General features: G+C 35.9%; 2 protein-coding genes across 14 annotated transcripts in view; one reads left to right on the top strand and one right to left on the bottom strand.

Moving 5' to 3' along the window:
• Positions 1–17,870: 17,870 nt before the first annotated feature.
• Positions 17,871–37,416, bottom strand: LOC145685864 (radial spoke head protein 9 homolog). The gene is made up of 5 exons (XM_081758522.1): positions 37,084–37,416; positions 33,751–33,895; positions 27,865–28,006; positions 22,842–22,991; positions 17,871–18,154 (listed from the first exon to the last, which is right to left on the bottom strand). Exons 1-5 carry the CDS (start codon positions 37,308–37,310, stop codon positions 17,994–17,996), a joined length of 825 nt encoding a protein of 274 aa, XP_081614648.1. The 5' UTR covers positions 37,311–37,416; the 3' UTR covers positions 17,871–17,993.
• Positions 37,417–63,292: 25,876 nt separating this feature from the next.
• The window catches only part of Ufd4 (ubiquitin fusion-degradation 4-like), a 222,950-nt gene continuing 221,177 nt past the window's right edge, over positions 63,293–65,065 (top strand). For 7 of the 13 annotated variants that reach the window (XM_081758520.1, XM_081758518.1, XM_081758517.1 and 4 more), the window contains exon 1: positions 63,294–63,534. The gene's annotated coding sequence lies outside the window, so the exon portion shown is untranslated. Of the gene's footprint in view, positions 63,535–65,065 lie in introns of all 13 variants that reach the window. The other 6 variants (XM_081758514.1, XM_081758516.1, XM_081758521.1 and 3 more) reach the window with 1 other exon arrangement.

Raw genomic sequence — 65,065 nt, 5'->3', positions numbered from 1 at the left:
GCAAGTTGTTATATCTCGAATTATTTTCTTGGAAGATATTTCTGGTAAATACGATAATTTATTGTAATACACTGTAATTCTAGTCTAAGATACACGATATCGAAAATATGGCATTATAGACTAACATAATAATATTCAAATGTTACACTGGAAAATAAAATCTTTGGAAAATCGCAAAGAGGAACCTGACATTCATGTTCACAGTCATTCCTCATTATTTGATTTTAATTATTACTTCATTATCAACGAACTTAAAAAGTTCGATACTGAATTCTTTATGTCTGTGTGTCTGTCTGTCCGTCTGTCTGTTATTTGCGATTTTTCAATTTTGAACCGTGCATTTGATAGAGCTTCAAAAACTATCAGAAAAAATGATTAAATTTTTCGCGTCACTCTTACCGTTCCCAAGATATTGGCCAAAAAATAGCCGACTTCCAGATATTTAAGGATCCATATCTAGGGAACCATGTCACAGAGAGATCACACTGATGTTGATCATTACCTAAGAGGATGGTGAACATTTTGGTACCAAATAGTAACCGATTAACACTGGCCAATTGGCCACTAGTTTGGCCAATGGCCAGTTGTATAGTGGTCACCAATTAATGGGTACTAAAATGCATACCATCCTCTTAGGTATTGACTAACACCAATATCATCTCTCTATGACTTACCGTTCCCGTGATGTTGGCCAAAAATGGCCAATTTCTAGATATTTAAGGAGCAATAGCTTGGGAGCCGTAAGTTGTAGAGAGATGACATTGATGTTGATCAATACCTAAGAAGATGGTAAACTTTTTGGTACCAAATAGTAACCGGTGGCCACTGTTCAACTGGCCACTGGTTTGGCCAATGGCCAGTGGCCACTAATTAATATCGGTACCAAATTGTGTACCTTTCTCTTAGGTATTGATTAACACCAATATCATCTGTCTATGACTTACCGTTCCCGTGATGTTGGCCAAAAATGGCCAATTTCTAGATATTTAAGGAGCAATAGCTTGGGAGCCGTAAGTTGTAGAGAGATCATATTGGTGTTGATCAATACCTAAGAGGGTGGTGAACATTTTAATACCAAATAATAACCAGTGTCCACTGATTAACTGTCTACTGGCCAACTGGCCACCGTTCTCCAAATACTGGCCAAAAAGTTCAAATTTCTAGATATTTAAGCAACCATATCTCGAGAACTGTGAGTCATAGAGAGATAATATTTTACTAATTACTAATTTTTGCGAGGTAGGAACAATGACAGTTTTCCTTCCCGCTCCATATCTCCATTCTTTTTAAGTTCGTTCTGGCAATGCTCATGGAACATTCTCAACTGGTTTTATTCTGTGAAACTGTTAGAATTAATTATAAGCTGTGTAGAAACGCTTTCAAAATGCATTAAAATTATAAATGACAAGTAAAAGGTGCCTTGCTGAGCGTACCTTGTAGAGGCTCCCTCAAGTATGCTCCCCCGCACCCCAGGGTATGCGCGCTCTTTATCGCTGTCACTGGCTAATATGAATACGTATGAAACAGATGTCAGGCAAGGACAACTAGCGGTGTTTCCCATACGATCAGACGATGACTTATTTATGGCACGAGCCATAGTAGAAGGCGGCATAGTTGAAGAAATTACACCCTCTCAGTAACCTAAATTGCACGAAAATTTCCAAAGCAGGTTCATTGACCTGACTACCGCATGTTGCCCACTTTGTCCAAGAGCGGGATGGTTTGTTTCTAACTTTTCTACCGAAAAGCATTTGTCTGGAATGGTTTTTCGGAGACAATAAAATAAAGAAAATATACTAGGCATAGGCAGAGAGAGAGCAGGGAGGAGGGAGTGTACCAATTATTATTTCCTCTAAACCAGCGTCTCCCAACCTTTTTCAACTTGCAGCACACTACGGGTGTAACATGGATTCTCGCGGCACACTTTCGCACAGAGAAGAAAGCTCGATCACTGGGTTTTCCTCGTGGTAAATCACTATGCTTATTTTTCATTCTAATTTAAAAGGAGAAAATAACTGCAATGAAATGTTGGACTCAGGTTATTAAAAATACGCTTACTCTTTCGAAAACTGTATCCAACCTTTTACTAAGAATGAAGATCATTAAATAACGAACGAACAAATAAATCTATTTTACTTTTAAAACACAAATGTGAATAATTTATCGAAAGGATTGAATGATATTTTAAATTTTCAAGTTACGAAATAGTCTGTAACGATAAAGAAGCAATAATGGTCATAACCAGTGGCGTATTTACGATTTTGTTTCGGGGGGGGGGCTTTGCTAACTTTCGGGGGAGGGCTTTGCCTGAAAATGTGAAAATTCTGCAAGATATTTCATATACTTTACTATAGTAAGTAAGATTTCGGGGGGGCTTAAGCCCGGAAGCCCCCCCCTAAATACGCCACTGGTCATAACAATAACAAATACTTTTTTCAACATTAGAAATGTACAGAAAAGTAACACGGCATGAAACTTAAAATTGTAGATTCATAGTAGAGGTTCATAGTAATGTGCAATACAAATATACATTTTCCCCTACGTTTTGCAATTTGATTGCTATAGAATTAATAATTTTGTTTTGATATCCTCGCGGTACACCAGTGGCCCATTCACGACACACCAGTGTCGCGGTATTTTCACTGCTAGCTTCTCATTTTAGATAGGTATATTTACAACAAAGGGGGGTAGCATGCACCTTTGCACCCCCCTAAATCCGGCCCTGTCCAGAAGTTATGTAGCCCTATGGCGTTCATGGAAATAAAAACACAATAGTTATAACTATGCTAAATTACTATAGACTGCCAATTGCTCATTCAGAGAATTTATGATGTTCACTTTATTGCAATGTTCTTATACAAACTAGATATAGGCTACGGATAATAGTTTTATACAAACTAGATAATCAATTATTATTATTATTATTATTATTTTTATTAAAATATTATTATTATTATTATTATTATTATTATTATTATTATTATTATTATTATTATTATTATTATTATATTTGAAGTAAAATCAAATATCACGACATTAATTATTAGTTTTAATTAACTGAATTGAGCTGAAAATTAAATCTTGATTTCGAAAGATTAACCATTAAATTTATGCGTTCTGTACCTTTCTAAAGTAATAAATGCTGGAATTGGTTTCAAGGCTGTTCCTGAATGAATACTTTCTTCAAAATAATATTAAAAATTATAGAAAAATTTTCGAGACATTCGAGTCGAGTCGAGATTTTTATGAGCTGTCTCGACTCGACTCGTGTCTCGACTCGAATTTTCGAGTCGAGAAACACGTTTGTCTCGACTCGTCTCGAATTTTACAAAGTGTGTCTCGACTCGAATCTCGACTCGAATTCGAGTCGAGTCGAGTCGAGATTCGAGACATGTCTCGACTCGTGCGCATCCCTACTTGGTACCAAATTTTGGAAAATGTAAGAAAGAAAAAATGGCAACATACTTCAATTGTGTTGCTATAGGAATCTCTGCTGCAGTTCCGAATCATTAGCAGGCTCGTTTTGTTCCACCTTGACCCCGATGATAATACAGCAACATACATGGGTTTAATATCGTAATGGGATTGAAACACTGACAGATTATGTTAATGCTACACAGGGGTGTAGCCAGCAGGTTTATGTAGGGGGGGCCCGTCGTTTTTGAGGGGGGCCAGCTACAAAGCCAAAAGAAATTATGTTGCAGCTAGTGTTTTTGAGGCCTGAAAAAACCGGCAAATTTTTGTTTCCTTCCGGGAAACTATAAAAAACACTGGTTTCTAGATTATTATTATTATTATTATTATTATTATTATTATTATTATTATTATTATTATTATTATTATTATTATTATTATTATTAATTGCTTTTTGTCCATAAATTATATTCCAGGTAGTTTTTATTATGTTTAACCAATAATTACTGTCCAGGAACAAACGTTATACCTTTCTGCATAACTATTTTAGTTTAAGCCCTTGTACACAGAACCTATCTACATAAGGCTAATTTCTTTGAAATTTCACTTATTTTCTTTAAGATTTCCTGACAAAAATAATTTATTATTATTTGTGACTAAAAAAACATAATTATTTTATTAATATCCATGTCTCATTCCCTGTTCTAGGGGCCGTCCACATATTACGTAACGCTATTTCTGACCAATTTTTACACCCTCCCTCCTGCCTGTCACAGTTCGTAACGCAAGGCCGAACCCCTCCCCTTTCATATATAACACTTTTTGATCTTTGTTTTTTCATTATTTTGATTATTTTAGGGGTTATTACAATAAAAAAACTATTTTTAATGGTAGAACTTTTTATTACAAAATGCTTATATTATTGTGAATATATTTGTAGCGTTTTTCGCCAACAAATCAAAGTATTAGAAAATGGTAGACTCGTAATAATCTTTTATCCCCATAAGGTTCAAAACTACTGTCGTTTCCCCAAGGAGATTGCACCCATCATTTTAGGTCACTGGTGATTGGCAAGGTGAAAGTACTTCGGAAGATGCAGTTAAAACAGAATTTAAAGAAATAACATCGACCTCTTCTTCTGAGATCCAGGATGCTTCGTGCATTTGAAGTTCGCCAGTGTTAACGATGCAGAGTTCGACCACAGATTCGAAGTGGCTGCACACGTGAAGAAACAGGGACATCTCGTTTGTAAACAAGCTTTCGAGCATCTTCTTTGGACTTCGGACTTCAGTTTACCACTTTACAAATTATTTTTTTCCTAAATCAGTGCGAGAATGGGAATAAACTCGATTTCTTCAGAAATATTCAAATCCAAAAATAATAATAATAAAGTAGTACGACATTAATATCCGACGAATTAGGTTTTCAATATTTTTAGGTCTGCAAATCGTGCATTGTTCCGTCGCGGAAAATATTTCACACACAAAAAAAGTTTCTTCTGTTTCACATGCGAAACTTCTTCGAAGAAAAAAGTGGGTAATGATTCGAATCAGAAGTTTTAAATAACATTCTCTGAAACAGCGATACAAGTGGGAACGCGAAGGAATTTTAAAACGGTTGTTACGATCACTAACAACTAACTCCAGAAAAGCGTGTGACGTAAATGCAATGCTGCGATAGCCGCAAAACGGGGTTTTATTGTATTGTAATATACACAGTGTTCTTCACCAGTCATGCTGGTGTCTAGTGCGTCTTCGAATCCCTTCTGTATGATTCAATTTATATAGGCTATAGTTAGCAACTTTCCGAAATAATGTAATTATTTATTCATCTATCTATATATCTATATATACAGGGTGAACGGTAACTATGTGGACGAACTTGGACGGGTGATAGTACATCTTAAAAAAAGCAAAAAAGTCCTAGTGAACATGGGGGAAATTCCGTCCTGTTTAGGAATGACACAGTGTTGAAAGCGTGGGAACATGAACTTCAGGGGCCAACAGCTTAAAAACAATACATCGTGGAGCAGGGACGTACGGAAGGGGGGACACGGGGGTCCGGACCCCCCCCGAAATTTCGACTTTTTAAAAATTTAGCCTAATTTTAGGGGCAATTTTAGCAATTTTAATATAAAATAGCTTCATATTTAGTTTGAACCCCCCCCGAAATAAATTCCTGGGTACGCTACTGTCGTGGAGAGTGCGGTTAAAAACGTCACATAGAAAGTCAAACCTACTCTATTGAAAAATGCATATTTGAAAACGCAGCTATATGTGTGCACGGGATTAACAACGTGTGACACTTCTTTCCTTTACAGAATGTCAGGGAATCCCTCCGTTCCTTTGGGGAATCCCGTGCGCACGCATAGCTGCGTTTCCAAACATGCATTTTTCAACAGAGTAGGTATGACTTTCTAAGTGACGTTTTTAACCGCAGTCTCTATGATGTATTGTTTTTACGCTGTTGGCCTTTGAAGTTCATGTTCTCACGCTTTCGACACTCTGTCACTCCTAAACGGGCCGGAATTTGTCCTAAGTTCACTACGACTTTTTTTTTTCTTTTTTTGCTTCTTGTTAGATGTACTATCACACCCGCCCAAATTTTATAGTGTTAATAATGATATTAATACTTGTTGACCAAATATAACGAGATTTATAACATTATATATATATATATATATATATATATATATATATATATATATATATATATATATAAAATGAAATGACTACATTTGTAACAACTCCTGAGCCACCCGACTGTTTTCGATTAAATTTTCAACGTAGATGAGGTTCGTGCCTAGAATGGTTTTTATAGCTTCACTTTGAAGGTGCACTTTGAAGAGAAAGGGAAGATATACAAAAATGATCGAAAATGACCAATATTAATGTCGAATCATAGTTTTCGGAGTGGCTGATATAAACAGTGCCACTTCCGATGCCGTTTAAATCCAAATTCAGTCCTCATTAGTACTCCTACGGGGGATGGTGACATGTAAAAATAATTAAAAATTACCGATTAATTGAAATCCATACTGAAAAACGTTGTTTTTCACCACATTTTTCATCTGATATAAATATGTTTTTTTTTTAAATACTAGTTACAGCATATAAAAAATGTGATGCAGGCCTACTTACAAATCAGTTTAGTTAGTACCATTGTTTTATGGTAGTATTTACAGTACCTTGTTGAAACGTTTGTCTTCAAAGTGTCAAATATAAATCACAATAAAGTGTGTAGTCTGTTGTAAAAAAAATTAAACCATACTGTTTTCCAATAGGTATAAGGAGCAGATACCATACTATTTTTCGATTAGTATGGTAAAATAGTATTCTTCCATACTATTTTACCGTAAATTATTAATTTTTTTTAGTAAATTTGTTTATTATTTGATTTTTAAGATACATTATTGTAATTTTTATTATTTCCATGTAAAATAAGGCTATGCGTTTTGGAAAACAAAGAACAAATTTGATTATGAAATAAACAGCAAATTCTGAACAGTTAGTTATAAAAGAAAAACTTCTTCTAATAATTTTCCAGGAGGTAATCTACCTAAAATGGAAGCCACATTTCCTCGCTGAACTGCTATGCTGATACGTTGTACCAGAAAAGTAGTAGCCCGCTTGTCACCAGTAAGGTGTGCTATACGTTGGCCTACTTCTTTGATGAAATTGAGCCCTTCGGGGCCCCAAATGCCGCTCGATTCAATGGCTACGGGCACGAACATGTATCTATTGAGCAGATCTTTATATTTTCTTCTTTTCTCGCATTCTCTGCGGGCTGCAATAGCTCCTTCTCGAGATGAAAAAGAGTGAGATTAGATGACGCGAAAGTGTCAGAGCAGGTGAAATCCCAGAGAAGAATCCTTCCCCTCTTCCATGGTACCAGCGTCATGCCATCTGGTCTTTTGCCATCAGATCTGTTACACCTAGTGATGTGAGGCGGAAAATTTTCCATTTCGGAAAATTTTCCGCTATATTTTTCCGGAAAATTTTCCGTTCTAAAAAAATATCAGTAATCAAGTAACAATTCCTCAGCAATCATGAAATTGATTGAATTCATGTATAGAAATGTTAAAAACTGAAAGATCGTTTAAAGAATCTGAAAATTTTCATGGCTCAGACAATTTTCAGTACTATGTAGGAACAAGTTAAACAATGGTTCATGAATCGAAATATTTCCTGCCTTATATGGAAAAATTGAAGAATTTTTTATGAGTCGGAAAGTTTTCATCATTTCGAAGCAAGAAGTAAAACAACTGTTTTCTGAATCGGAAAGTTTTATTGCTCTGTAGAAACAAGTGAGAGGAATTTTCATAGATCGGAAAATTTTCATCACGATGTAGAAACAAATGGAAAACATTTTTCATAGGCCTGACAAATTTGGATATTATGTATAGTGATGTTAGGTGCAAAATTTGTCACTATATTTAACTGCACATAGAGCTACAAAATTGAATTTCAATAGAGGAAAGTTAGTCAGCAACAAATTATAATTTTCAATTAGCTTTCGGGAACCGGAAAATTTTGTATTTCAAGTTGGGAAATAAACCTTTACCACAGTTTTTCTCTCTATATATAGAAGTTTTTCACCTCACATCAACGATGTAGGAATAAGTGGACTATTCTTTTACGAATCGGAAAATTTTCCGTTTCAAAATTTTCCGGAAAATTTTAATCACTGTACAGGACAGACAATTTTTCGATTCATTGAAAATTGTTCCACTTATTCCTACATAGTACTGAAAATTATCTAAACCATGAAAATTTTCAGATTCTTTAAACGATCTTTCACTTTCTAACATTTCTATATATGAATTCAATCAATTTTATGAATACTGACGAATTGTTACTTGATCATTGATATTTGTTAAGAACAGAAAAATTTCCGGAAAAATATAGAAGAAAATTCTCCACCTCACATCACGGCTAAACAACGATGTAGGAATAAGTGGAGTATATTTTTACGAATCGGAAAATTTTCCGTTTCAAAATTTCCCGGAAAATTTTCATCACTGTAGAGGACACAATTTTTCGATTCATGAAAAATTATTCCACTTGTTCCTACATAATACTGAAAATTGTCTAAGCCATGAAAGTTTTCAGATTCTTTAAACGATCTTTCACTTTTTAATATTTCTATATATGAATTCAATCAATTTTATGAATACTGACGAATTGTTACTTAATCACTGATATTTGTTAAGAATAGAAAAATTTCCGGAAAAATATAGAAGAAAATTTTTCAACTCACATCTCAACTAAACAACGATGTAGGAATAAGTGGAATATATTTTTATGAATCGGAAAATTTTCATTACTGTACAGGACAGACAACTTTTCGATTAATGAAAAATTGTTCCACTAGTTCCTAGATCGTACTGAAAATTTTCTATGCCATGAAAATTTTCAGATTCTTTAAACGATCTTTCACTTTCTAACATTTCTATATATGAATTCAATCAATTTTATGAATACTGACGAATTGTTACTTAATCACTATTTGTTAAGAACGGAAAATTTTCCGGAAAAATATAGAAGAAAATTTTCCACCTCACATCTCAACTAGACAACGATATAGGAATAAGTGGAGTATGTTTTTATGAATCGGAAAATTTTCCGGAAAATTTTCATTGTACAGGAGAGACAATTTTTCGATTCATGAAAAATTGTTCCACTAGTTCCTACATAATACTGAAAATTGTCTGAGCCATGAAAATTTTCAGATCCTTTAAACGATCTTTCACTTTTTAACGTTTCTATATATGAATTCAATCAATTTTATGAATACTGACGAATTGTTACTTGATCACTGATATTTTTTAAGAACGGAAAATTTTCCGGAAAAATATAGAAGAAAATTTTCCACCTCACATCTCGACTAAACAACTATGTAGCAATAAGTGGAGTATGTTTTTATGAATCGGAAAATTTTCCGGGAAAATTTTCATCACTGGTTACACCCCACAGGTTCACGAACAGATGGCACTTCCGCCGATGTGAGTGCTCTCCAGATAATGTCATTCACGTTCGAATGCCTCACATGTCTTCCGGAGCTACTTATACAAGACAGACCGTGTAGACCATTCTGCTTCACTGATGCACCACATTTAGAGCAGTTGTGTGATTCACAGATGTCTACTCCTAGGCGAAGTGCAACTGCAATACAAAAACTTTCGTTTGGAAGGTGCAGTCCTAGGGTTTACATTATTAACCCTTAAAGGATCCTGGCATTTTGGGCTATTTTTTAAACTTTCAGTCAAGCAGGTACTGTATCGTCACTATTTATCCTAGGATCATGGTTCATACCTCATTCTCTTCAGAATAGAACTGACTTTCAAATGGTACCACTTGCATGCTCATACCATATACCAGAAGCGCGAAAAAAATGTTAAAGTGAAAATTTCGAAGGGAAAATTTTTTTCTCGAACTTTGGCCCCCCCCCTGGACACCCCCTGTGTGATCGTAGCCATCTAAAAAAATCTGAGAAATAGTACTTGACATACTGACTGTGTGTGCCAAATTTCAAGTTTCTATCTTGAATAGTAAGGGCGGGAGAATTTTTATCAAAAATTCCCACAATGCCCCAAAGTACCATAAAACACTATGATCTCAGGGGAAAAAAATCCTGAGACATCCCTAATTACCCTAGGACTATAATTCGCCAATCATTCTCTTCAGAATAGAACTATCTTTTAGGCGGTACCATTCATATGTCTCCATCATGTATCTAAGGCGGGAAATTCCTGAAAAAAGGGATTTTTTGGGGCAAAATTTCCCTTTTTTCAACTTTCGCACCTCTGGACCCCCCTGTTTTTACGCAGAAATCGGAAAAAAAACTTCTGGTAAATACTACTCGGTGGACTGAATGTTTGTGCAAAATTTCAATCTTCTACGTGAAAAAATAGGCCCGCCAGAAAAAATTTCCCTACCATGCCCCACTTTTACCCTATACAGAAGTATATTTGGATAAAAATTCACTGAGACGGCCCTATTACCCTAGAATAATAATTCGACCGTCGTTCTCTTCAGAATGGAACGGCCTTTCAGACGGTATGACTCACGTGGTCCTATCATGTTTTTTGGCGGGAAAATGACGAAAAACGGGATTTTTGGGGTAAAAATATCCCTTTTTTAACCCTTTGCCCCTCTGGTTCTCCCCTGTTTTAACACTGACATCGGGACAGAAAATCTGGTAAATAGTACTCGGTGGACTGAATGTTTGTGCAAAATTTCAATCTTCTACGTTCAAAAATAAGCCCGCCAAAAAATATATATACCGACAATGCCCCATATTTCCCTATATAGAAGTATATTTTTTAAAAAATCCCTGAGACGTCCCTAATTACCCTAGAATAATAATTCGACCGTCATTCTCTTCAGAATGGAACGGCCTTTCAGACGGTATGACTCACGTGGTCCTATCATGTATGTGAAGCGGGAAAATGACGAAAAACGGGATTTTGGGGGTTAAAAATCCCTTTTTTTTAAACCCATTTTCCCCTCTGGTTCCCCCCCTGATTTAGCACTGACATCAGAACAAAAAATCTGGTAAATACTACTCGGTGGACTGAATGTTTGTGCAAAATTTCAATCTTCTACGTAGAAAAATAAGCCCGCCAAAAAATATTGAACATAGGCTTAGAAAATGAGAAAAAAAATTGACTTATGATGTCATCACCTCCTATGTCTGGATGCTGGACGGTCTGAAATTATACGTAATGTCTTCTACAAGGCCTCTGGACTTGGAAAACAAAAAAAACCGGACGAAAAAGCTCAAATAGAAGAGAAATAACGCAATGTACCATGAAAAGTGCATATGGTACAAATTGTGCCATAAGATCCCGAAAGGGTTAATTATATGTAAACGTTGTTATTTTTAAGTGACTAAAGCGAGGTAATCTTACAATAATGTTTTAAAAGCTGGTCATTTGGGGGGGGGGCAGGAAATCATTTGGGGGGGCCCGGCCCCGATGGGCCCCCCGTGGCTACACCCCTGATGCTACATCACCTCATATCACATCAATCCGCGAACACATACAGTCAATTTAATTTACGTTTTCTCCCTTACTAATCATCCTACAGCGATGACCTTTTGTTACCCTCATTTTTACATTTCATCTGATTCTGTTCATTTCTCCGTAAATTTTGTATTTCGAGGTCGCAATCTGCGGCAGTTCACCCTGTTATGTTTCGTTATTTTTAAGTCTATATTATCATTTCACTTGGGTTAAGTTCAGAGTTGCCCCTCCAGTTTCCAACCCAGAAAAATATCAAAAATTGTTAGTTTAGGTTAGTTTAAGTTAGGTTTGGTTAGTTTAGGTTCGGTTACGTTACCTGGTAGACTAGTTAGACTAGAAGAGAACACTTGCATTAATCATCCATATCCCTAGTTTTAATTCTTTCCACTGCTTTCCAATGATACAGGGATTTAAATACATAGAAGTTTAACCAATTGGAGTTAAGATATTAGCTTCATATTAATGCTATTATTAATAAGATCAAAACATAGTGCTAACAATTTAATATAAATTGTTCAAAATTTGTATACATATTGTATAGATACTATTTACATTTTGTATCAATATAAATTATTCTCGCTCCTTCAGTTGAATCCCCTTCTAGATTTACCCTTTTCTTTACTCTTTCACTTCTGTCCTTTACGATTCCTTCGTAGAATTGATCTTCGTTCCTGATTCCGGGTAAATTGTACTCCATGGTCTGTTTCCATTTCTGCTCGCTGTTGGAATATCAATGATGATGGGCTCACTCCTTTGGCGCATCCAGAGGACGTGCTGGAGGTTGGAGATCGACTGTTGGATGACTCTGAATTACGCTTCTTTTCATTGCGTTCCCTGATGAATTACTGCTTCTGCTATTTCTGCTGCTTCTGCTATTTCTTCTGCTTCGGCTTCTGCTGTTTCTGCTGCTTCTGCTATTAGACCGAGTCATTTTCGCTATTATGCTTCTGATGATTTCTCGCATTAGCTCTTCGAGAACTTCATATAATATTCTTCGCAGTCTTTGCCTGCATTGGCGACATAACTTTCTCCAGAAAACTTTATATTTGCAGAAGTCTTTACAAGCCCGATCAGAATATATCTAGTCCACTCTCTGTTGAACATAGCGAGGCAGTGTGAATTTATTATGGCTAGATTCAATAAACCCAACAGCTATTGAACCTCGCAACCAGTCTATAATTCCATTTTTAGACAATCCTTCGTCTTGGGCATCAATATTACTTTTAACGTATTTATGTATTTCATCCAAATTTAATCCATTTCTTTCAGATAGATAAAGACTCTCAGCGATGACTACTGGAATTCTGAATCTTTCCATGATTGTAGATGTTTATCGGTAGCGAGGAACTGTATTGGTACATGTTTATCGGTAGCATTCGGTATATGTTTATTCGTATAAAGACTGTCAGCAACTAATGGAATCGTATTCAAAAATTCACTTAAAGCAAACGAATGCCGACCTGATAGAAATTAAAATATAACTCACTTTATCTTGTAACAGCGTTCTCAAAAATTGACTATTTCCTTTCTACTTCTTTTTGTTTACTGCCTCTATTATGAATAGCTAATGTTGAATAAATCTCTTGGATCTATTTTAATCTGCAATATGTAACGACAGGCAAAATAGAAATGAGTGTAAATATAAGTAATTACTATCAGTGCACAGCATATTGAAATGAACGTTCAGTGACACTGAAAGTACAATATGTGTAAGTGTACTATTCCACTATCGTCGTTTATGCGTATACATCCCGGCGCTGACGCGCCTGCTTTCTACGGACGCACTCTCTCGCTGACGTTCGTGCCTCCTGCTTCGACTCAGGTAGCATTCGTGGCTTAACTGCTCTATCGCCGGACCAATTTTAGAAAATTTACCAGATAAAGTGGCGAATTTATTTTGGTTTGTGAGAAAGTGTGAAAGTAAGATGAGAGAAATAGTTAAGAAAATACTTATTGTTGTTAGCTGTTTTCGATATTGTAAGCGGAACTACACATGGAGGCGGAAGGAACAATTTGGCGGAGAGATGCACTTGGTATGACTAATGAGAAAGGAAGTGTGGAAATTATGCGTAAATGAGAAGATCGTGTCAATTCGCGTTTAGTTTTACCGAGTTATACCAAAAGAAGGGGTGTCAGTTGTTGAAAATGTGTGAAGGGCATAGTCTACTAAACAAACGAACACTTTATCGTAAGTAAGGAAACGAATTAGAACTATAGAAAAGAAGAGGAACACCTAACCACACGTAATCAAATCTAACAATCTAGTACATTTTGGTACTTGTTTGGATAGCATTTAGTTGCGTAGCATTTCCCCAAAAATGTGCAACATGTAAGCTATGCATTTAGGACATATAGAGTGTTTTTGCACTATTCTCGCTTATGCGTATACCCACCGCCGCTGACGCGCCTGCAGACTACGGACGCATCCCATTGGGTGTCCCTGCTGCGCTCCTGCCCTCACTCGGTTAGATAACATTCGTACTTTTCAGTGGCTACCTAACACAAGTTGGTTCGTACTTTATGCGCTAGTTATGTTGTACGTCGTATTTTGAAAAATAATCATCATTAAGTGAGCGAGGGTCACAACGCAGAATTTTTGGGGAGAAGCTACATAACATATTTTTTTCTCTTGATTTTCGCGTGGTCCGGGTTACACAGCAGTAGCAATATTCGTAGCTTTCAGTGGCCACCTAGTAGTAGAAGTTGTTATGTATATTATGCAGTAGTTTTTATGCCATACATCCACACTGTATTTCTATTGAGCCCTTCTGATACAGAGTTGTTTTACATTAATTTTCCGAAAAGAACTGACTTGCAACAAGTGCTAGAGAAATTGAACCCACAAAGTATCAAAAGTGAACTTCAACAACGAAACCATCTGTTTTACGCTGGAAAATATTTAGGTAAGAGTATACATGAGAACGCCGTGATCTGACTTTCTTCTGTGTTCTATTAACACTTCTACATGAAATACCATAAATTTTCTACGTAGTGCAATAGTAAAAAGTATTCAGGTGTCAATGGATAGGCCACGTGTTAACTGGAAATGGCTGAATCTGTTAAGAGGTCACATTGGAGAAGACTCTCCTGCATTGCTGGACATTGAAAGTTGTAGTTTGCACATTCTACATTGAGCTTTTCGTGTGACGTGTGAATTAACAGAGTGGAACCTGGGCTCAATGTTAACATCCCTGTAGCGACTCTTTAGAGACTCTCCGGGAAAAGTGAGAATTTTGTTTCTGTTATGGCTGCGAAAAGTTTCCATTGAAGTTTTGTGCTCACAGGTGGTTGGGAGACGCAGTGTACAGTCCGCAGCAAAAACCCTGCAACATGAGCATGTAAGTCTATTGTGAAACGACGAAAGTCTTTTGTTCCAAAGTAAATGTGCAGGGGAGGACGCCGAGGTTTTTCCTGGCGTGATTCGTGCCACTTAGACTTATGTTGATTCCCTGTGCTGTTAGGCGTAGTTTCACAATAAATTTACATGCTCATGTTGCAGGTTTTTTGCTGCGGACTGTACCTGAAAGAACACTGGAAATGTGGTGGAAACTTACATTAAAAGCATGTCTGGCAACAGTTCTGAACCAAAGTCAAGTGCTTCCAGTGTTTGAAAGTTGTTTGTGCTGATAGTTTAATGCAGTGTAAGTTCCATTTTTTGTGTTTGTAACTAATCTCTTAAGACCATTCCTCCAGCGGTACCAAAGTCATGAACTCTGGTTCCATTCCTACCTAAAGATTTGTATGAAGTTGGAAAGAAAATGGCACGCATAGTTATCCAGGAATCTGTTCTTGGGAAGTTATCTTCTGCTGCTGAACTATCACAATTCACCCCATCAAAGAGCAACATGGTGAGTGCATCAAATGTGAACTTGAGATTTGAAACTTCACTAAGTCTCGGTAGTGCATGCAAAGAGAGGAACGTTGCTGAAGAAAGAAAAAAAAAAGGAATGCGAGACATTCCTGTGCAAATTGCCGTTGTATGTCATACAGAAGAGTCCACTGAAATATAGGCTTGTGAGAGATCTTTCATGCCTAGATCCAGATATTGTGGCATCCATAAAGTTTCGTGGTGTCCTTCGGTCACTGTTGAAGAAATAGGCTACACCCAACGAATGTGATCAGCTGTGTTTTGTATGGAAAATTTACTGAGCAGTTTAAAGATGCACTTGCTGGATATAAGTTGGATCCTGAAAGGGCGGGTTGTTTTTACACAAAACTTTTGGATGGTTCGGAAGAATTTAAAGATTTGTTGTTAATCATAAAGAAGCTTCTGGTTTTGTCTCATAGACAGGCTGCTGTCGAACGAGGCTACAGCATAAATGAAGATCTGCTTCTTGAAAGTATGAAAGAGAAACCATTGGTCGGTTTGAGATTTGTGTATGATAATATTTCCCATAAAGATCTTACTTCAATCAACATCACGAAAAGAAATACTGCATCATGCCTTCCATGCATGGCAGAGTTGGAGAAAATAAGGACTTTTGAAAGAGAAAGTCAAGTGCAGGGCAGGAGGAAAGAGATAAGTGAAAATCCTACAGCAGTTGCAGAGGAAGAAAAGGAAATTGATGGAAACAAGTGAAGCTTTGGAGACTGAAGCAAACCAGCTTGCCAATGAAGCAGAGCAGAAATCTTGTTTTACTTTGATAAAATCAAATGCTATCCGAAGAGCAGCTTCGCTAAAGAAGAGATTGTCTATAGATGAAAAAATCACACAACTCCATACTCAGTTGAAAAACTTGTTATATATATATATATATATATATAAATTTTTTTCCTAATTACGCGTATATCTGTCAACACTGTCATGTAATGAATATGGCATGTACGAAAAATAGATTTTTGTTGTTTGTAAATTTGTTCGCTGCACAATTAAAATGTCATGTAGATAGGCTGGATGTGAGTGGATCGGATGACTATAAGGGGAGTTGGGAGGTCAAAAAAAAAAAAAAAAAGCAGCACATTACGCTCCGCTTTGTGTATTTAATTATTGTGTATTAATATTGTACTTGCATTAATATTCACTGTATATGGTACTGTACTTTTCATTTCATAGTTGAGTTTTGAACCTACAATTGCGATCTTGTTATACCTTCCTGTGTCGAAATCATGAAAAATTGGTAATTTATCCTGGAATTTTTTGGGGGAAAGAGAGTGGGAACCCTGTCTCTTTCTCCACTCCATCTTCTCTGCAAGAAACAATGGGCAATAATGGTGTTGTAAGTTCAACCAACATTACGGTTTCACAACAATGCTAGATTATTTTCATACATCATTTCTAACTACTTGCATTTTTCGTTCATGTTTGGGGAAAAACTTGACCAACGGTAGAAGGGTGAAGAAATCTCAAGAACCAATCATAAAATGACAAATGTGTCCAATCACTATAAATGACATTTATTTAAAACTTCTTTAAAAATGACATTTTGCCACAACTATACCTTATTAAGGACATTGATAGAAGTTCTCAGAGAGCAAAGAAACTCAATTTTTTCTTCGGTTACAAGGAAAAGTTTCAAAGTATTCACTGGAGCCTCTTTGTTAAAAAAAAATAATTAATTTAATTAATGTGTAATCTTAATATAGAATTGCAGCGGGAGCTCATGTGGTTCGGATTAATCAGTAGCTCCCGTCTCATATAGCCTCGCTGCTGAAAGGACGTTAAACTCAAAATCAACTCACCTCAATATAGAATACATAAAACATATTGTTACAATTGTGGTATTCTAAAAGATACCACAAACCCACGTGATAGATTAAAACAAATACATTGCAGATGAGAGCACACATGTTATAAGGCACTTGTACCGGTATTTACGTATATATCTAAGCGTGGATCCAGTTGTTGATCAACTTGCAAGAGTGGGAAGTAGCTCACGTGTGAATTAAGGAATATAAAGGTAAGCTTTGATTGAAACGAAGCCGTATTACTTTCTGGAATTACCAAATGGGTAGTAAATTCCGTATACTTTGTTCTAGGATCAATACAACTTGTATTGGTTAAGGAAGAAACGTACCTGTTTGTCGATCAACATTCTATTTTAGAAATTTCTGTATGCTAACTCAAGGAGATAATCTGGAGCTGTAATATTATATGATAAATGAAGGATGCAACCGTTTCTTACATCCTGTATAGGTAAGAATTCAAGGAAAATCACATGGAAAAAATGCGACAAGGCCGGTGATCAAACTCTGATCTCCGGCTTGCTACCAGATCAACCACAAAACCTCGGTTTTGAAATCCATCATTCAGACCACATATTTTGGTTCGAAATCCGGTGTCTGCGTATAAGATATTTTTGCAGTCTGAATTTTACAGCCAAGTACGCAAATAGTATTGTATCATATTAGAAATGTAAGAAATTCCAGTTGCGTAATGTTGCTACCAACTTAATTAATTAAAAAAATAAAATGAAAATAAAATAAATATGTCTCTTTCTCTGGTTTATTTGGCCATATGGGAAATGACATGACAGAAATTCTACTTGAAGCACAAACCGTAAGGACATAAGTCTATTAAACTAACAATGCAACTATTCAAGTAAAAAAAAAATGCCTATAGCATGAAAGGTAGATCTAAATTCTTTCGGCCATTTCCAATATACATATATCCATAATCTGGTGTTCCTATTCTGTGGTAAAAATTCATTCCAGGCCAATAGAGGGAACGTAGTATCATTGTGTTGATTCGTTCTTCCAGTTGCAAGCTCCAACATGCTGTAAAGAGAAAAATGTATGCAGTTTATATTTTGGAACCTTTTATAAAAAGGCGGTAACCGTGTAATGCAGTTATAGAAATCTATTTTAATGACATACTGCCAGACGTCTTTTTTATTTCCTCTTGTTTATTTTTCTTCTTTACACCGATGACAAGCCGTTCGTGGCTTATATATATATATATATATATATATATATATATATATATATATATGCCCACGCTGTATATATATATATATATAACGAACTGTTTGGCGCCGGAACATAGAGAATATTAAGATGATAATATAAGAATCAAAAAGTGAGTTGTGGCTTATTTTCTGCCATTTTTGTGTATCAAATAGTGTGTGTACAAAGATAATTATTTAAAATGTAATAAGAAATATGTCTGGTTAATTATTATTAATTTAATTATAAAACTTACTATATACCTGTTTATTTATCCGGTGATGTAATTCTACTGTTCACGTAATCTGTCACGATGTACGTTAAAAAAAAGTCAATGCCGAACACAGAAATATCTTCACAAGAAAAGATACTTTATCAATAAGGCTATCCATGCAGAAGTATACGTAATTATCCAAATTTGTAATTACTTTAATATATATGTAACATCTCTCTCTCTCTCTCTCTCTCTCTCTCTCTCTCTCTATATATATATATATATATATATATATATATATATATATATATATATATATATATATGTGTGTGTGTGTGTGTGTGTGTGTAATACGTATTGTACCGACTTCATAACAAGTCCTATATTATACTCTGTATAATCAAAGGATGCAAATAATAAATACAAATGCAAATTATGAAGCTATTTATGCATGGGATACTTTGTTCATTAAAATCCAAAAGTTACATCATACTAGAATAAAGGAACACAACGTTGTATGACAACCAAAGGAACATAACTCCAAGAATGGGATTTTTGTGTTCTTGGATTATGTACCTAATTCTAAAAGACCCACTTAGTCTCATTTGAGTGTTATTGAACCTCACTTTGTCATACCTTGTCTGCTCTTCAATAATGTCTTTACGAAGATTCAGCTGTTTCTGGCTTGTCAAAACATTTAGGGATAAGAACCTCTTCAATGGAAAGGAACCTGTATGAAGCATCTACGTTCGGGCCAAAAAGCCGATGAAGGATTAAATTTGGATGGAGGAAATTAAATGCTTGGAGATCAGTTTCAGTTTCGATTAAAAATTGATGTTACAAGTTATGTCACACACCTTAGGTTTCTGAGAGTGCAATGGTCAAAGGTGTTCTCCCAAGAGTCAGTGGAAATGTGCAGTATCACATTTTATATTCTGTGGGTGCTTGCTGGACAGTCAATGCTCATCATTGTTCGTAGTTTAATTTATTTTTTTCTCCCGTTGTAAACTTTTTTTCATGTAAATCGTGACAGATGATAGGAACAGCATTTCTTGAAATTATATGACTGGCTAATAAACAGGTCTAAAAATGCCGATTTTACTATTAAGATATTTTACATTTCTTTAGACAGGTTTTTTGAAAGTGCTGACCACAAGCGACATACAATTTTCTTAAGGATATCACATCTTAAGGCACTCACACATTATCAGGTTTTCTAGCAACCTGAAAAAGTCAAGGAATTTTAAGTATGGATTTTTACTTCTTCAAAACCATTTCTCTTTTTGTTTGATCCGTTTATTTGTTAGGGAATATTTTATAAAATAAATTAAGTTGTTAAAAAAAAACTACCAGTACACACTGTATACATCTACATGTATAGTAGATGAGGAACCCCTGGTGGGGAAATATATAATTGCTTTTTACATTACATGTAGACCTAGACATTTATAATTGTGACCTGGCAAAGTCAGGAATTTGTGCTCGCCAAACAAGTGGGAACCCTGATTATGCACTATGTACTTGCACCTATGTCCCGTTTAGACACAATTCAACAACAACAAAATGTAGGCCTACACTTATTTCGAAACGAAACACTGTTTCTAGTTTAACACTCTAAGCCAGTGTTTCTCAAAGTGTGGGTCGTGGGCCGTTTCTTTGGTGGGCCGCGAGAAGTTTTTCCTTTGAATTTTGAAAATTGTATTTTGATGCAGAAACATATGTTGTAAAGAAAGTACTATCAGTAGAGGTGCTGGGTTAGGGTAGAAAGAGAATGGGTGAGTTCAAAATCTGTCATGGGGTAAGGCATTGCATTGAGAATAGTGTTAGCTCTGTGAAAAATTAGACAATTCAATTAGTTTGAAATACCACAATTTCGTAGAATGACAATGTGTACTTGAATAAAAGTAGGTGGGCCACAAAGTACGGGTCGCGGTAACTAGAAGTTTGAGAATCACTGCTCTAAGCGATCTGTTGTGTTCAGCATCCTGAATATTTACACTACATGCAATTTTACAGACAAAATATATAATGTAGTGTACTAGAAATTTAAAAGCAATTCACATCATGAGCTGTAAATGGGGAAACAATAAAACGTTACGTGGTCAAATCAGTTCAAATCCGTGGTTGGTTGAAGTTTTGTATAATTGTTTGCTCCAAGCCTACAAGAGTCCTAGACCTACGGTTTAAGATGGAATTCAAATCACCGTAATGCGTTCTAAAAAATTAAAAAAAAAAAAGGTCTGCGTGTTAAGGTGGATCACCACCCGGAAGTCAGTACATATTTTAGCTCATTCCCTTAACTACTGCGCAATGAAACGTTGCATTATAAATATTGTACTATTACATAGAGTATTGTTTCAGCTACAGCACAAGGTACTTATTCATTTGGTTGTGTCTCCTGATATCGGAAAATGTAACAAATAAAAGAAAATATTTGATTCGTTTTACAATGAACACACAAGATGGCACTTGCTAGTAGATCTTACTAGAAGTGCTCCGTTTTATGAATTGTTTATTTATATGTGTTAAGTATTTTAAGGTAACAATCTTATCACGAAATAGATATATTGTTTAATTGTTTTTCGTGTTAGGTTTCATATTTTATTTAAATATTAATATACATTTAAGGAAATAGATTTTGAGACGTAATTTGCGCAGAACGCCATAATGCGTTGTTCCCAAATTTGTACGTTTATTATAGTAGTCAAAATAACAAAATTCCTGGAATCTAGCGTTGCAGTTCGAGAAGCGGAATCGCGGGAAGGGTCGAAAAGTTCTCCAGTAAGTGTCTAGCCAGAATTCCATGATTACTCCCTTTATTATCTGGCTTCAGTAAACACTCGACACTATCTGGCAATACCACACTATTCAAGCAGAGTTTAACATAGCACCGAGAACACCTAGTGATCCACCTTAACAACTAGACTAAAGGGGAGCGTTCAGGTTTTTCGTATTAAGCTTCACATATCAAGATTATTTTTTCTCATGTAAACTTTTGTGTCATCACAACATGGGGATGCGAACATTTGTTGCTTCTAGACTAATGTACGAGGCGTGTTTTTAAGTCAGTATCGTTTTGACATTCGGCCGCTGCAGCGCTCCGACACTATTACGGAAACTTCCGACGGTGTTTACGTTTGTTTTTCAGTAGTTAAAATACCTCCGCTGACTGTGAAATACGCGCTGTGATTCGTTTTTTTTTTTTTTTTTAAGTGCAAAAGACGTGAAAGTGGCTGAATTTTATCGCCAGATTAATGAAGTGTATGGAGAAAATATTATGAGTGATAGAATAATACGGAAATGGGTAAGAGCTTTTGAAGATGGCCACTCAAATGTTCATGATGAGGAACAAAGTGGGCTACCTCTCATCACTGAAAACTTGGTGTAGAGAGTTGACAAAAAATTGAAAGAAAATAGACGCTTTACGATTTCATTGTTATCTGATAAGTTTCGTCAAGTTTCAAGAAGTGTTCTCTTTGAAATTGTTAAATCAGTGCCACGACGATGATGATGAGGTTAGGATGACTGTGTTGCAGTGGTTGTCAAATCAGGCTGGAAATTTCTATGACGATGGTATTCAAAAGCTTGTTGTATTATACAATAACTGCCTTAAGATTGGTGGAAACTATGTAGAAAAGTAGACTAAGATACAGGCTTTCATGTAACAATAGAATTGTATACTTGTTTTATTATTATTATTATTTATTTATTTCAAAACGGTACTTAAAAAACACACCTACTATCAACAGAGAAAATTAGTAAAATAAGTTGTTATTATTAGGTTAATATTGTAAGTTCGCACATTGTTGCAGATCAAGGAAGACCAATTTTATCAGAATTTTCTGCCTAAGAATGTAAGGGGAAGTCACTATAGTCTACTGTGGTTTTCATTCCTTGGAAATGCCGTATTCATCCGATTGTAAGCCGATCTTTAATTACTTGGTTCAAAAATGCACCATGGCTTAGAACAGTATCGTTCCAATATGGCCTGTAAATAGATAGCACCCTCTATCGACGCAATAGGAAAAAGTTCCTAGAAATATCGTCAGAATGAGATACAAATATGGTGTCTAGACTCAGTGCTGCAAAGTTAATGAATTTTAATTTTTATCAAGAAAGAAATACAAATTTTATGTTGCTCATGTTTGGATTTAGCAGGTCTTTACATAAAAACATTATTTTAGTGCGCTTCGCTAGGTATATAATATATAATTGTTTTTGATTTCCGAGGAGTCGGCTTATAATCGAATGAATGCGGTATATAAGGTGTTTTTGACAGAATCATTATCAAAATTAAATACTTACCATCTTTAGGTATGTCGAGATCAATTGTGTCTAGAAAATCCAGACTGAAATTATAATCAGGACGTGTCAACAAATTTGTATTCCATTTCTGGATAGGCTTTCGGAGATGCACGTAAGATTTAATCTTTTTAGCGTCAGCTAGGCTCAAACCTAAAATATTAAGTAGTAAAGATACGTAAGTAGTTGCTCCAATGTATATTATTAAAAATATTACATTTAATGCTAAAGACTTGTTTATTCAATTAGCTCATTACAAGGGCCCCAATATATCCCTCACCACGTTAAACAATTGTGCTGGCCGAGTTCGCATTACGCACATGTAATGGAAAAACGTAATTACAAGTCAAGTGACTTATAATACTTCAAGATAAATCATTGGAGCAGAGAAACGCTCCGGTTGTAACTAGCAGGCAAGATTGCACAAGTTCAACTGGGTGATCTGTGATCATCCCATCGGTTCTTAATACTATTTTTGTGGCTTTCTAGAGTAAAATTTTTCTAATTCAGTTGTCTAAAATATAGAATGTTATCAGTGGCGTTTCGTGACGTAATTTTTCGGTAGTTCACAGTCGTTAGAAAATTATATTTTAAAAGTCTTTCAGTATTCTAAATAAGAAAACCTATAAAATATCAAAGTAATCATATATATTTACATATAATAAGAAGTATCCATTCATAAACAAATGCTCCATTTCATTCGTATAACTTCTGACGTTCTTCTGGGCAATCAACTTGTCAATAACTCTTCTGAAGTTAAGCTTTTTTTTTAATTTTTTTTATCTATTGATACTATAGCTAATGCACTGAAACTATTTTGAGCTACAGTACTCCTTCAAAAGTTTTTATATTCTTTAATATGGTAAAAACAACTTTCAGTTTCTGAAGTCAATGTCGGGTTATTTATATACTTTGATTTTCACTAATTTTGTTGTATGCCATTCTTTTTCTTCACACTCACCATCAATTTCATGACAACACACTAAATGGAATTTGCATTAGACTCCAAATGTCTGCTATATTGTATATTTGAATTGCCGCCATGTATGTTGTTTTGTGAACTGTTAACAGTATACATGCAATGTATCAAATTATTATGATAGTTTCAAAGGAACCTTTAATTATCAACGCTTTGTGTATGTACGTTTACATTGTTGTCTCGAGACATTTCATGATTGTTTATTTTTTATTCACGTTCTGTTAGAGGTTAGGCCATGTAAGATGAGTAAGAACTGAAGCTTTCCTGGCGGCAAATAGAGATGTTCTCGAGATATCAGCCAGGTGAAGTCCGACGATAGAGGCGACGTTTCAAGAACTGACATCGTTCTCGTCTTCAGGGCGATTATACTGAGACCAGTTCATGTACTATATATAGGAGAGGTAAGTGAGGGGTTAAGAATCCGTGCCTCTGATTAGATGGTCTATAGCTTGATGCTGATTGGCCGTATTCATATATGCTTTCTTTATGACTGCACTGCAGATGTTTATAGGAATGTTGATAATATCTTTGTCATCTGGCCTCATGGGAGAAATGCACTGCAATCGTTCCTTGAATTTCTCAACAATCAACACAGTAACACCAAGTTTACCATGGAAACAGAAGACTGCATACCATTTCTAGACATCCTCTTCGTCGCAAACCTGATGGAAGTCTAGGCTACAGTGATTACAGAAAACCTACCCACACTGACCTTTATCTTAATGGAAACAGCTTTCACCATAAATCACAGCACAATAATCATCAGCACGCTTGCACTTAGAGCAAAAGCCATCTCGGACCAAGAAAGCTTGTCCAGTGAACTTGCACAACTCAAGAAGACCTTACTGGAGAATGGATACAAGGAAGACGACATTCGATTGGTCCTGAAAAGGACCTTTTCCAGTAAAAGGACCACCACAGGATCTGAAGATCCAGTCAACATTGCAGTCCTGCCCTAACGGGGAAACTATCTGGAAAAATTGCAAGAATCATGAAGAGACACAATATCAAAACCATAAACAGACCGCCATCAAATATCAGAAAACTACTCCGTCCAGTTAAAGACGATTTGGGTCTTAAAACACCATGAGTATACTGCATTCCCTGAGAATGCGGGAAAATTTACATAGGACAAACAGGAGGAACAATAGAACATCTATGCAAGGAGCATCAGAGATACATCAAACTGTTTTATCCAGAGAAATCAGCCCTGGCGGAACACAGTATAACGGACGGACATAGAATTTTATTTTCAGAAACTAAAATTATTACAGAGAGCTCAAACCACTGGGACAGGATAATTAAAGAATATCTTGCTATATTACAAGAACCCAACAATATCAACAGGGATACAGGATTTCAACTCAGCCAGACATAAACACCAGTCATAAAGAAAGCATATATGAATACGACCAATCAGCGTCAAGCTATAGACCATACAATCAGAGACACGGATTCTTAACCCCCACTTACCTCTCCTATATATAGTACACACGAACTAGTCTCAGTATAATTGCCCTGAAAACGAGAATAATATCAATTCTTGAAACGTCGCCTCTATCGTCGGACTTCACCTGGCTGATATCCCGAGAACATCTCCATAATATGTAAGATAAGATTTACAATTTAAAAAGGAGATCACTGTAATATGTTTGATGCTCTCTCACCTCTAATTGAACTCGAGGCCATTCCACCAAAGACATATACTAGTCACTATACAAATGAGGAGGACAGGACACTTCATGAAGTCAACCAAACCACGAAAACACTAGAGCTCCTAGAATATTTAGACTGCTAATGGATACATACAGCATATTCAAACCCCAAAATCTGATTCAATCAATCAACAGTGAGCGAATGTGACTTCTTTTTTTAACAAAATTATTATGAGACTTAACAGAAATGATCATGCGAACGAATCGTGATATAATATTTGCCGCACTTACCAGGCGCGCACTCAGAAAATTTTATTGGATGAGTCAAAAGTTTGTGGGCTCCAATGCTGTAAGACATTATATCTCTGTACGATTGATCTGATGTAATTCTACAGCCGAGAAATGGTATCTAATTGTTAAGTTCCGCAATCAATATGCTAAGAAAAAATACAGAATTAGATTTTTTCTTTTTAAAGAAAAGAAAGAATACAGATGAAGTGGAAAATCAGATCTTTAGGCTACATCAGTCATTTCTCTACTAAACAGAAAAACAAATTTTATTATAAAAGCAAATTTTATTTTATTATAAAAGTATCCAAGCGAATGTCGAGTTAAGAAGTTTTGAGGGGGGATCCGAACCCGGAAGATTCTCCGTGTGGGTGAGTCTTTGGTGTTCACACTAGTTAAATTCAGCATAATTTTAATGTCTTTATTATAGATCTCATACTTCTTTACTTTTTCAATCAGATGTCCCAAATATATTACATAATTCAGGTCCATTGCTATTTCCCTTCATATAAGGCGCGAGAAAAGCAAAACAATCATATTTTCATTTCATAATATATCAGCCTTGATAGATGTGGCGCACTCCAACGTGTCTACAGGGAATGGTGTTGCATTGGTGGCAATAAAGCACTTCGTGACAACTATGGTTGGAAAAAGATCTTCATCCAGAGGGACCGGAGGTGAGTGGCGAGAGAATGAGAATCGCTTTCACAGAAGGTAGGAATTGCAGTCAGTAAATGAAGGCCCATCCCAACGAACATTGCTACAAGAATTTTACGCCATGGATATACGGAGTCGAGTACCTCGAAAGAGGGCTTTGCTAACACGCGGTTTTGCCTCTTCTCCAATGACGCATTTTATCCACAGTCTGTGGAGGGTGTAGTTTAGGCAGGTGGTGGTACTGCGATGTTTTGTGGGTGTGTTTCTTATCATACATTGGGCCCACTCATTCAGATGACCGTGAACATGAACCAGGATATTTATTTGAACATTTTCAATAATCAGGTGTTGCTCTTCAGTTTATCTCTTCATGATGACCATGCTGTGGACATTAGGGATGCGCACGAGACAAGATTTGAGGCTGTCTCGTCTCGAAAATGTGCTGTAAAAGTGATGTCTCGACTCAAAAAACGTATATTTTTCTATTGGAATAGTTGTGTCTCAACTCGAATTTTCTCAGGAAAATTCTGTCTCGACTCGACTCGTGCGCATCCCTAGTGGACATTCCCACTTTCCAACACAACTGTCGTGTTCACAAGATTGTATGTTTGTGTGTGGTTTGATGAACACGTAGGAACCCTGTCACACCACATTCAGCCTCCTATAGGCTCCCAAATATTTAGCCGGACAGTCCAAGACTTACATCATCTGTCTCCTAAAAGTTGTTCAAGATGTTCGTTTCTCTCCAGAACAAGAAAATAACATTTGTGACATATATTATTTTTAAAACCTGCTTTCATTAATCTTCGATACTCAACTAATAGGAATAATCTAGTCAGGCACTCACCTTTGGTAAGTGTTTACCTCACCTAATAGGAATAATCTAGTCAGGCACTCACTTTTGGTAGGTGTTGACCTCAACTAATAGAAATAATCTAGTCAGGCACTCACCTTTGCTAAGTGTTGGCCTCAACTAATAGGAATAATCTATAAGGCACTCACTTTTGGTAAGTGTTGACCTCAACTAATAGGAATAATCTAGTCAGGCACTCACTTTTAGTAAGTGTTGACCTCAACTAATAGAAATAATCTAATCAGGCACTCACCTTTGATAAGTGTTGACCTCAACTAATAGAAACAATCTAGTCAGGCACTCACCTTTGATAAGTGTTGACCTCAACTAATAGGAATAATCCAGTCGGGCTCTCATTTTTGCTAAGTGTTGACCTATTATTGGTGAATTCTGATATTTCAGCTAGAAGTATGACTATGTATTATTATGTATTTCATAGTATGACTATGACTACCCTGTAAATTTGCATTGAGTGTCCCGCTTTTAGTCTAAAAGTCCTGGCTACTCTATGCTAGTGTCATAAGTTTGATGAAGGTATGAAAGTTTGAATCAACATCCCTGGATATGATTACCTATATACTGCATAGACTTTACCTGAAAACGGCAAATTTTCAACAACCATCCCGTCTGGCTTCTTAAATAATGCTCCTCTAGGTACAATGGCGGCTTCGTCTGATATTTGAAGTACTACCGCAGCTAATCGGTCTTCTTCCTTAATGGATTTTGGAACCCTTTCCTTCAAAGAAAATATTGCAAGTTATCTCGTTACTCAGTGAATGGTATTTTCTGTAACAATAAAACTAAACAGCAAGTTAAATGTATATTTTAAGTTAATTTGTTTGCTATCGTATTGATATAGGCAATATTCACCCCACCCCTCCATTTTCTTAATGTTATATTGTCCTTAAGAAATATATTAGTATTCCAACCCTGTCAACATTGAATAAAAGTGTTGGTAAAATAGATGCATAGTGCCTCAACAGTGTTGCGTACCTACACCCATGTTTCTCTCTGTAGCCTATTGATTTATGTGTATGATTCATATATTAATTATATACATCAAAAGGGTATATAATTCTTAGATTTTTCTGTGAGTATACATGACATAATCAAACTACTTGCAGGTCATGGATCAGTGTGTTTAGGTGTTACTATATCCGCGGCACTAATCTTGCAACATAAAAGAATTACAAAATGGTAGGACACTTTTATGACGATAGATATTAATATCCTTAGAAACTGGATGTGTTAAGTTGAAGCAGGCACGTAGCCAGGATTTCATGAAGGGGGGGGCGTGACATGAAATACTGTGGTCATCATACCAGGGGCTCGATCATTCTAAACTATTTTACTGAAATATATTGGTTCGTTTAGCCAGGACTTCGTAACGGCGGGTGGTGGTGGTGGTGGGGGGGGTGACATGAAATTCTGAAGGTCCAGGAGCTTGATCAATCTAAACTACTTTACTATCAACATATATTGGTTTGCTAGGGCAATAAAATGAGGATATGTTGGCAAGTTTTTTAATAAAAAACTATGAAGAAATCTCGAGTAAAATAATAATAATAAAAAACGTATTGAAGATTTTACAATATTTACGTTCTTCGTCAGTTTATTCAAATATAACAATTTTCCTTTCATTATGACCCCAACTATTATAAAAAGTACATATTCACTATTATAAAAACTTCATACTCAATAATGTCTTGTAAACTATTTTACAATATCTGCGTTCCTTTCTCTGTTGAATCAAATGCTAACAGAACATTCCACACAAAAATTTTTGTTTTTATTATTCCGCCAACTACTGTCGGTTCCAAATGACAGATTAAAGAAGCAGTAGAAATTTTCTCCTGAAATAACATGTTTGATACTGCAAGGATGCGATGACGAAAAATTATAATAAAAAATGTCCACGTTGTTGCACAAGGGCACTATGCTTTCGGAAGCTTAAAATCTTCCTGACTAGTAGCAGAAATTCTGAGAATTCAGTAACTTTTCTTGAAATTTCAAATTCCCTGACTCTTCCAGGATATCTCGCTTAGCTCGCCACCATGTATTGCAAATAATACAAATCTCCTCATAAGAAAGAGTAACCACAGGCTTCCTGTAGTTTTTTTTAATTATCTTTAACGTTAATCCTTTTTTTCATTTTATTTTGTTTAATCCATCCTTATTTTTTTTTCACTTCTGGTCTCGAAGGGGAGGGGTCCGGACCCCCCCTTGGCTACGTGCCTGGTTGAAGAATGACAACGTTATACGTAAATTCACAAACTACTGGATAATTCTGTCCTAAAGAATTTTGTAATAAGGGACAACCTCGCAAAATAATAGAACATGTACGAATTCTGTCTTTTTATAGGAACTTGTTTTCCTGTTTTCTTTGAAACGAACTAGAATCTATTTAATCCCTTCAGTGTGGGTGGCGAGTTAACTCGTGTCTTCAAAATGCACCTGCTGTGCGGATGGAATATATATATACGCTTGCTTTGGCTATTTTGTATTGCGTATGGCGAATATACTTGCTCATAGTATGAGTAATGTTATTTCAAATAACCAAGGTAAAAAAATTCCAAAGTTCTAAAAAAAACTACACTTTTTTACAGCGGTTCGCATCTGAAAATTACGCACTGAAGGGGTTAAACGCTCCTTGCTTTTTCAAAATGAATTTATACTGAGCCCAGGGGTAAAAGTGAGGGTAACGCGAGGAGACGTCGCCCTCCCACTTCCAAAAAATATCTATGGCGTGTCCCCACTTCCTAAGAAAAATACAATGGGTAAAGATAGGCACGGGGGACGCCGTGACGTCATGCGTCCCCTCACCTTTTCAGATTCACTTTTACCCCTGACTAAGCCTACATATAAACTTGAAAAGAGTCACCCAGAGAGTGTCCTTACGCGAGTAGAACAACAACATAATCGTGATACAAGAAACAAACAAACAAACTTTTTTATTATAGAACATAGAACTGTATTATATGAAAATTAGTGTAAATACGCGAGTATTATACTTTACAATATACTCCCTAAAGATATAAAGGCTCAGGACTCTGTTGTTAAATAAATAATAATAAAAAAAAAAAGAACTTCGGAAATATTTATTACAATATTGCTTTTACTCAGTAGAGGAGTACATGAGTTGCTAATTACATTAAAATTTTATATGATCTACAGTAAACCAGTGTCATTACTTGTTTTTAGCACTCGATATATATGTAAGGATTTTTACAAACACTGCAAGTAATAATTACTCTAATTTTAATTATATCATTCAAAATGTAAGGTATTATAATGATATTACGCAAAATGTAAGGCGTAACATTATATTATTAACCTAGTGTGTGTAATATACATGATTACTGTTTCGTTTTCTTTTGTGTTTATATATAAATGACGTGTCCATATCAGACGCATTGTAATACAGAGCTAAATGTATGAAAAAAGGACGAAAATACAATACAAAACTACTGTAGTTGATCCTCAAACCTTCGTCTTGCGGTACGCTATAGGTTAAAATTGTGATTTAAAACTTTTTAAAATTTTTTAAAAAGTTTTCTGAACTAACCTGCGTTTACACAACTGTTAGTGATCAAATCAAAATATAGTCAATGGTAGTATGTTTCATGTGGTTTGGAGGTAAAGCTTGTTTACTATTGCATTGTCCTAGAGGTAAACGGTAACAAGTAAATTATTTTGTGTTTGACGTTGAATAAATACTTGTGGATTTTACATTAAGTAATTACAACTTGATTCATATTTAATACGGTCTTTGTCTCAATAAGCAGACAAACACTTCATGTTTAGCATCGCCACTGTTCGTTTTGAAATGAGGGCAAACATATATAGGCAAGCAGCAAAAGTAACGGAGTGACAAGTGTTAACTACCATGTAGGCCTATTAGGAATTAGCGTTATTCATAGACTGAGATTTTGTACTATAAATAGATTAAAATTATGTAGAACAAATTTTAATTTTCACAAAATAAGAGACATTTAAACAGATTTGAAGAAGAAATCGCTAAAAATCAATCTGATAAAATTCCAATTGATATCAAGGATGTTATAAAAAAGAGGATCTGTCCATATGTATGTTTATACTATAAGCTCAATGAAGCTGAAAAACAACTGAGCATCGGTACGTCTGACTGGCTACTCTCGTTTATGCCATGAATGTTGGTCCAAAACAATGCTATCTTATTGGTCGGAGTGGGCAGAGTGGGAAGTGGCGAAACTGTGACGTATGTTTTCACGATTTTGTTGCATAGGCAGATCCTCTATTTTTATAGCATCCTTGGTTGATATACCCGTAAGAATCAATGGGCTAAAAGCAAAGAAGGTGCAGGTACTCAACGGCGTTAGACAAGAATACCCAGCTCTAACATACAATTCGATACAGAGTTAAAGCTTGGGAGAGATGAGATGAACGCATTGAGCTAGCGACAAGGTCGCAACTTCTCTACCAGTATAATCTACTAAAATGATTAGCACTCTAGCTCAATGGTTCTCAACCGATGTATCACGACATACTGGTTTGTCTCGCAGTTCCTTAAGGTGTGTTGCGAAATTTAAAAAAAATTAAAAATCATGAAGAATTTAATAATAATTAGTTAAAATCAAGACAGACGGTACTAGTCAGTACCTCCAGCGGTAGCAATGATGCTCAGTACTAGTGCCTATATAGAGTCATTAAAACAAACTAATTGGTTTCACTACTACTACTATTTATAACAATAATATCAAACAAGGGTCTCAGGATGTCCTGAACTTCAGTAAAATGTGTCGTCACTCAGAAAAGGTTGAGAACTACTGCTCTAGCTACTGTACTTGAGAAGCCCAGAGCCTTAATGATACAGTGCTCACCTATGGTGCGAAAAATTTCGGATTCGATCCCAGGTCATGTTAGTTTGTGATAAATAAGCGTGTGTTTTTTTTCTTGCTTGCTTGTTTATTCAACTCTTCCATAATCACTCACTTCTTTGGCTTAATGGACATAACCAGGGGAAGACAAGTTTTATATATATATATATATATATATATATATATATATATATATATATATATATATATATATATATATATCGCCACCGGTTATGTATTTAATTGCGTGATAATGAATACAACTTCATTTCCGGGGAGAGGGGAAGCCCCGTAATATCGAAGTCACAAATATCGTGAACTCTATGTATATAGAAAATGGAAATATTAAAAATGTATATGAAAATAATAAACTATTTTCTATTAACCTTAGCAATAAAACGTTTAAACCTATATCTTAATGTTGTAATTTTGTTTGCATACGACTGTAAAGCAAATAAGTGGCGTAGAGAGAAAGATACAGGAGAAATTTTAAATCAGGAGAAATTTATATGTAAGCCTAATAAAAGTGTACATATCCCTAAAACAAGTATGGCTACAAACAGGCCCGTCTTTACACAAGGGCCGTATCCAGGGCGACGAATATTCGAGGGTGATATATTTAAAACATTGAGATTAAACTACGATATACAGAAACAAAAGACTGTTCACGAGAGAGATTTGAGAAAGATATTCTGAAAATGTTACTACCACGGCGCTATAGAGATTTCTCGTTGCAACGTTACTGATGCTAGCAAAAACTGAGACTATTGCTTGTTGGTTGCCAGCGCAATCCGTGCATTTACTGTAGTTCTGTCTGTATGCCCTGCCTCGTTCCTCGTGACTCAATATTAGCGGTCGTAGCCATATTGTTTACTAGTAGACCTATATCGAATACGAATAAATAAATTGGAGGGAGCAAAATTTGCTTTGGCTTAGGGTGTCAAAAACCTAAATATGAGATTAGCTACTAGTGACGGCTGTCATTTTTAATTTCTTGGGGTGAGGGAACGGGGAGCTCTTTCCTTTTCTGACGTCGTCACTGGTGGCTACCCGAGTTCCTTGGTAGCTAAGTTGTTAGCATAGACTACGTGCCTTTGGCATGGGATACACGGGTTCGATTCCCGACAGGAGCTTATGTGATTCGGATTCCACGTTAATCAGTAGGTGCCTCGCTGCTGAAAGGGACGTTAAACTCAAAATCAATTCAATTGGTGGCTATCCTAAAAGCAATTTAGAGAACAGCAATGTCTAAAGTTGCGAGCCCGACTTTCGGACCAAATCGAGCCCGAGCTCAATAAATAAATGCCAGTCCTATAACTGAATAGCGAATCCGAGTCCCAATGAGGTTGGTGAGCTCAAAGCACGAGCAGTGTGAACCCGAACCCTTAGAGCTGTGCGATATTTCGATATACTGGCTAATCGATCGATGTATTTCGATATATCGATCATGTTTCTATATTTTGTCGATATCAAAATCCGGATTTCACCTCGGGTATATCCTTACAGAGCGCAAGTTGAACGCGAGCTTCAATCAGAATAGCCTGAGCCCGAGTGAATCCACATCGCCAAATAGCCATCTTTGTCTTTTTTTCCTAATTAGGCAAGTTTTGCATGCCATACTTACACTTTCCTCTAGATTGAAGTCCATAGGATCTATTACTTCCGCCACAACCTCAGGTGTTCCATAAAATCGAAGAGTAGAAAGTTTTGCAATATCTTTTTCTTCTCTCCTTATTGTTGGCAACAGTGACCAGTCTACACAATTCAAACTGAAATGAGAGACAAAAAAACTTCTAATAAGAGATAGTAAAGATATTGTTTCAGACAAAGAATTATAGTATGGCTAAATATTGGCCCCATAAGTAATCTTCTCTAACAGCACCACATATCGGGAAAATTACGAACTACACAAAAGCTGTCTTGGCTCTTGGTATTGCTTGCTAGAATAGTTTCTAGTGCAGCAGTATGCGGAGTGAGGTCGCTCCACGGCTATGAGGCAAGCTATGTAACAGGGACGTTTTAGAACAGTGACAGAAGTTCACATACATAATGTAATGCTGTGTAAGTTTAATCGAGGTTACTCTGCCACAGCCGCGACAAAAAACATCACCGCCTTGTATGAGCAGGAAATCCTAGATGTGCAGAGGCATTAGAAATGGTATCAGAAATTCTGGTCGGGAGACAACAATCTCATCGACATGCAACGATGCACCGTGTTGAAACTGGAAAGATGGATACTTCATGAGTTGATCCGCGGCAAAAGCAGCAATGTGTTGACTTTTCCTATTCTACCATCACAGAAGGAAGCCATTTCTGAAAAGAATGTTAACGAAAGAAAAAAAGAAAAAGAAAAATGCAAAATGGGCCCTTTACCATAATACTAAACGTAATATCACTTGGTGGTGAAAAGGGATTGTGGCAAAACAGGACATGAGCCCCTGCAAAGTGATGTTATGCGCTTGGTAAGTATGCGTAGCATAGTCTATTTTGAACTCTTTCCACAGAACTTAATAGGCTGAAGTCTACTCTCAAAAATTGGAACAGCTACAGACTGCATTGCTAGAAAAAAGTTCTGCACTGATCAATCATATGAGCCTGCTCATCCACGGAGACGACGCCCCTACCATAGTTTGCGAGAATGACTGTGTGAAATTTGCGGAATATGGATGAAAGAAACTTCGACGACCATATTCATCGAGCCTTGCATCAAAAGATTTCAGTCTATTTCGTTGTCTCCAGAAACCACACTGATGTTAAGAGACGTTGATGCTGAAGATATGAGGCACACAGCATCCGAGTTCCTTGTATCAAAATCCCTTGACTTGCACAAGTAGATATCACGGAGTTGTAGAAATAAGGGGAGATTATTATGATGCCTGACGATTGCGCTTATGAAATTTCTTCGGTGTTTGTTTCGTGGTAGGGAAAAACGACATTACTTTGGGGATGACCCAATAAATCGCTCGACATCAGGGTAGCATCGAAGGTTGACCTTACAATTGTAAACTGTGTAGAGCAGTGGTTCTTGAAGTTTTTTCTGGTCACGAAACAGTCTCTCTTGTTAAGTTTACGAGTAAAATTCGACAGGCTGATAATTTCTAATCAATACTAGTGTCCATTTTTCATAGCACCAAGCCCCCAAAGGGCGATATGTTACAGAGCACTGTAGTAAATCAGCATGCATGATACACTCTCTCTCTTCCCTATAGCATCCCAGACAGCATGTTTGCTTGCTGCAAGCTTGCCTGCCGCTTTTATTTGATTTTATTTCGCTTTGGCTTATACACAAAAGCTTATTTCTGCTTAGCGCAAGCCGTAGCGCGGGCAACCCACGCTTCACTTGCGAGATGCTTTTCTTTAGATTGAAGTGAAAAGCCAGCGCGCGTTCGATTTTCAGTTGTTCTCAAAAACCACGTGACGCTGACCTCTTAACTTTCGGCGACAAGGTAGTGTTCGCGTTGTTAGCGTCTTGTTAGCATTCAGCTTGAATAAAGGACAAACTTAATTATTTTTTTTTTTAATTGTGCCGTCTAGTACTCTAGTACTCTAGTCCCACGTACCTATAATGTCGCTCTTTATTTCCTCATATTTCGGTAACCATGAGGCATAACGAATTGTAGTATTTATGTATAAAGCATAAATGTGAACATAGATGGCAGCAGGTTTGAGCCTATTTATTTCGCGAAAGAATACAGAACTGTTGGAGATATTTTAATATAAACTTTAAGTTTAACTTACAGTATAAACTTTATCTGAACGCTGTGTTTAAAGTATAAACATTTTTCTGCATTTTTATATAAAAAGGTAGAAATTTCAAGTACTCGCGGCTAATACAGCAACATTTTAGATATTTGCAAGAAGCAACGGCGCGCTGCTTGTCACAATTAAAACGTAACAATTATGCTTATTTTGATGTTTTGCAGAAGCGGATCGGAGACTTGGGTGTTTTCACGGTGTGTATTTACTTCAATAATTGGGGATTTGAGGGGACAATATATTGTAGCATAGAGTTACTCGCACGGTTAAATTATATTGATTTCAAACTGTTTTATCTAAATTCGCTTACTGAAAGCTTCCATATAACTTGTTTGGCGTGTGTTTCGCTTGCAACAAGCTTATTAAAGGTTGCCATTGATAAGAATACGCTTATAATTGGCTTGTGTTTGAGATAATTTGACTTGTGTTTAACTTGCGAAGACAAGCTTGCCCCAAGCCTTGCCCAGATGTAACTAACTAGCTTGCCACAAGCTTGCAGCAAGCTAATTGGCTTGCATATTATAGCTTGCGGCAAGCTAATTGACCTTGCGACAGCAAGTTTGTGGCAACTTGCAGCAAGTTTAAATTGCTGTCTGGGCATGATACACTTCCTAGGTTAATTACTAAGACAGTGGATTTGAAACGCTGACACATGCTATGTTTTCAGTTTACTTAGTATGGCCGCCCTATACACCTTTATGTATAATTAAACTTCATTTTTCTCCGTAGCTATCCACCGTACAGTGATGACCTTTATTACCTTTTTCCTTTGTTTGATGCTTAAATTTCGTTTAATTTTATGAATTTCCCCTGAAATTTTGTAATTTTGGTGGGCCACGAGCGGAACTTAGTCCTACTTGTATTAAAAAAAAAAATCTCTGCTACTTAGTGGTTGTCATCTTCCTAGAATTCGAAAATTCACGATTATAAAAGTAGTCTTGATTATACTTTTAAAGGGTTAGTTCTAATTGCGGAGGAGAGGCAACGCAAACCATGAAGGTAAATACGGGCTCCAGAACCGAGTACCTTGATTTTGTCTAAATTGTGATAAAGGTTAAAAAAACAACGAGCCCTGCGGGGCTTCTAGGCCTCTTCGCTCGCTCAGCTATATTTTGTGAAGTAAGTAGTTCTGGCCCCCTAATTAGAATTTATCCCTTTTAAAATGTAAAGATACTGTGTCGACACTACTCTTGTTGCTTACCTGTAAAAGAATTTTCTACTTTTTATGACGTCTTTAACATGACCATATGCTATGTAGTAATCCGTTTGAAGCCCTTGGATGCGCCCCCAAAAATACATTTTTTGAAGGTGATTTTCACTTTGTAATATAGTTAATGAATTTATAAGCATACAGCATTGCTCACTGCTGAACGTGAGGCCACAATAACGTATATATTCTAAAGAAGTGGTGAGTTTATGTATTTCCATTATAACAGTCACACTTTTCAAATCACATTACAATTTTTAACAACAGGGCTAGTGCTGAAATTAAAAGGATTTTCTACCACGCCTCTTTCACAAGCGTGTCATAGATTCTGTAGGTATATATTTAAACTCACATGTTAATTATCAGGTTTCCATTTGTGGAAGCTGATGACTAGATAATCCCGTTAAGGTGGATCACCACCCGGAAGTCAGCACATATCCTAGCTTCCTTAACTAATGCGCAATGAAAAGTTACGTATTATAAATATTGTACTATAAGATAGAGTAATGTTTCAGCTACAGCATAAGACACTGATTCATTTGGTTGTCCTGATATCGAAAAACGTAACAAATAAAATAAATATATTTGATTCGTTTTAAAGTGAGCACACAAGATGGTACTTGCTGTTAGATTTTACTAGAAGTACTCCGTTTTAGGAAATGTTTATTTGAATGTGTAAAGTATTTTAAAGTAACGATCTTATTAAGAAATAGATGTACTATTTGACCGCTTTTCGTGTTATGTTTCACATCTTATTTAAATATTAATTTACATTTAAGGAAATAGATTTTGAGACGAAACTTGCGCAGAATGCCATAATGCGTTGTTGCCAAATTTGTACGTTTACTGTAGTAGTCACACTAAGAAAATTCCTGGATTCTAGTGTTGCAGTTGGAGAATCGGAATTGCGGTAAGGGTCGAAAACTAATTTCTCCAGTAAGTATCCAAGCAGAATTCCATGATTACTCCTTTTATTATCTGGCATCAGTAAACACTCGACACTTATCTTGCAACGCTGCCCTATTCAAGCATCATTTAGCATAGTACCGAGAACACATAGTGATCCACCTTAAAGATAAAGAAACAATAGAACCACACCTAAAGAATCTATAGGTAAAGTACCTCAATCGTCTTGATTTTGGCATTTACGCCATTTTGTCATGCAAGCAATGATTTAGTAGGGATCGGACCTGTAGTTCTACATCGAAAAAATTTTAGTTAACTAAACAGAGCCAATTTTACTCATGTTTATGATTAATGTGGCTTTCCCAATTAATGTGACTTTCTTTGAACTTATTTATTTTATACAAGTTTATTATTACCAGCCTATTATATTGCAATAAATTTATTTTGGTGCAAACGGCGACGAATCAATCGGGAGTGCATTAGTTGTGTGTATTACATTTTTTTTTTTTTTTTTGAGATTTTATTATATACTCACTTCACAATTAGGGATGCGCACGAGACAAGATTTGTGGCTGTCTCGTCTCAAAAATGTGCTGTAAAAGTGATGTCTCGACTCGAAAAATGTATATTTCTCTATTGGAAGAGCCGTCTTTCGACTCGAATTTTGTCAGAAAAATCCTGTCTCGACTCATCTCGTGCGCATCCCTATTCACAATCCAAAATATTTCATTTGAATACATATATAGTACAAGATTATTTTACAAGAATTCTCATGCCGTAAACGTCGCCAACACCTAGTGGCCCACTTGCCAGTAAATGTCGATCGTCGATATAACGACGCGTCAAAGGATTGTCGCTAGCGTGCCACTGGCGGCAGGATTTCATCGAGTCGAAACAGATATCTAGAGTCGGGGTGTTGAAGTTACCACCATGTTGCAGCGAGGACTTAATTTTTGTCCGCGCTTCTTCGATTCGTCGTGGAGAATCACGAAGGGACAAACACGAACTATCGCCAGTCATGTGCATGCTGTTATTATTATATATTGATTTTTCCTGACGAATTGTTCCGGGGGTCACTGGGGAAACCTCTACCTCTCATGAAGTGAAAAATCATGAGATTAGTGCGTATAATTGTACGAATTTAGATGGCAACTATCGCCGATCATTAGAGAGTGAATGTGGGAGAACTATGAAATAAAGTAAATAGACGAGTGTCATTTTGTTATAAAATTGCATAGCGAACGCATTTTATCTTATTACAAACAGTTATCGTCGAACATACACGGTTAAAGGAGCACTCGGATTGACCAAATTAAAAAGACATCAATGATTTATCCCCATAAAGCAAGGTGTTCGTGTTCATCATTGTCTTCGTGGCAAAGTCAGAACACACGTCTAGTAATCATAAGGTTGGTGGTTAGCGCCCATCGCGGGGTACTTTTTTTTAGTGTTTTTAAGACTTAGCTTCATGTAAAAAAAAATCACGCCTATAGTCGTTTTTACATATTTTGGGGAGTAATTTTGTGGGTTCAATGGCGCTTCGTCCCGTCTTTACCGCTAGTGGTATAAAAAATAATTTTCAAAACGGAAGTGGGGCCACCGCAAATCGTCCCTGCGGGGCAAGCATTTTTTTTTTTGGCGAGATTTCGCTAGTTGTCCATGGGTGGTCCACCAACACTAACGGCATGAAGATGTCTAATCCAATACGAATATTCTAAATACGAGTATTAATAACAATTAGAAAGCAATAAGATGAAGACTTCCAAGATAAAAAAAAAGAAATGAAATCTTTGAGTTTTACAACCCACGCTTATGCCGGTGAGGCTAAAAGAGACGGTGAAGATGAGAAATGAATGAAATTGTGGAATGAAGAAAGTGGGAGGAAACAAGAACCTGAGGAAACCCATGCATGGTGTTTGTCAGTAGTAGAAAATGGATCGATCTGGCTCATACTTGCTCAACTCAGGAGCCCCTGGGAAATTGAGCATCGTACACCGTGAGCGCACGTTCTTTTACGACCTCCATTTTAGGGGTGAATTTATTCCCTTTTATGAGCACTTTTTAGGGGTGTGCTCGTTCCCTTTTATGACCATATTTTTAGGGGTGAACTCGTTCCCTTTTATGAGCATATTTTTCAACCCTTATTTTAACATAGCAGAAATTACACTGAGACTATGAACACACAGCAGAGCATAAGACTACGTAACATAACAACCTCCATTTTAGGGGTGGACTCGTTCTCTTTTATGAGCATGTTTTCCAACCCCTACGAACACATAGCAGAGGTGTATTCGTTTTTAACCCCTTAGCATAAGACTATGTAACATAGCAGTTACGAACACATAGTAGAGCAGATAATAAACACAACAACCTCCATTTTAGGGGTGAATTTATTCCCTTTTATGAGCATATTTTCCAACCCCTATTTCAACATGACAGAGACTACGAAACATAGCGGACATAGCACAGGGGGTGTATTCATTTTCTCCACCCCTAATTGAACATAGCAGAAATTACACTGAGACTACGTAACACACAACAACCTCCATTTTAGGGGTGGACTCGTTCTTCAACCCCTATTTTACCATAGCAGAAATTACATAAGATTTTTTTTCAACCACTATTTTAAGACAATGAATACCTATGTAACATAGCGATTCGATACGCTCTTTGAACCGATTTGGATGAAACTCGGCATATGGGGGTTTTCGACCATGCTGAGTACGAATATCATACATTTAGCAATGGGTCATCAGGTACTACATGTCCCAAAATTAGTGGTCATCGAGGTCAAAGGTCAAAATACTAAAAACCCAATAACTCGAAAACGAAGCAACGTATTGAGGTGGTGTTTCCACATTTAGCAATAGGTCATCAGGTACTACATGTCCCAAAATTAGTGGCCATCGAGGTCAAAGGTCAAAATACTTAAAACCCAATAACTCGAAAACGAAGCAACGTATTGAGGTGCTGTTTCCAAATCTAGTAATAGGTCATCAACTAGTGCAAGTTCCAAAATAGTGATCATCGAGGTCAAAGGTCAAAATACTTAAAACCTAATAACTCAGAAACGGAGCCACATATTGAGATGGTGTTTCCACATTTAGTAATTGGTCATCAACCAGTGCAAGCTCCAAAATAATGACCATCGAGGTCAAAGGTCAACATACTTAAAACCTAATAACTCGAAAACGGAGCCAAATATTGAGGTGCTGTTTCCACATTTAGTAATCGACCACCAACTACTACAAGTTCCAAAATAATGACCATCGAGGTCAAAGGTCAAAGTACTTAAAACCTAATAACTCGAAAACGGAGCCAAATATTGAGGTGCTGTTTCCAAATCTAGTAAGAGGTCATCAACTAGTACAAGTTCCAAAATAATGACCATCGAGGTTAAAGGTCAACATACTTAAAACCTAATAACTCAAAACCAGAGCCACATATTGAGGTGCTGTTTCCACATTTAGTAATCGGTCACAAACTACTACAAGTTCCAAAATAATGATCATCGAGGTCAAAGGTCAACATACTTAAAATCTAATAACTCGAAAACGGATCCAAGTATTGAGGTGCTGTTTTCCAAATTTGGTAATTGGTCATCAACTAGTACAAGTTTCAAAAATAATGGTCATCGAGAATGGTCATCGAGGTCAAAGGTCAAAATACTTAAAACCAAATAACTCTTAAATGGATCGACATACTGAGGTGCTGTTTCCACATTTAGCAAGAGGTCATCAACTACTACAAGTTCCAAAATAATGACCATCGAGGTCAAAGGTCAAAACTCGAAAACGGATCCAAGTATTGAGGTGGTGTTTTCCAAATTTGGTAATTGGTCATCAACCACTACAAGTTCCAAAAATAATGACCATCGAGGTCAAAGGTCAATCTCGTAAATGAAACCACATATTGAGATAACGTTTCCTCATTTAGTAAATTTGTGTGATCTATTCAATTTTGTACAAAGCAGAAAAAAAAGTGAAGAAGGAATAAATTTGAGAACATAATTTTAACTAGCGCAGAATTTCTGTACCTTTTTGGGCTATTCAAAAGAAAGCAAAGATATGCCATATTAACTAGCTGAGAATTATTTAAGCAAAACGAAGAAAGCGAACATGGACCATTTTACTCAAATTTGGATGGAGTATTTATCTTTGTATGAACCAGAAAAAAATGAAGAAGGTCCGTTTTGACTAGTTCAATATTTCTGTACAATTTTGTACTACCCAAATAATCACAAGAAAATCAAAGAAGGGTCATTTTATACCTTTTTGTGCTATTCAAATAATAGAGGCAACAAATTTCAGTGGTCTATTTTATTTTTGTACCAATCAGAAGAAAAGCAAAGATATGCCATTCTCAGACTTTTATATCATTTTGTACTACTCCAATAAACGAAGGAATACCAACCAGAAAAAAAGAAGTGAAGATCAGGTGGATTATTTTCTTTTGTACCAACTGGAAAAGAGAAGAAGAGCTATTTTAACTAGCTCATTATGTACTGTTTAAACAAACGAAAATTGAGCATTATGTAGCTTTTGAACTACTGAAATGTTCTATTTTTGTATCAATTAGAAAAAAACGAAGAAGGGTCATTTTAACAAGTTCATAATTTCTGTAACGAAAGAATAATTTCGATGTTCTACTTTTTATACCAACGAGAAAAAATGAACTAGCTGAATATACGAAATAATAAATTTAAGTGACCTATTCAATTTTGTACTACTCAAATAAACAATGGAGTATTTAGTTTTGCACCATTTTGGAGTATTCAAATAAACAAAGGAATTATAACTTGTGTCAACTCTAAAATTAATTAAACGAAGTAATGCATTTGAAAAACCGAAGTTGAGTATTTTATACCATTTTGTATTATTTCAACAAACAAAGCAATAAGCAAAAACAAAGGATCATTTTATATCATTTTAAACTAGTCTAATAAACGAAGGCATAAATATGAGTGAGCTATTTAATTTTGTAGCTGAGTATTTTAACGAAAGAACAAAATTGTACTAACCAGAAAAAACCGAAGAAGGCCCATTTTAACTAACTGAGAATTTCTGAACGTTTTTGTAAATTTGAGTGGCATGTTTTTTGTACTAACCAGAAAAATCGAAGAAGGTCCAATTTAGCTAACTCAGAATTTATATACTTTTATACTAGCTCAATGAACGAAAGAACAAATTTGGGTGTTCTACTTTTTTATACCAAACAAAGAAGAACCATTTTAACTAGCTCAAACACAATTTTAACTAGCGCAGAATTTCTGTAACGCAAAAATTAATTTGGATGGAGTAACAAGAAAGAAAGCAAAGATATGTCATATTAAATATTTAAATAAACGAGGGGATAAATTTAAGTGATCTATTCCATTTTGTACCCATGAAAAATGTCATTTTAACTGGCTAGAATTTGAGTGGTCTAAAAAAGGCGAAGAAGGACTATTTTATATAAGTTTACTACTCAAATAAACAATGGAGTATTTAGTTTTGTACCACCGAGAAAAACAAAGAAATTGTACTGTACCATTTTGGAGTATTCAAATAAACAAAGGACTTATAATTTGTGTCAACTCTAAAAAGGACCATTTTAAACTAGTCTAATAAACGAAGGTATAAATATGTGTGACCTGTTTTTTGTACTAACCAGAAAAATCAAACTCTTTTTATACCAATCAAAGAAGAACCATTTAGGCTAGCTGAGTATTTTATACCATTTTGTACTACTCAAATCTCTGAGAGAGTTATTAGGTAAAGATAACAATTTGGTAGTGGTGAACCAATTACACCACCATTCTGCGACAATGTTACGAACACATTTATACCATCTAATTTCTCAGATTTAAGGTAACATTTAATGGGAAAGAGCTGTACAACAAATTGTGCAAAAGTATTTGGGAGATATAAGTAAGAAGTATTAGGATGGAATTAGCAGATGTACTAATAGAAAAATTTACAAACAGAATATTACACAAGATGTTGCAGGTATTTTAATTTTTGAATGGAAGGACAAACCTATTAACACTATTTGTAACAACGATGATTCCGTGGGTGTAGATTGTCTTAGATGGAATACAGGTAATTCTTCCATTAAAATTTACATCTAATTGATTTTGTTCATTGTTCAGACAAACGTTTACAGGGTATTACGAGATTGGAAGCAATTATCTTTAACTACTATACTGATGAGTGGATCAAATACCAGACTGTTTAGAACTAATTTTACACACCAGAGAATATTTTACAGATATGGATAAAGTTAACCGATGCTTATTGGGGTAATTTCCAAAGTAAAGTTGTAGGATAAAACAGAAGATCGTGAGAATCGAATCTTGTTGCTCTTGGTCTAAAATGCAGGAATTGAAAGAGCTAAAAACACAACAAATGCATGCTGAAGACCGTAGAAGAAAGAATTTGTTTTCTAATTTCTGAAGTGAGGCTAAGAAGCTTGTTTGTTGTATAAAAGGTGGTCATAAGAGTATGTTTTTAAATTTATAATCCAAAATGGATTTTGTTTACTAAAGCATAACAGGTTTACTGCAAACGATAAATCGACGTCCTACTAGTGGGTTTCTAAATACTGATTGGCTAGAATAGGAGTTTAAAATAATGCTTGGTCCTCTTAAGTCTGCTCCAAATAAGCATAAGGAGAAAGTAATATTTTTTAACATAGTGGTTTAATCCGTATGTATTCGAAAATGAATTATTTAGGCTATTAAGTCGCAATTCGTTTTACTTTAATGCCATACTGTTTTATTTTTTAATCTATGTACTAATTGATCTACTCGCAGCAGGATTAGTTAAAATGAACCTCCTTCTGATTGATACACATATAGGCCACTCAAATTTGTTCCTTCGTTACAAAAAGGCACATACATTCTAAGCTAGTTAAAAATGGTCTCTCTTTGCTTTAGAGTACAAAAAAATGATTAGCGCAAAAAAGTAGAACATAGAAATTTATTCACTTTTTAATAAGCCGGCAAATCTGAATAGGTTTCTTTATTTGAGTAATACAAAAGATAAAATGGTCTTCCTAAAAAAGCCAACAAATTTTCTGGTTAGTACAAAACTGAATGGGTCACACAGATTTATACCTTTGTATATTTGAGTACTACAAAATTAAATAAAATGACCCTTCTCCGTTTTCTTCTGATTAGTATAAAAAGTAGAACATCCAATTTTATTCCTTCGTTTATTTTAGTAGTACAAAAATGTACATAAATACTGAGCTATTTAAATTTTACCTTCTTCGCTTTTTTAATGCAATTTTTTCTGCTTAGTACAAAAGTGAATAGGTTTTTTGTCGTTAATACAAAAGTATGTATGCCATTCAAATTTGCTCCATTTTTTGTTGGTACATAAGAAAATAGTCCATCCAAATTTTATTCCTTCATTTATTTGATTAGTACAAAATGTATATAAATTCTGAGCTAGTTAAAATGATCTTTTTTCGCTTTTTCTTTCGTTTATTTGAGTAGTACAAAATGGTATAAAATACTCAGCTAGCCTAAATGGTTCTTCTTTGATTGGTATAAAAAGTAGAACACCTAAATTTGTTCTTTCGTTCATTGGACTAGTACAAAGGGACATAAATTCTGAGTTAGCTAAATTGGACCTTCTTCGATTTTTCTGATTAGTACAAAAAACAGGTCACACATATTTATACCTTCGTTTATTAGACTAGTTTAAAATGGTCCTTTTTAGAGTTGACACAAATTATAAGTCCTTTATTTATTTGAATACTCCAAAATGGTACAGTACAATTTCTTTGTTTTTCTCGGTGGTACAAAACTAAATACTCCATTGTTTATTTGAGTAATAAAATTATATAAAATAGTCCTTCTTCGCCTTTTTTAGACCACTCAAATTCTAGCCAGTTAAAATGACATTTTTCATGGGTGCAAAATGGAATAGATCACTTAAATTTATCCCCTCGTTTATTTAAATATTTAATATGGCATATCTTTGCTTTCTTTCTTGTTACTCCATCCAAATTAATTTTTGCGTTACAGAAATTCTGCGCTAGTTAAAATTGTGTTTGAGCTAGTTAAAATGGTTCTTCTTTGTTTGGTATAAAAAGTAGAACACCTAAATTTGTTCTTTCGTTCATTGGACTAGTACAAAGGGACATAAATTCTGAGTTAGATAACTTGGACCTTCTTCGATTTTTCTGGTTAGTACAAAAAACAGGTCACACATATTTATACCTTCGTTTATTAGACTAGTTTAAAATGGTCCTTTTTAGAGTTGACACAAATTATAAGTCCTTTGTTTATTTGAATACTCCAAAATGGTACAGTACAATTTCTTTGTTTTTCTCGGTGGTACAAAACTAAATACTCCATTGTTTATTTGAGTAGTAAACTTATATAAAATAGTCCTTCTTCGCCTTTTTTAGACCACTCAAATTCTAGCCAGTTAAAATGACATTTTTCATGGGTACAAAATGGAATAGATCACTTAAATTTATCCCCTCGTTTATTTAAATATTTAATATGACATATCTTTGCTTTCTTTCTTGTTACTCCATCCAAATTAATTTTTGCGTTACAGAAATTCTGCGCTAGTTAAAATTGTGTTTGAGCTAGTTAAAATGGTTCTTCTTTGTTTGGTATAAAAAAGTAGAACACCCAAATTTGTTCTTTCGTTCATTGAGCTAGTATAAAAGTATATAAATTCTGAGTTAGCTAAATTGGACCTTCTTCGATTTTTCTGGTTAGTACAAAAAACATGCCACTCAAATTTACAAAAACGTTCAGAAATTCTCAGTTAGTTAAAATGGGCCTTCTTCGGTTTTTTCTGGTTAGTACAATTTTGTTCTTTCGTTAAAATACTCAGCTACAAAATTAAATAGCTCACTCATATTTATGCCTTCGTTTATTAGACTAGTTTAAAATGATATAAAATGATCCTTTGTTTTTGCTTATTGCTTTGTTTGTTGAAATAATACAAAATGGTATAAAATACTCAACTTCGGTTTTTCAAATGCATTACTTCGTTTAATTAATTTTAGAGTTGACACAAGTTATAATTCCTTTGTTTATTTGAATACTCCAAAATGGTGCAAAACTAAATACTCCATTGTTTATTTGAGTAGTACAAAATTGAATAGGTCACTTAAATTTATTATTTCGTATATTCAGCTAGTTCATTTTTTCTCGTTGGTATAAAAAGTAGAACATCGAAATTATTCTTTCGTTACAGAAATTATGAACTTGTTAAAATGACCCTTCTTCGTTTTTTTCTAATTGATACAAAAATAGAACATTTCAGTAGTTCAAAAGCTACATAATGCTCAATTTTCGTTTGTTTAAACAGTACATAATGAGCTAGTTAAAATAGCTCTTCTTCTCTTTTCCAGTTGGTACAAAAGAAAATAATCCACCTGATCTTCACTTCTTTTTTTCTGGTTGGTATTCCTTCGTTTATTGGAGTAGTACAAAATGATATAAAAGTCTGAGAATGGCATATCTTTGCTTTTCTTCTGATTGGTACAAAAATAAAATAGACCACTGAAATTTGTTGCCTCTATTATTTGAATAGCACAAAAAGGTATAAAATGACCCTTCTTTGATTTTCTTGTGATTATTTGGGTAGTACAAAATTGTACAGAAATATTGAACTAGTCAAAACGGACCTTCTTCATTTTTTTCTGGTTCATACAAAGATAAATACTCCATCCAAATTTGAGTAAAATGGTCCATGTTCGCTTTCTTCGTTTTGCTTAAATAATTCTCAGCTAGTTAATATGGCATATCTTTGCTTTCTTTTGAATAGCCCAAAAAGGTACAGAAATTCTGCGCTAGTTAAAATTATGTTCTCAAATTTATTCCTTCTTCACTTTTTTTTCTGCTTTGTACAAAATTGAATAGATCACACAAATTTACTAAATGAGGAAACGTTATCTCAATATGTGGTTTCATTTACGAGATTGACCTTTGACCTCGATGGTCATTATTTTTGGAACTTGTAGTGGTTGATGACCAATTACCAAATTTGGAAAACACCACCTCAATACTTGGATCCGTTTTCGAGTTTTGACCTTTGACCTCGATGGTCATTATTTTGGAACTTGTAGTAGTTGATGACCTCTTGCTAAATGTGGAAACAGCACCTCAGTATGTCGATCCATTTAAGAGTTATTTGGTTTTAAGTATTTTGACCTTTGACCTCGATGACCATTCTCGATGACCATTATTTTTGAAACTTGTACTAGTTGATGACCAATTACCAAATTTGGAAAACAGCACCTCAATACTTGGATCCGTTTTCGAGTTATTAGATTTTAAGTATGTTGACCTTTGACCTCGATGATCATTATTTTGGAACTTGTAGTAGTTTGTGACCGATTACTAAATGTGGAAACAGCACCTCAATATGTGGCTCTGGTTTTGAGTTATTAGGTTTTAAGTATGTTGACCTTTAACCTCGATGGTCATTATTTTGGAACTTGTACTAGTTGATGACCTCTTACTAGATTTGGAAACAGCACCTCAATATTTGGCTCCGTTTTCGAGTTATTAGGTTTTAAGTACTTTGACCTTTGACCTCGATGGTCATTATTTTGGAACTTGTAGTAGTTGGTGGTCGATTACTAAATGTGGAAACAGCACCTCAATATTTGGCTCCGTTTTCGAGTTATTAGGTTTTAAGTATGTTGACCTTTGACCTCGATGGTCATTATTTTGGAGCTTGCACTGGTTGATGACCAATTACTAAATGTGGAAACACCATCTCAATATGTGGCTCCGTTTCTGAGTTATTAGGTTTTAAGTATTTTGACCTTTGACCTCGATGGTCACTATTTTGGAACTTGCACTAGTTGATGACCTATTACTAGATTTGGAAACAGCACCTCAATACGTTGCTTCGTTTTCGAGTTATTGGGTTTTAAGTATTTTGACCTTTGACCTCGATGACCACTAATTTTGGGACATGTAGTACCTGATGACCCATTGCTAAATGTGAAAACACCACCTCAATACGTTGCTTCGTTTTCGAGTTATTGGGTTTTTAGTATTTTGACCTTTGACCTCGATGACCACTAATTTTGGGACATGTAGTACCTGATGACCTATTGCTAAATGTATGATATTCGTACTCAGCGTGGTCGAAAACCCCATATGCCGAGTTTCATCCAAATCGGTTCAAAGAGCGTATCGAATCGCTATGTTACATAGGTATTCATTGTCTTAAAATAGTGGTTGAAAAAAAAGTCTTATGTAATTTCTGCTATGGTAAAATAGGGGTTGAAGAACGAGTCCACCCCTAAAACGGAGGTTGTTGTGTGTTACGTAGTCTCAGTGTAATTTCTGCTATGTTCAATTAGGGGTGGAGAAAATGAATACACCCCCTGTGCTATGTCCGCTATGTTTCGTAGTCTCTGTCATGTTGAAATAGGTGTTGGAAAATATGCTCATAAAAGGGAATAAATTCACCCCTAAAATGGAGGTTGTTGTGTTTATTATCTGCTCTACTATGTGTTCGTAACTGCTATGTTACATAGTCTTATGCTAAGGGGTTAAAAACGAATACACCTCTGCTATGTGTTCGTAGGGGTTGGAAAATATGCTCATAAAAGAGAACGAGCCCACCCCTAAAATGGAGGTTGTTATGTTACGTAGTCTTATGCTCTGCTGTGTGTTCATAGTCTCAGTGTAATTTCTGCTATGTTAAAATAAGGGTTGAAAGGGTTGGAATGAGTTATCTGCTATGTTACGTATTCTTATGTCATTTCTGTTATGTTAAAATAGGGGTTGAAAAATATGCTCATAAAAGAGAACGAGTTCACCCCTAAAATGGAGGCCTGCTATGTTATGTAGTCTTCTGCTCTTATATGTGTTCGTAATCTTATGTTACCTACTATGTTAAAATAGTGCTATGTGTTATCTGCTCTTCTATGTGTTATCTGCTATGTTCAGAATAGGGGTTGGAAAATATGCTCATAAAAGGGAACGAGTACACCCTTGCTATGTTATGTGTTCGTAATCTTATATGTTATCTGCTATGTTAAAATAGTGCTATGTGTTATCTTCTCTTCTGTATGTTCATAATCTCAGTGTAATTTCTGCTATGTTAAAATAGGGGTTGGAAAATATGCTCATAAAAGGGAACGAGATCACCCCTTAAAATGTGGTCATAAAAGAGAACGAGTACACCCCTTAAAATGTGCTCATAAAAGGGAACGAGTCTTATGTATTCTCTGGTCTGCTGTGTGTCCGTAGTCTCAGTGTAATTTCTGCTATGTTAAAATAAGGGTTGAAAAATATGCTCATAAAAGGGAACGAGTTCACCCCTAAAAATATGGTCATAAAAGGGAACGAGTACACCCCTAAAAAGTGCTCATAAAAGGGAATAAATTCACCCCTAAAATGGAGGTCGTAAAAGACCGTGGGCTCACGGTGTACGATGCTCAATTTCCCAGGGGCTCCTGAGTTGAGCAAGTATGAGCCAGATCGATCCAGTTTCTACTACTTTTGTCCACCACAAAGTTCATTTGGCGGGAGCAGGGTTTGGACGTGGGACCCCATGAACCAGAGGTGAACGCTCTACCACTGAGCCACCGCGGCCCCCAGATACAAACTAAGTTATAGTTACAAGATATTTCCTTAATAACTGACTATTTCTTCATAACTTTATAATAAATAATATTAAAGTTTGCAACATTGTTTACGATTATACAGGGAGGCCCAAAAATAGGTAAACACTCCTATATTGATCAAGTATAACATCCTAGTTTATGGGTTTATTTGCTTCAGCTGTCCCGAACTTAAGGTATAAATAAAAGGACATTAAGAACAAATAATAAAGAAACTAAGTCTATTTGATGGATAACTATAAGAAATGATATAAAATGCAATGAGCTGATCAGTAGGGGATTGTATAGGGTAGAAGGGGGGAATTGGGAGGTATGTTTTTGTCAATATTTTTCCTCACAGGTTATAGGTGTTGTTTTTTTTTTTCTAGTTTTTCAGAACTGTTTGTATGTTGCCGGTTCTTCTGCATCTACTGTGGTAGTGGTAAGCTTTCACCATCTTTACTTTTGATGCTTCAACATTTTTATTGTTGCTGGTCTGATTTCAAAATGATTAAAGCCATTGCCGTGCACCTAAACCCGTGGTAGTGATTCGGTGTAAGTGAAGAAAACTCAAGCTTTCATTTGGTGTACACCTTCTGTATAACTTGTATTCCGCTTAAAAACTAATAGTTTTATGTGGCCTAGAAGAAAATATACCTTTATTTACACAAAATAAGGAGTAATTTATTTCTAAATTTCAAAGATATTTGAATGACCTTTCAAGCCTTCTAGTTATTGTTTTTAGCAAAGAATATTGTCCTGTGAACTTAATCCAAAATATGTCACATATGAAAAAACTATAAGTGGTAAAAACTTTCGCCGAAAACGTAAAAAAATTAAAAAAAAACAAGAGAACAGTATATGATATTCAAACAAAGGCAGGAGAAGGTAATAAGACTAACGCTAAATAACTATAAACTATTACAATAGAACATGTGTTGGAATTCTGGATTGATAGACAGGTCTCAGGTGACAAAGATAGAGCATACTACATAGATAGAGCATACTACAAAGATAGAGTAGACATACTTTGACAGATGAGCAATTCGTGCTTCCTGTGAGAATTGTTGCATATACTTTCATAGATAAAGGCTGATATGGTGTCCACGGTGCGAATTGCCGGAGGGGATGAGAGATTTCTCCCATTGTATTTCTACCCTCTCTCAACATCCTTCCTGTCCCCCAATATATAATATAAGGACTTCTAGATCCGCCACTGTTTATTCCCCCAAAAAATGAGTAATCTAATTCGCACTCTGACGATATATATCAACGTGTCGTGGAAGGGTGGAAGCGAGTGGATTCAATGTGTCCTGTGTGGGTTTTGTAAGGATGGGTCAAAAAATCCTCAGTATGCTTGTTACGACTGTGATGTTGACGACTAAGGTTTTTCTTTCCATTGTTACATGTAAAGATAACATACCGGTACATAAGTAATTATGTTAAAAGTAAAGTAAAGTAAAAAAAAAATAAAGCAGAGTAAAAAATAAAGTAACAATGTAAGGTAAAGCACCGTGTATGTTCAAAGTAAAAGATGTTAAAAGTAAAGCTTTAGAAAAACTTGTATAGTGGTGTATAATGATGCACCACAACAAAATAAAGATTTCGTGCTTATCAAGTATACAGCATGCCGTACCTTACACATGACCAAAACAGTCTTTTATACACTTTACATAAATTCCATGTCAAAATAACTCCATACGTTGAGTAACTTTGACCTTATGCAGCAAATACATAAGATGTCAAAGTAGCCCCACCCCCGGGGTTACTTTGACAGGTATTTCTTAATTTCTTTTCGCCAGAACTTACTTGTAGAGACTTAGGTTTAGTAGTGGATGTGATAGCCTAGATATCTATTGTTATGATCAGAATAGTATCATTCATTGGTTGCAGAAAGTGTCCCGTGTACACATCTAAACTAGTCCTAAACCTGTCAAAGTAGCCTCGTTTTACGGTATAAGTTTTCGTTTGACATTTAGATCTGACGTAGTGTTATTTGAAAAAATAGAACTTTATGTTGAGTTGGCAACAATGTTCATTTGTTGGTATTGCTCATTATATCAAACGATTTCCCTCTATCAAGGCTTGCTTCGTACAAAAATGTATATGCTTTATGTTTATTGTTTTAGAATTTATACAGTAGTTTCAAGTTAAAGAAACTGACCCTATATACACACTAGTGTAAGCATAATGCGAGAAGGTGATGTAACTCTCGGAAGGAGTATTGCGAATACGGGAAATGTGGCGGACGGCTCGTATTGCTCGTGATGCTCATTGAACTAGTCGTGGCAAGCGTCATACTAGACCTACAGTATATGAGAAGAAATCGAACTCTAATGCTTGCAAATGAAATGTACGCATTTTGGTAGGTCTATTTTACTGATCGGGGAGTACTACCAAGTACAATGTGGCAATAGCCAGAAGAAATATGACACAAAATCGTAATTTGGATGCGTTTACCAAGGTTACCTCGTGCGCTTAGAAGAAGCTGGCACACAAAATGTCATGTTCATTTTGGGGAAACAGTTTATCGACACAGGAGCAGGGAGTAAAAGTGAGGGGCAAGGCGGGGAGACGCCATCTCGCACCTCGAAAAAATACGTACGGCACCCCCCCCCAGTTTCTAAAAAATTACAATGGGCAAAGATAGGCAGGGGGAACGGCGTGACGTCATGGCTCTACCTACCGTCCCCCTACCTTTTCAGATCCACTTTTACCCCTGTACAGGAGACGTTAGCCGTAGGCCTAGTGGTCATCCACGTGTGACAACTTCACAACAGGACGTACACTCACGTCCAAAATTATTGTCCCATGTCTATAAATATGTTGTTTTAGGAATATATAATTTGATAACGAATTCGCCCGGTATTTCTTATAGTGTTAGTGTGTGTATAATCGGCAAAGACATGTATGTGGTAAATTTCATGTAAAAAGAGAAGTAAATAAGAACAATAAAACGAAAATAAAATTTTCTTGTCCATTTAGCAACATTTTCTTTTACTCATTCTAATTTTCGTATTTATAATTCTTTTCCTATGAAATTTACCACAAATAAAAATTTCACGATTCTACACATAGTATCAGTATTAATCGTTATCAAAATCATTATCAAATTATATTCTTACCAAAAGACAGTTATAGATGTGCGACAATAATTTTAGACATGAGTGTACATCTGACCGTAACTGCGCGTCGCAAATGAACTATGCCTGCAAGACAACTTTCAGTGGAATTTAGAACTGGTTCAGAAATGATAGTGTCGTGCCAAACTGTGTCCCGGAAATTGAGTGCCAGTGTTCTATGTGCCTACAACTAGCAACATGTGTTCCACCATGGTTTCACATTCTCCAGTGCACACAAGACCCATTTAGAGTGATATCGAGAACATCGCTGGATAATTTATTGGAAAATAATATTCGAGACTATCAACCAATTTAAATTGAACAAAGTATATTTAACTTTTAAATATTCGCTGAACAAGAATTATATACAGAAAGAATTCAACAAAACTATATATTTAGTTATAGAATCAAACAACGATTTTGACCCGGTTAAGTTTTCAAATTATTAGGTTTTCACTTGTTTCCCTACGTGAAGACCGTAAAGTCGAACTGGCGGATGGTGTCAACCACTGGCCCTAGTGAGTCCGCAAAGCACTGCTACCAGCAAAAGCATTTGTTTCACTATAGTCCGCGTCACCCAAATTGACGTGTGGTATCAGCCAATAAACTCTCAGTGTCCTGTTACTAATCCTTCAGGGAGGAATGTAATCATTTATAATTGATTTTGTTCGTATTTGTGGACAATAATGAATGATTACATTACTCCCTGTAGGATTAGTAACAGGACACTGCGATTTATTGGCTGATACCACACGTCAATTCGGGTAACGCGGATCATAACAACATCCAGTATGTTAAGCAGCACAAAAGTATGACACTAATAACATCATAATAGTATGTGTCTTCTTAAATAATACCATTTTCTGTCACAAATGTGGTATGAATAATATGTTTCATTTGGGTTCGTAACTTCATGAGACAAGAAAATGAATATAAACATGCTTTAGATTGGTTGGCGTAGGTGCGTTGCTTTTAACTACATGAGGATTCATCTAAGAAGCGACCTTAGAACCCTCAAACCATATGCCAATCTCCTACATTTTTTTTAATTTTCATTTTTTATTCCGAGACAAAGAAAATCTTGCACAAGGAAATAAATTCGTGTTGTGCACCAATTCATGAAATATAAGTAAGGAGCACATGGTGGCCCAATGCTAGAGGACTCACCTCTGATATTAAGTGTCGATTTAAACCTCATGGGCCTTATGCAGAGTCATTTTGACGTATGCTTAGCGCCATACTAAAGGCCTGACTACTGCAGCAAACATATGATAGTCGAACTCTTCACCTTGGTAGTATGGCATTAATCAAGCATCAGAACGACTCTGTATTAGGCCCCATGAGTTTGAGATCGAAACGTGTTCGTGAGATTGTTCGGGATTTTCCCATTTCCTTCCGTTATGTTTATCACGCTAATTCTTATTTTATTATAAATTTGTGTTTATTATGTATCTGCTTTAGCCTATACGTGGGTGATAAGAGCTCGGGTTGAATTATTATTTTTTTTTTAATTTAATGTTCCACGTTTATTCACAGAAGTTAAGGGACACAATGGTGTTATTAATGAAAACATGGTGGAAAAAAAATCAGGAGGAGCGAGGACCCCGAGAAATCCACGCACACGGTGTTTGTCCACCACAAAACCCATCTGGTGATATCTGGGATCAAACCAGGCAATCCACACAACAGGTGTGAGCGCTTTATCACTGAGGCATGGTAATAATAATAATAATAATATTAATAATAAAGTGTACAATTGAATTTCTGTTTCCTGAGTTTGTCTCCTTCAACCCCGAGCTCCGATACCGTTTATGCTAGGTTTGTTATGCGATATTTTTGGGAGGAGGGAGGGGGAGATATAAGAACGTACATTCTAAATTGCAAGACACAATAACCCACTCACTGGTTCTCCTCACAATCAACGCTTTATAATTTAGTACAATCCAAATTTCTATACATTATAAAAAGCATCATACACAAACGACAAATGCAGCAAACTCCAAACACTAATGGCACTGCCTGGGAGGAGGAGGTTTTATAACATAACCAATGTTATTTATAATATATAATCCACTGCTTATGCATCAAACCTCGTATATGCAGTTTTTGCAAGAAACTTGTCTATGAAGTTAACCATACATGGATTTGGAAATTCAATTAAATCCAAGGGCGTTCATCAGGGGGGGCAAGGTGGGGCGCTTACTTCCCCCCCTAAAAGGAAATTGTACATGGGAATATCGAAAACCCAATAGAATTTTTACATTAGTTACAGCAAAATTTGATATTATATTTGAAACGTCGCTTATACTTGCCATCCCCCCTTGGAAACCACAACATTGGCGCCCTTGATTAAATCTTCAACGTCCCAAGAATATGACATTTAGGGTAAATGTGAATAATGATAAAAGAATCAGCGGAATGAGAATGCAGGAGTAAACGAGGGTACTTAAAGAAAACCAACAGACATGATCTTGTCTAACATAAACTAACTTGGGTGGGGATCGAACCAGGAAAGTAAAGAGGTAAGCGCTTTATCACTGAGCCACCACACCCACATACATACATGTATTTGGAACGGTCAAAAATAAATTTTGATGTCAGAATTATTTTTATCTCTTTACTTCATTCAGTTGGTTGACAGAAAGCAGATTTTCCCTTTTGCTGCACAGCAAATAACTTTTTAAAGTTCGAAAACTAAACTTCTGACGTAACAGCATGTAGAGAGCCAAAGCTTTCCAGTCGGGTTGTGGCACTGATGCTTTTGAGGTGATACGTGTTCAGACGGAGTTCGCTAATTATTTTTTTTTTCTCAATTAGCTCCCCAATTATCCTCACAACTCTGAGTGGACCATGTAATGCCAACAAAATCTGGTGAGGATGAACGGTCACCCATCCTTCCTTTAACCTGATGTAGCACTGTTTGACTTCGCTTATCTCACGAAAAGTGGTATTCCAGTGAGACTAAGGCGTTGTCATTTATCTCAATTAATAATGATTTCGAAGTGATCATCTGTATTTGATGAGCCACAAAGAAATATCTACAAAACAAACAATCGAAATACTATTTGCAAATACGATGTACATGAAATATATTAATCGTATCACATATGTAATAATCACATCCGTATTTTGGGGTGATTTAGGAATTTGCGGTACAAAGTTAGGAACTGCTGTTATAACCTATACTTATAACAGTATCGTGATTTTTAAGAAAGCAGAGTGAGTTTCCTTGTGGTTAAGCCATTAGCGTATGCGCCTTTGATTTGGGAGACCCGAGTTCAATTCTTGGCGGGATCTAATGTAGTTCGGATCCCACGTCAAGCCGTAGATCCACGTTTCATACAGCTTCGTTGCTAAATGGGACGCTAAACTGAAAATCAAATCAAATAAAAAAAGAAGAGTTTTTGAGTTAGTGTTCTTGAACAGTTCTGCATGCTAATTCTCATTGATAAAGTTGCTAATGAAGCAATAATAATAATAAGGAAGCATAAGAAAATAAAGGACTATAATGTATGAACAACACATGACTATTTCAGCAATATCCTCAGAAAAGTATTTTCTAGAACTCTTAGTTATTGTTCTAGATCAAGAACGTAACGTTTCTATATTAGTTTCAGTCCAAATATTCTTCCACTTCATTGTACTGACGACATCGCTGCAATCGGGTTGGCTCACGTCAGAGCAGGGCCGAAAGTCATACGCGGACTATAGCAACATAGCGCTTTGATGACAACGGAGGCCTTCAAACTGGCGTGTAGGAATGGTTGAAGTCACAGGTGGCAACTTTTCATTGCAATAGACTTCGTAAGCTTGTTCATAACTATGATCAGGTCCGTTTTTAGATAAGTGCTATTCTGTGCTCGAGCACAGGGCGGTAGAATCTAGGGAGCGGCAAAATTTTGGATTTTTTAAAGATTCACAAAAAGTAATCTTTAAAACTAGCAACCTGCAGAGTCTCGCGGAAGCGCGAGAAAATATGTTAATGAGTTTATAATTCGCTCTAATTACAATAGTTCCTGTTTAAATAGCTTATCTGATTATTTTTAAAAAGTCATCCTCTCCCACCCCCACACCAAGAGGTGAGGACGAACTTGAACATCATGAAAAATGATACCGTTAAACTCAGCGACCTCGAAAACTATTAATTCAACTCCAATATCTGTCGTTTTCGATTACTTTTAAAATCTCGCTCCCTCCCTAGGGAGTGGAGTATGACCTTGAAGTAGAATTGGATTAAAACTGTCACTATTCTTCTCAGTGACCCCAAAAACTACGAATTCAACTCTAATATTGGTCGTCTTCGATTCGATTATTTTTAAAATGCTCCTATGTTATTCTTATGGGGACTTAGCAGCCCCGTATCTCAGCTCAGATGTGAGCTAGGGACCTGGAACAGATAATTTGGATCATTTCCCTGAGAGCTTTTTAAAACATATTAAAATTTCATGTTTCTATCTATTTTGGTTCTCCAGTTGAAAAGCTCTACAGACAAACAGCTTATTGTGTTCTTAAAAATAGATGCTATTAAATCATTACTGACAGTAAATAATGTAAATAATTATTTTTCTTATTAGTTATCAGTGATACTGGTGCGGGGGCGAACAATATATAAATACGGCCCTGGCTATAATAAGTGCCTAAATTTCCACGGGAACTATGTCAAAAACTAGTATAAGAAAAAAATGAAACGAAATCTTTAAGTTTTACGTCCCACGTTTATGCCGGTTAGGCTAAAGGAGACGGTGATGATGTGAGATGAATGAAATGGTGGAATGAAGAAAGTGGGAGGAAACGGGAGAACCCCGAGAAAACCCACGAGCACGGTGCTTGTCCACCACAAAGTTCACTTGGCGGGGGCTGGGATCGAACCCGGGACCCCAAGCACCAGAGGTGAGCGCTCTACCACTGAGCCACCGCGCCCCCCACTAGTATAAGATTGTCGATTCAAAATGTAAATAATAAAAATCGAATGTCGGTTCAAGATTACTACTTTCACTTGTATTCTTTCTATTTAGAACATGAGTTACTTTCTGGCTAGATCTCGTATATATATGATGAACCTTCTTATTCCCCTAAAAGCACAATTTCATCGCAGGCATATGCCTATCATGTTCCCTCAGGGCATGGGAATGTGTCCAGTATGAGCCTTATGTACCTATAAGAGTGAAATCACATGGATGGCAAGTGATAGTCACAGTCCATGCCCGCCCCTAGACACATGCCTGACATGCACCTGGGGAACTTACCTAGTATGTTCTAGGTATGTTATTCCCCATACCGTAAGCGAAAATTACTCCCCCAAAATATGCTACATCGCCTTTATGCGTAATTTGTTTACATTAAGGTGAGTCTAAAAAATACTTGTAAAAAAGTAGGCGTAGGGGGGCGCGAACCACCAACCCCTAGATTAGTAGGCGCGTGCTCTTCGGACTTGGCCACGGAGGCGATAAAGCAAACGTCGACTGTAGAGGTATGAATCCTTGGGATCTTTTTAATTTGGTTAATCAGAGTGCTCTCGTTACCCTGTATATTCAAATATAACCATTTGGGATCAGATAAAATCCGCTCGCCATGTAATTTTATAACAAAATAACGCGGATCTCTTTACTTTATTTCATGGTTCTTCCATTTTCACTTTCAAATGATCGGCGACAGTTGGCATCTAAAAAATACAATTCTTTATCCCTAACTACATAAATAATTAACTGTTCACATATGTATGAAAGATTCATCTTAATTTTTATTCATCAGTTATGCCATTTCTTTCTTCTAAATTCATCTTCCAAATTTGATGCATTTGTTGCTTCTTTTTTTTCTAAGCGATAGTGTACTAGAAGGTCAGAAAGTACTGTAGAGCTGAAAGCGCGAGAAACCGTTGCATGTTACTGCGCATAGGCGCCGACTTTGGGGGGAGGACGCTTTTGCCCCCCCCCCAATATTTAAAGGTTGGGTCCTCGCCCCCCCCCCAATATAATCCAGTCGAGGGACAAAGAGGAGCAATATTTTCTGTCCTAAACTTCGTGGTGCCTTTATTTCAATATAAGGAACATCCTTCTTATCCGATATAAAATGCCGTTTTCAAAATGGTGTTTTTAATAGAGGACTGAAGCTTCAACCAACACTCTGGCAGCACTGATATGAAAAATAAAGATCAATGTGGTGCGCAAAGTTGCAGTGAAGTCATGGGCGTCTCTGGCATGTTAAAATTGAGGATAGGGGACTAGAATGCTAGTAGACTCCAACTAAAGCTACGTAAAAATTATGAGTAAACTGGAACCTACTTTACTAATAGCATCCGCTCTTTCTACCTTTAGCAGCACGATTCATCATAATTTTCTTCCAGCACTGGTGGACTACTTGCCGAAATGAAATTAAGTTTATATATAATATGGTTTTTAGGTAATTTCTTCACCTTGATATTCCTACCGGTGAATTCCTCTGTTCAGTGTTCGTAAACGTATTTGCAGCAGTGTACCTTTATAGTAATCATATATTTCGATTTTTGAGTTAACAAAATCTTGACTCTCTGAAAGAAGTCTTACGATGATACTTGATTTTATGGCGAATTTCGAATTTTTTTATTTTCATTCTTCTTCTGTGTTCTTAATAAACTCAAAAGGTATATTATCTACCTTTTTGCTCTTCATTTCGCTGTATGTTTTTTGCATTTGTTCAACGAACAATCCTCGATTACTTCGTTTTCCGTTTTAATGTCTAAAATCTATAGTTTATTCTTGCTGTCATCCGGCTCCTCAATGTATTATTTACATCTTCCTCAAACTCAATTCGCTCATTAAACACTCATTTGTATCTTTAGTTTCTATATTGTCATAGTAGTTGTCTCTTGCTGCCCTTCTACAGTATTCGCATGAAATTTACTCTCATATATAATATTCAAATTTCTCTATCTTTTAAAATTCTTCTTGTCATCTTTGCTTCTATTGTATATTTACCTGTCTTTGTAGATTTTCCTTGTTAATTCGCAGATAAACTTCCTATACATCCTTTCCTTCCCTTCTTGGTCATGTAAACCAATTGTTGCTGGCTAAGTAATAAAAAAAGATTGTGTGCCTGCAGCCGAGACTACTTTGACTAACCAAGAAGCGTAACTTTATTTTTAAAAATCCTTCTTTGAAAGTGACGCACGTTAGGCGGACATTCTAATCACATTAACCTAATGTTTAAGAACAGTTCTGCCTATGTTTTTACTTCTTCCACACAGATCGAAATAGTTTCAGCATTGATCCATTTATCTCATACTCAAAATATTTGGGGGGACGCGTCCCCCCTGTCCCCCCGCCAGAGACACCCGTGAGTAAAGTTCTCAAATTTTGAACTTGAATTTGTTTTAATGCCTTTAAGCAAATTTGACTTAGGTCGTGAATTTCGCAGGGAAACGGATGCAATGGAGCAGTGGACCGAGATATGGGGGTGGGAATTGGGCCTTCATCGAGCAGTTGATAGAAAACAGCTGAATATGACAGTAGCGTAGCCAGGATGTGTGTTTGGGGGGGGGCCCAAGTGCTGTTATAGGTACATATAGAAAAATTACAAACAAAAAAATATATAAACATAAAAATATATAAAAAAATTACATACATCAAAGTACTAAAGTACATTGTCGGACCTCTTTGGGGGGGGGGCCCGGCCCCTCCGGGCCCCCCCCTTCCCTACGCCACTGGAATATGATGATATATTTATTCATTGTTTGGGCTCCCCCAATATTTTCTTCAAGTCGGCGCCTATGTTACTGCGCATGAGCAAATGCAAACAGCTGACTATCATTCGTGCGTCGCTGCAGATATCAATTATATGTTATAAATGCACCTAAACAAAGTACCTCGAACTTGAAAGATATATGTCCCAGTGACGACATAAAAACAAATGACTATTACAGTGCGAAACTGAGCCAGGTATATAAATGCTACATTAGTCGTACATAATCGCAAATATCAATTAGGTGTAACAAGCACCTAAAACTTTAGGTAGCTGAAGTACATACTTAGCACATGAATACCATATGTATCTAGTGTCGGGTATCTAAAAAGTAGCTGGAACACGCTTAGCACATCTCGTGCTGGTAGGGTCTGATTTGTGTTCCATAATATTTATCAGTTGTACCTCTATAAAGGAAACTACAACCCTATTACAGAATTGTGATAAAAAGAAAAAAAGAGACAATTTTGTGAAATTCCTTGATGTCTTGTCAGTGTTCCCTCCGTCCTATTTTCTGTCCTTCCCTCAAAGAAATCGGGCTCGCTACGAGCCTCTTTGGGAGGCTCGAGGGTTAATTCTCTAGCACGTAAGCGAAATGCAAAATTTGCGTTTTACTTTAGGATAATCGGCTTTGCAGTCATAATTACTCCTTAGATTATTTTATTCCGTTTATGTCTCTACATTTTTTGAAAACCGTTTCGGAATGAAGCCCTGGATCCACCTAATCCTTATTTAGTCCTTACTATCGGTCTTATGAGAAGTCGTTCTGACGCGTGATTAGTGCCATACTAAAGAGTTAGTGCCATACTAACATATTTTTCCTGTAGTAGATAGGTCTTTAGATTGACGCTAATCATTTTTCTAAACGATTCAGCATAAGGCCTTATATGACTATGGGTGATCATATTTCTGATTAGGATTTCCACAAATTACTTTCATTTATATGTACTTTTTCTATATTTACAATGTCATAAATAATTTTCTTTTGACAATATTTGTACTATTTTCCCCTCGTTCTAACACATTTTGTGCTTTGATTGTCTACGAACACTCCTGCAACCTTTTACCTTTGTATGAGAAATTCATACGATACTTATATGTGTTGAAATCCTAAAAAAAAAAAAAAAAAAAAAAAACCTCATCGATATTAGTAGACACCAAAGTGTTCGTGGTAAGGGACAAATGTGATACTTCTTACACTTACATTTCATTTTCTTCTCATCTCGATTCTTGAATTATCAGAGATGCCAAAACTGTGATCAAAGCCGGACTCTCTGAATAGTTGAAAAATGTCTAATCAATATTGAGTACACCGCAGTTTTTAACATGTCGATTTATGTAAGAAATAAAATGTATGTGTCTCATATTTAGCCTATCGTATTTTCTTACATTCGTATTTTCTTGGCTAGGGGGCATTATTTAACATATAGCTATAAGAACGATTACGAAAACATATAACTTAAAGTAATAAATTCCAACTTTTAATGAGCAAGAGAATCTACACGTTATTACTAGAATTTGTGTAAATAGAATTTTATTTAAAAGTTTTCTATTGCAAAATTGATGTAGAAAACTGAAAATGGGAAATATGTTTAGGGGTAGGGAGCGAAACAAATGTGAATTTAGAAACTAGATATTTGGCCGAATTATGGCTCAAAAATTTTTCATCTTCGTATAGGAATCATCTGTAAAGTACAGAGTACACATATGTAAATACTTATCGAAACTTAATTGTGATGCTATGTTTAGGAAAAGAAAGCTATAAAGTTTAAAATTATTTGAATAAATTAGTAAAACAGAAATTATATCGAAAATTGTTATTTGCTTGTACTTTTTCTCATTTATTCACGTGACTTGTGGCTCCATACGGAAGTTAACCTTTACATTCTACGTCACAGACGCTTTACGTATGACTCCCCCCCTGACTACTCTCGGCTCGGAAAGTGCTGCCATTGCTGAAACCTTGATCCTTGTTTAGTAGTTATGTCGAGGAAAGTGTGAAAGGGATAAAGATACATGTAGCGTTTAACGTGTGGTGTGGTGCAATAAAAAGAGTGACTTTTAATAGATTTCTTGTGGAAGTAGTAATCAAGAAAAAGAGATGGAAATGTGATAAATACAGGTATGAAAATGTTTATGAAAATATTACCCATCAGTAGATTTAACCAGTTTTCTTACAAAATTTAGGCTAAGTTTACAATTTTTGTCATTTCGATTAAGGAGTGAATTTTAACCATAACCAAATAGTATTAACATTCTGGATCATACACAGGATAAACTCAGCAATTGATTTCGTTGTGAACTCATATTCTGTTCTATCTTCTTTGTTGTATTTTCCGCAGTGTTGCAATACAATTTGTATGATCATAGATTGAAATCACTTGCAGGAAATTGTAATTATAGTGAATCATGCTTATCATCGAAAGTTGGAATCAAATCTTGGTATAGTCTGTGATATAATTTAAAGGAAGTTAAACTAGTTCGAGGTGTTATGTTAATTGACGTGTTGACGTGACTAAATCGGAGTCTATGAGCCTGAAATCACAGTACGTCATCTGTATCATTTATTTTCAATTATATGAGTACACTACTTGTTTCATTTTTCTTCTGAATTTTTGGCTTACGAAATTGATTAGTTCTTTTTTACACAATTCAACTAAAATATCACACAATTAGTTTGTGTATAATAAATTTCGATGATAAAATTAGTAATACATTTCGTTGTTGTTTTATAAAAATTATGTTCAATGTTCGTAAATATTTCACGTTCTTTATTCGGTGACAGAATGACGTAAATATTCTTTGTGTTTGAGCGTCTTACAGATTGGAGTAAAAAGACTACAGGTCATGTTCAACCAAAACACAGTTTGAAAATTTACTAATGAGATATATTAAAAGTATGGTACGTTGCAATAGAAAATTGGGCATTTATTCCGAAGTTGGGCGTCCGCTTTCGCCATGTTATGTCGCTGTTATCTCCTTTCCACACTTTCTGCAGTTTGTTATTAGGTTCATTAATCCGTGCTCTTCACAAACTTTTAAAAGATTTTGCTCGTTATCAACGTATTGCTTCACAAATGTTAAAACTGTTAGTTCATTGCCCTTGTACATTCGCCATGTTGATAACATAAATGTTCGTTTCTTTCCCACAATGCAAATGTTCGGTTACCTTGCGCCAAGTAATTCCCTCCGCTTGCCGTATAGTCCCATGTTTATAACCGCTTATATATAACAAATAAACAGATTTTTCGAGACTCTTATATATTATCAAGCACACAAATGATCAAATTATCCATATCTTTCCTGTAAATTTAAAAAAAAAAAAAAAATGCTGGAAACGGACGCCCAACTTTGGAATTTAACCCGAAAATTGTAATAGAAACAAGAATCGGAGTGCAAATGAATTTTGGGAAGGTTCTAGATTACTGGTCCCCCATGTAGGTTAGTAGCTGGGTTGGTTTCTTTCTGTACTAAAGTTTATGCGTTTAATTTACACTAATGCCGAGAGAGCGTTAGCGAGAGAAGGCGGGTTAGAGCCCCGCAAGGCACGTTGTTTTCTGTCTTTATTACTGCTCAATGGGAAGGGGGACCAGTAATCTAGAACCCTGCCAATGCGGATTGAGTATAGGGACGCAAATGTTTGTTATAATATT

Source organism: Thermobia domestica, chromosome 5, assembly GCF_964235325.1.
Source record: "Thermobia domestica chromosome 5, izTheDome1.hap1.1, whole genome shotgun sequence".
Classification (NCBI taxonomy): Eukaryota; Metazoa; Arthropoda; class Insecta; order Zygentoma; family Lepismatidae; genus Thermobia; species Thermobia domestica.
The sequence above is the reverse complement of the archived record's forward strand: the minus strand, read 5'-3'. Positions and strand labels throughout refer to the sequence as shown.

Excerpts from the sequence above, each read along its gene's own strand:
- LOC145685864 (XM_081758522.1), bottom strand. The coding sequence starts at position 37,310 with ATGGAAATACATAAACTCACCACTTCTTTAGAATATATACGTTATTGT. Across the intron at positions 28,007-33,750 it reads ACTTCAATCTAGAGGAAAGT|GAAAGGGTTCCAAAATCCAT; the intron begins GTAAGTATGGCA and ends TTTTCTTTGAAG. Across the intron at positions 18,155-22,841 it reads TCTCGACATACCTAAAGATG|CATGTTGGAGCTTGCAACTG; the intron begins GTAAGTATTTAA and ends TTCTCTTTACAG.